The sequence below is a fragment of the Pantherophis guttatus genome, chromosome 6, assembly GCF_059756535.1.
Source record: "Pantherophis guttatus breed Tessera chromosome 6, ASM5975653v1, whole genome shotgun sequence".
Lineage (NCBI taxonomy): Eukaryota > Metazoa > Chordata > Lepidosauria > Squamata > Colubridae > Pantherophis > Pantherophis guttatus.
The window spans coordinates 1,445,865-1,516,968 of record NC_142068.1 but is presented as its reverse complement, the minus strand read 5'-3'; the positions used below and the strand labels follow the sequence as shown (position 1 = coordinate 1,516,968).

The 71,104-nt window shown below is 45.4% G+C and overlaps 2 protein-coding genes across 2 annotated transcripts in view; one reads left to right on the top strand and one right to left on the bottom strand.

The window, feature by feature from the left end:
* CLDN1 (claudin 1) overlaps positions 1-25,644 on the bottom strand; it is a 29,511-nt gene extending 3,867 nt beyond the window's left edge. The window contains exons 1-3 of the mRNA XM_034424538.3: positions 25,199-25,644; positions 5,174-5,338; positions 4,193-4,277 (exon numbers count right to left, since the gene is read on the bottom strand). Coding sequence (XP_034280429.1) covers positions 4,193-4,277; positions 5,174-5,338; positions 25,199-25,421 — 473 coding nt within the window. The 5' untranslated portion in view covers positions 25,422-25,644. The remainder of the gene's footprint in view (positions 1-4,192; positions 4,278-5,173; positions 5,339-25,198) is intronic.
* Positions 25,645-35,593: 9,949 nt separating this feature from the next.
* On the top strand, positions 35,594-70,459 carry CLDN16 (claudin 16). The gene is made up of 7 exons (XM_087872179.1): positions 35,594-36,024; positions 37,220-37,362; positions 57,834-57,871; positions 65,537-65,639; positions 67,655-67,819; positions 68,165-68,356; positions 69,514-70,459. The coding sequence occupies exons 1-7, from the start codon at positions 35,594-35,596 to the stop codon at positions 69,645-69,647; spliced, it is 1,206 nt and encodes a 401-aa protein (XP_087728305.1). The 3' UTR covers positions 69,648-70,459.
* Positions 70,460-71,104: the final 645 nt, after the last annotated feature.

The window sequence follows — 71,104 nt, the reverse complement described above, 5'->3', positions numbered from 1 at the left end:
AAAGCACCTGAGGGTAGAACAAGAAGCCGTCAGCCAAACAATGTCGACTGGCGGCCCCCAGGGGGAGAGCCTTCTCTGTGGGGGCACCCACTATCTGGAACGAGCTCCCCCCAGAGATACGGAAGATCCCGGATCTGCGCACTTTCCACCGTGTTCTTAAGACCCTCCTATTCCAGCAAGCCGGCCTGGCCTAATTTTCTCCCCTTTCTTTTAAATTCTTCTAAATCGAAGTTTTAATCTGTTTTAAATTATTGGGATTTTTAATTGTCTCGGGCTAAATTATTTAATCTGGTTTTAATTATGTTTCTAACTTTTGTATCTATGTATTTTATTTTGTGCCTGTTCACCGCCCTGAGTCCTTCGGGAGTAGGGCGGTATATAAATTTAATAAAAACAAAACGAAACAAAAACAAGAAGCAACGGGTGGAAACTTAACCAAGGAGAGAAGCAACCTGGAACTAAGGAGAAATTCCCTGACAATGAGAACAATTAATCGGTGGAACTCCTTGCCTCCAGAAGTTGTAGGTGCTTCATCATTGGAGGTTTTTAAGAAGAGATTCATTTGTCTGAAACAGTTTAGGGTTTCCTGCTTGAGCACAGGGTTTGACTAGATGACCTTCAAGGTCCCTTCCAACTCTGTTATTCTGTACTCTCTTATTCTGTTAATCCAACCCTTGCTCAAGCATGAAACCCTATAAAGTCCATCCATCTTAAAGTTGCCAGGATTGAGAAACAGTAGTAATGTAAATGAAGCGGGCTCTGATAGATGACCACTGGATAACTTTCTATTCACTCTATTCTAAAAAAGCAATGCATCCGGTTGGAAAAAGTACAAACTCAGCCAAAATCCTTTTGGTTCCTCTAGGAGGCCTCTAAGTTGTCAGAAGAAAGGAACCTTCTAATGACATACAGCTTAAAGGTTGGTTAGGTCAAGGGGAGCCACATGAGTTAAAAGTTGTCTATCGTCAGAAGATGATTTGAGTCTATGCTTCAGTAATCTACAAAAAGAATTATGACTGTTTTGCAAAGAAACTCAGTAATTAGGAAATGTCAATTAAAAATGACAAATGTATATGACCATATGAATTGCTGAGTTAACAGAATCCTTTGTCTAGAAGGGTATAAAACCATTCTACCTAATTCCTGTCTTTGTTCAACGCTTCATGTACAGAGCTTTGAACCTATTGCGCAATATACAAATTTGTCTCTGATTAATCTAAAAGTTGTGTTTGTCTTATTAAATCCACAACAGTAGCTTAGATCTTTCACCCAGTAATTGTCTCTGCAAGGGGGTCATTATAAACATCCCCGCTTGTGATTCTGTAGAATCTGCTGTTTCCTCATCCATGTCCTTTGGCTGGTTCCCAAATGCCACAGGACCCACAGGTTTCAGCCTGCGCATCTTGCCTGCCTTCCTTGAAGTTGCGAGGATTAAAGCGGGAGGCCTGGTGAGATTCTGAAGAGAGGGTGGAATTGCACAAACTCTCCTGTTGGCACCGGCCTTTCCCAGGGCGCGCATAAGGCCTGGTGAGCTGTAAAAGGGCGGCAGAGAGCACAGAGCCTCACAATAGAGCAGATTGCTCATAGGCCTCCTTGGAAATTAATTTTAGACTTTCTCTAGCCAACGGCAGCAGCACAGATGGGAGCAGGTGGCCCGGGCAGTGGGACAAGGAGAAATCACTGTCTTTTTTGGAAGCCAGAACGGGTTGCTTAAAAACAGATTTGTTTTGTTTTGTTTTGTTTTTATTAAATTTATATGCCGCCCTACTCCCGAAGGACTCAGGGCGGTGAACAGGCATAGAATAAAATACATAAATACAAAAGTTAGAAACATAATTAAAACCAGATTAAATAATTTAGCCCAAGACAATTAAAAATCCCAATAATTTAAAACAGATTAAAATTTCGATTTAAAAGAATTTTAAAAAGGGGGAGAAAATTAGGCCAGGCCGGCTTGCTGGAATAGGAGGGTCTTAAGAGCATGGTGGAAAGTGCGCAGATCCGGGATCCTCCCTATCTCTGGGGGGAGCTCGTTCCAGATAGTAGGTGCCCCCACAGAGAAGGCTCTCCCCCTGGGGGCTGCCAGTCGACATTGTTTGACCGATGGCACCCTGAGGAGACCCTCTCTATGGGAGCATACTGGTCGTTGAGAGGCTACTGGTGGCAGAAGGCGGTCTCGTAGGTACCCCGGTCCTAAGCCATGGAGCGCACTAAAGGTGGTAACCAGAACCTTGAAGCGCACCCGGAAGACCACCGGGAGCCAGTGCAGGTCGCACAGGAGGGGAGTCACATGGGAGCGCCACGTCGCTCCCGTAACCACCCACGCGGCCGCATTCTGGACCAGCTGGAGCCTCCGGGTGCTCCTCAAGGGGAGCCCCATGTAGAGAGCATTGCAGTAGTCCAGGCGGGAAGTGAGAAGGGCATGAGTGACAGTGCGTAACGAGTCCCGATCCAGAAAGGGACACAACTGGTGAATCAGGCGAACCTGATGAAAAATCCTCCCGGTCACGGCCGTCAAGTGCTCTTCTAAAGACAGCCGTGAATCCAGGAGGACGCCCAAGTTGCGCGCCCTCTCCGTGGGGGCCAGATCATGCCAAACCAATCTTATTTCATTCTTTGACAAAGTGACTAAATTAGTAGACCAGCGAAATGCTGTGAACTTAATATACTTAGAGTTCAGTAAGGCATTCAACAAAATAGACTACAAACTACCATATTTTTTGGAGTATAAAACGCACTTTAGTTTTTGGGGAGGAAAATAAGAAAAAAGCTGATTGGCAGGTGGATCAGCCTTCTGGAATACCCCCAATCAGCTGTTCCCAGAGGTGAATTTTAGCAACAGGTTCCTTGGTTGTGAGTTCTGTGCCTTGCTTTTTTTTCTGCCTCTGAAACTTCTGAAACTCAGTTTCAGAAAAAAACCGTTTTTTTCCTGCCTCTGAAAGCCTCCGAAACAGAGCTTCAGAAAAAAAAAGCCTCTGAAGCTCTATTTGTGAGCTTCTTTTCTGAAGCTTCGTTTCTGATGCTTTTTTCAGCCTCTGAAACCTCCGTTTGAGAAGCTGGGCAGGACTACATTCGGAGTATAAGACGCACCCAGATTTTAACCCTCTTTTTTGGGGGGGGGAAAGATGCGTCTTATACTCCAAATAATACAGTACTTCTCAGTAAGCTAGAAAAACGTGGGATAGACAGTATCACCACCAGATGGATTTGTAACTGGCTGACAAACCATACTCAACAAGTAGTCCTTAGTGGTATCACATCCAGATGGAGGGAAGAAAGCAGTGGGGCATCCCAAGACTCCATCTTAGGACCAGGACTCTTCAACATCTTCATAAATGACTTAGATGAGGGAATAGAAGGAGAACTCATCAAATTTGCAGATGACACCAAGCTGGCAGGAACACCAACAGCCCAAGCTCAGGATCCAAAAAGATCTCAACAGACTTGAACAATGAACCCTATCCAACAACACGAAATTTAATGTGGAGAAAAGCAAAGTTTTACACTTAGGTAGGAAAAACCAAAGCGACAAGTGAAACCTGTCTGACTGTGAAAGGGATCTTGGAATCGTAGTGGATGATCAATTAAATATGAGTCAGCCATGTACAGTGGCAGCCAAAAAAGCTAATGCAATCCTTGGTTGTATAAACAGAGGCATAAAATCAAAATCACGTGAAGTATTAGTACCTTAGGAAGACCACACCTGGAATACTGACTGCATCCAGTTTTAGTCATCGTGATATGAAAAAGACGTTGAGACTAGCAAAGGGATGATCTAATGAAGTCTAATGAAGAGAAGGACTAGGGATGATACAATAGCAATGTTCTATTATTTGAGGGGCTGCCCCAAAGAAGAGGGGGTCAATCTATTCTCCAAAGCACCAGAGGGCAGGACAAGAAGCAATGGGTGGAAACTAATCAAGGAGAGAAGCAACCTGGATTTAAGAAGAAATTTCCTGCCAATCAATCAGTGGAACAACTTGCCTCCAGAAGTTATGGATGCTCCATCACTGGAGGCCTTTAAGAAGGGATGGACAGAATGGTATAGGGTCACCTGCTTGAGCAGGGAGCTGGACTAGAAGACCTCCAAGGTCCCTTCCAACTCTGTTATTCCATCAGCAGAATCCAAATATCAGTGGAGATCTTTCTACCGCACCCCATCAGTTGAGAGTTTCATTGAGATCTGACTTACCTGGTGTTGACGGGTGTGTAGGGGTTGAAAAAGTCCTGTGCGATAAGGTGGCCATACCAGGAGGTAGCCACTAAGGCGGCAAAGCCTATAGGAAGGAAGGAGAGAAGGAAGAGGTATTGTGAAGTCAACAACTTCCAAGAAGGAAAGACTGCTTGTAGTCAGCCAGCGAGAGTACTGCTTGTGACACCAACTGACACTGCTTCCTCAAGTTGGTCCCTTCCAGATGTGTTGGATGTGATATAAGAACTGAAGTTCAATACATCTAGAATAACAGAATTATAGTTTGGGACACATAGAGGAGGGGTCTCCAACCTTCATGCCAAGGTTGGGGACCCCTGACATATAGTATGTCTCAGGATTGGCAACTTGAAGATGGGTGGACTTCAATTCCCACAATTCCCCACCTTCAAGTTGACAACCCTTGAGAAGCACTCATCTCATCCAACCTTCTGCAATGTGCAATGAAACCAACGAAGCCGTCATGAGAAGGGCTGTTCAGCCTCATCTTCAAAGCCTCCAGAGATGGAGATATCACAACTCTGTAGACCCTATTCCATTGTTTACAGAACTGGAGGATCCTTCTTTGAGGAAGGTTGGCCAACATCTTGCATTGCAAAATAGGACTTCCCCTATTTGTGTCTTGGTCAGACCATTCATTGATCAGATTTACACCCAGTTGTCTTCTCTCTTGGATTTCAGATCAGATGGTTGGGATTCCCAAGTCATCTCCAAGTCAGCCACTGACCACCCATCGGCCTTAACTTCAGCAAGGCTGACCTCAGACTAGGCCCCTCCTCTCCACCCAGATCCTACAGATGGTTGATTTTCCATTTGTATGACTCTTTCCCAGGAATCCAACCTACCGGCCCATCTCTGGTGGCTTCCATACTGAAGTCTTTTTGCAAGACCACAAAACAACACAAGGACCAAGGCGAACCCTGGTCTATAGCCATGGATTTAAAGAAGACAGATGTTCTTCACCTGAAATGAGGAAGATGACACCTCCGAGAATGGCCATCCTGGACTTCTTCACCTCATCGTCTTCCATACACTTCATGCATTTCATACCAATCATGGCGACGAAACATCCAATGAGACCCAAAAGGATGCTGGACACCATCAGGGCCCGGGTTGCTTGCAAACTGCCTGGAAAAGAGAGAAAGGACTTGGTTTTACATCCACATGGACTGAAGGACCCACAGCAGGATCTGGTGGGAAGCTATTCCTAATATCCCATAAACCCTTCCATTCCCCACTATCCGGTCAGAGCTGAAGAAGCTTCTTGGATGAGAAGCGAAACATCTTCAAAGAATAACAAGAAAGTCCAGTTGCCTCTTGAAAAAGCACCTTCGGGACAACCAGGACCTGGATGACGGAGAATCTCTACAGACTTTCAGGCTGAAAGAAACTTATTTTCTCATTTCTGCTAGGGCACCTTTAGATAGGCCCATACCTGCCTTTTTTGTTTTTTACTATTAAATTGAATCCCTTTCCTTAAAGGACTCTTGGGCTGATGCCTTATCTAGGATGGGATAATCTACAGATTTGTTTTAATGCATCGTGGTAACCGTATTAGGCCACCAAAGGGTTTATTTCTTCATGTCATTCCTCAGTGTTTATTATTGTTTATTGTTTCGATTTTATATGCCACCCTTCTCCGGAGACTCAGGGCGGCTTACAATGCGTTAAGCAATAGCCTTCATACTTTTGTATATACCTGCTTAGTAGGGCTTTTGAGCCCCCCCCTTAAGCGGTGTTCTTTTTTTAATACAAAGTCAGCTTATTGCCCCCACAATCCAGGTCCTCATTTTACCTACCTCGGAAGGAAGGAAGGCTGAGTCAACCTTGAGCCTGGTGAGATTTGAACTCGCAGTAATTGCAGGCAGCTGGTGCTACTTAACAGCACTTTAGTCTGCTGTGCCACCAAGGCTCTTTTCTCTGAGCTTGGTTGTTTTCTTGTAAACATTTCATTACCAAATTAGGTAATATCATCATGCTGATAGGGAGTGGGGTTATAATATATATAAACAGAGAGCAAACTCCACCTCCTTCTAGCACTGGTGATGTTACCTAAGTTGGTAATGAAACATCTGCAAGGAAACAGCCATGGTCAGAAAACACCAAGGACCCCACAGTCATTCTCCTCCTCTTCCACCACCACCTCCTCCTCCTCCTCCTCTCTGCAAACCCTTCTACCACTGATGATGCTACCTACTTGGGTCATGAAATGTCTGCAAGAAAACCACCAAGCTCAGAGAACACCAAGGACCCCACAGGCCTCCTCCTCCTCCTCCACCTCCTCCTCCTCCTCCTCCTCTTCTCTTCTTCCTCTTCCTCTTCTTCCTCCTCCTCCTCTTCTTCTTCTCCTCTTCTTCCTCTTCTTCTTCTTCTTCCTCCTCCTTCTCCTCCTCCTCCTCCTCCTCTTCTCTTCTTCCTCTTCCTCTTCTTCCTCCTCCTCCTCCTCTTCTTCTTCTTCTCTTCTTCTTCTTCTTCTTCTTCTTCTTCTTCTTCTTCTTCTTCTTCTTCTTCTTCTTCTTCCTCCTCCTCCTCCTCCTCCTCCTCCTCCTCCTCCTCCTCTCCCTATGAGTCCTGATGATGTTATCTAGCTGGGTGATGATTAAACACGTACAAGAAAGCAGCCAAGCTCAGGGAGCACCAAGGACCTCACATATTCTGCCTTCTTCAGGATTATCCCTTGTGAGATTAAATAACCTCACATGAGTTTGGAGGTTCTGTCTCCTCTTGTTCAACCGGAAGGGGCTACAAAAGTTGAGTCCCCAAGGTGACACTTCATGTGCTCAGGGAGACAGGCAACCGTTGGGCCCTCAGCTCTGGGCAGGAGACACCAGCCAATCAATCACTGGAAGGTATTTAGGAGTCCCTGATGGTTGCTGAGATGCCAAACTCAAGGGTTACTTTGGCAAAACCTGCTAAACTGAAAAAGCTTATTAGAGAGAATGTTTTCCATCATTATAACTCTGCTGCACGTGAAGGAAGCATGGAAACAGAATAACAGAGTTGGAAGAGAACTGGGAGGTCATCTAGTCCAACCTATCCTATACCATTTCAGACAGTCTCTTCTTCCAGTGATGGTGTGCCCACAACTTCTGGAGAGGAGCCATTCCACTGGTTGATTCTCATTGTTAGGGAATATCTCCTTAGTTCTAAATTGCTTCTCTCCTTGATGAGTTTCCATCTGTTGCTTCTTCTCCTGCCTTCTGGTGCTTTGAAGAATAGATGGACCCCCTCTTCTTTGGGGCAGCCCCTCAAATATTGGAAGACTTCTATCGTGTCTCCCCTGGTCCTTCTCTTCACTAGACTAGACATATTCAGTTCTTGCAACCGTTCTTCATATGTTTTAGCCTCCAGTCCCCTCATCCTCTTGGTTGCTCTTCTCTGCACTCTTTCTGGAGTCTCTGCATCTTTTTTTACATTGTGGTGACCAAAACTGGATGCCGGACTCCAGGTGTGGCCTTACTAAGGCCTTATAAAGTGGTATTAACCCGTCACATGATGTTAATTCTCTCCCTCTGTTGATGCAGCCTACGACTGCATTGGCTTTTTGGGCAGCTGCCCAAAAAGCCAAAGTTGCTTCTTGAATGCGAAAGAGCCACCAAACTGGCAATCTTGAAACTGGTTAGAGAAGACCCAGGAGGTTTTGTGCTTGGCATTTGTGGTGCAGGGATACCATCCTGATAATTTTGAAGGAAGTTTTATAAAGACTTAATGTTCATTGCCCCCTGTGATTGCTTCCACAGCCAGCAATGGGCCCAGATCTTCAGAATCGACCACAATGCGTTGCAAATTTCCATACAGGTAATCCTCAATTTGCAACAGTTCATTTAGTGACCATTCAAAGTTACATGCACTGGAAAAAGTGACTTATGACCGTTTTTCACACTTAACCATTGCAGCGTCCCCTTGGTGACAGGATCAAAATTCAGACGCTTGGCAACTGGCATGTACTTATGACAGTTGCAGCGTCCTGGGGTTACGTGATCCAACAAGCAAAGTCGAAGGGGAAGCCAGATTCACTTAACAACCATGTAACTAACTTTAACAATGGCAGTGAATTGCTTAACAACTATGGCAACGAAGATTGCAACATGGAGCAAAACTCACTTAAGAACGGTTTCACTTAGCAACAGGAATTTTGGACTCAGTTGTAAATCAAGGACTGCCTGTATCTAGGCAAGCCAATGGTTAACCCTCTCTTGTTTTCACCTGAACTAAACCAGGTTTGGGAGCTTCAGATCAGTGCAAATTCTCAACCAGCTCTTTCTGCACTTTCACTGATCTTCCCAGAAGGCATTCAAACAAGAAACACAATTAAAGATGTTGATGAGAGACACCTGAAGACCGTCAAAAGGAAAGCAAAGGGTCTCTGCGCCTACCCCTTCACTGCTTTCCACTTTTTCGTTGTTGATGTTGTGTTGTTTGGCTTTATTTTACATGCGCGCTTCATCCGCCGGTTTTCCTGGTGGAAAACAGCAAGAAATGACTTTTTCTGGCATGGTTTTGCAACTTCTCTGGTGGTCTCGCTTTCAAGTCTTAATCCAGCCCAACCCTGGAAGATCAGGGAGGTGCTGTTCACACCCCAAATTTCTTCTCTGGAGGAAAAAAAAGGAGAATTTCTAGTCTACACCTACTTTCAGCCTCTCACGTAGGTCTAATCCATGGGGAAATGGGGAACAATGGATCCTTCATGACTTGTGGACTTCAGCTCCCAGAATTCCCGAGCCAGAACTATGGGGAACTATGCATGGCTGGCTCAGGAATTCTGGGAGTTGAAGTCCACAAGTCATCAAAGAACCACAGTTCTATTAGAGTTTGCAGCAATCCAACCAGCACACAAGTAAATAATTCAGCAGGATTCATGTATAAAAAGAAACTTTTTTATATACAGTAATATAAAGCATGATGCATGTATACAATACCCATGCAGTAGAAGCCAGAACCAGAACTCAGAATCCAGAAGCACAGAATCTATATAAGCAAGAGGCTATATAATACAGAGGCTATATTGCAAGGACAAAGCAACTCTTACATACAAATTAGTCAAACTAAGCCACGCCGAGCCACCAAGCCGTCTGGGTCACCAAACAGTTCCCATTGGCTGACGTGTTACCATGTCTATTCCAATTCATGAACTCTCATACACTGACATGTTCCCCATGCCAACTCAGGAATTCTAGGATTTGAAGTCCACAAGTCATCAAAGGGCCATTGTTCCCAACTCCTAGAGACTCTGGAAAGACTGCAGAGAAGAGCAACAAAGAGGATTAACAGAATAACAAAGCTAGAAGGAACCTTGGAGGACTTCTGACGAACAGTTGCAGGAATTGGGTATGTCTAGTCTAATGAAGAGAAGGACTATGGGTGACATGATAGCAGTCTTCCAATATTTCAAGGGTTGTCACAAAGAAGAGGGAGTCCACCTGTTCTCCAGAGCACCCGAAGGCAGGAGAAGAAGCAACAGATGGAAGCTAATCAAGGAGAAAACCAATCTAGAACTAAGGAGAAAATTCCTGACAGTGAGGACAATTAACCAATGGAACTGCTTGCCTTCAGAAGCTGTGGGTTCTCCATCACTGGAGGCTTTTAAGAAAAGATTGGAATGAAATGGTATTTCATTCTCCTGCTTGAGCAGGAAGTTAGTTTAGAAGACCTCCAAAGTCCCTCCCAACTCTTGTTATTCTTCCTAAGTAATGGAAATCCGTGTTCCCACTGAACTGTCCTGATTTTGAATAAACCAGTGCAAGGTTCAGCAATGGGAAGGCCACCAGCCTAGAGGAAATGTGTTGAAAGAGGCGAGCAGCAGCTTAAAAGAAGGAAAGTAGAACAAGTTATGGATTCCTGGACACCCCACACCCTCCCTCCACAGGGAGCAAGGCTTCTTAGCTCATGTGGAGTTGAGTTTGCCAGGGGGCTTCAGAAGCTGCCTTAGATCGCAGCATCAGATTCCTCCTGTCAACAGCTTCCTTGTTGTTCAGGGTGTGGGCTTTCAATTAAATTCAGAGCCAGGATCAGAGAAGTGCAGAGAGCCCTTCATGTTCCCAGTGGGATGTGGTGTTTGTCCAAACTCCATCCGCATCTGAAGTTCTCAGAGGAAAAACAAACGTTATCACCCCCATCGTTGTCATCTTTGGAACGGGATTCTGACTCCCATTCTGAATCACCTCCTGTCCTTCATGGTGTTCCCCCATTGAACGGTTTCTCAAAAGCTGTTGCTCATTTCTTCTTGTGGAGAGGAAGAAGTTCCTGCCCTCATGAATAATTAGATGCTCAGCGCTCCATGGCAGAAGTAGCCATCTTTCTCCAGGGGATACTTTGAAAGACATTACGAGTCCTAAATGCCCAAGTCTTTTTAAGATTTGGCATTTAAAAGTTCTTGAAAGGAAGGAGAAGAAGGAGAAGGAGAACTGGTGGAGAAGGAGGAGGACAAGGAGAGCTGGTGGTGGAGGAGGTGGAGGAAAAGGAGAAAGAGAAGAAGAGAAGGAGAACTGGTGAAGGAGAAGGCAAAGGAGAACTGGTGGTGGAGAAGGAGAAGAGAAGGAGAAGGAGAACTGGTGGTGGTGGAGGAGGAGGTGGAGGAAAAGGAGAAAGAGAAGAAGAGAAGGAGAACTGGTGAAGGAGAAGACAAAGGAGAACTGGTGGTGGAGAAGGAGAAGAGAAGGAGAAGGAGAACTGGTGGAGGAGAAGGAGAAGGTGAAAGAGAAAGAAAAGGAGAAGCAATTATGGTGTGGTGATGGAGGAGGAACTTCTGGTTTCAGAAGGACAGAGGACATCCCAGGATCTGGTAACTGAGATGAACAGAAAATTTCCTTGGCTGGGGAACCACTCACCCCATGCCTCCTGAGCAAACACCACCAACCATGTTCTCCAAGTGGTCTATGGAGCAGCAGCTAAGCCAACATTATTGATCTCAGCTGCCGAAGATCGTCTTGAAGACTCCAGAGCAGTGTTTCTCAACCTTGGAAGCTTGAAGATGGGTGGACTTCAACTCCCAGAATTCCCCCAGCTGGACTTCCTCCTGATCCAGTGGAAGGGAAACCCACCGCCCAACTCCATCCCAGCATTTCAGATCTACCACCTTCCCTTGAAACAGAGGTGGGCAACGATGGCCCTTTGATGACTTCTGGACTTCAACTCCCAGAATTCCTGAGGCAGTCATACCGGGTCCATCATTCCCCACCCTTGCTTTAAAGGGGGAAAACATGGTTTTAAACACCTTCCCAATAAACCAATAAAAGTATTTGGCTGGATGATTTGGTCTAGTGTTTAAAGCACCAGACTGGAACCCAGCAGACGGTGAGTTCTAGTCCTACCTTAGGCCCCAAAGCCAGCTGGATGACTTTGGGGTCAGTCCCTCTCTCTCATCCCAACTTATCTGACAGGGAATAGGAGGAAAAAGGAGTACAGATCACAACTGAGCCCCAAATTCCTGTCGCTAAGCGAGACAACTGTTAAGTGAATTTTGCCCCGTTTTGTGACCTCTCTTATAACAGTTGTTAAGTGAATCAATCACCGCAGTTGTTAACTTGGTTAACGAACTAATTTCCCTAGTGACTTTGCAACCTGCCTTGGGTAGAGGGAAGGTTTTCTTAGGCACGAAGTTGGGTGTCTATTTAAACCCAAATTTCTCTCCCCACCCAAAGGAGTACAGCTAATTTTTCCAAATGCTAGCTACTTTAAAAAAAAAAATACACAGGAAATGAATTAGGGTGCAAAAAATGCCAGTAATTGTCTTTAAAAAAACCGTCAGGAAGACAAACCTAATACTTATCTGGAAGAGAGAGTCATTTGGCTGGCTGGGAAATTCTGGATTCCCTTGCCTGATTTCTTGCACCGCCCCTGAACCCAGAAGGAGCAGCGATGAGTCCCCCCAAGGGCCACAAGGGACCCTCCTTCTTCCCCCAAGGGCCACACCAGCTGCAGGTCCTTAGCCTGGCTGGGAAGAGGCTCCAGATGTGCAAGTCCCACCTAGGCAGATGAAAAGCGGTTGCAGGATTTGGGTATGTCGAATCTAATGAAGGGAAAAACTAAGGGGACATAATAGCGTCTTCCAATATTTGAGGGGCTGCCTGCCACAAAGAAGAGGGAGTCAAGCTATTCTCCAAAACACCAGAAGGCAGGACAAGAAGCAACGGGTGGAAACTAAGCAAGGAGAGAAGCAACCTCCCTAGAATAGGTCTCCTGCTTCAGCAGGGGGCTGGACTAGAAGACCTCCAAAGTCCCTTCCAGCTCTTTTCTGATTCTGATGGGCGACACGCAGACGAGCCAAGGAGGCAGCTGAGATCCCTGGCTGCCCCCTCAAGCAAGGATTTCATTTTCCTGTCCTGCGAGACCAAAGGCACTTTCAGCCACTTGCAATTCCTGCAGGTAGTCCTCGATCTACGGCCAGAATTGAGCCCAAAATATCCGTTGTTAAGCAAGACAGTTGTTGAGTTTCTGCCCCGTTTTACGACTTCTCTTGCCACAGTTGTTAAGCGAATCACGGCAGCTAGTGAGTGAATCTGGCTTCCCCCGTTGACCTGGCTCGTCAGAAGGTCGCAAAAGTGAATCACCTGACAACGCAACCGTCACAAGTACATGCCAGTTGCCGAGCCTTTGAATTTTGATCCCGTGACCATGGGGATGCTGCAACGGTCGTAAGTGTGAAAAACGGTGAAAAAGTCACTTGTTCCACTGCATGGAGCTTTGAATGGTCCTCACACTTATGACTGTCACAGGATCCCCACAGCTACGGGAGGAAAATTTGGTTAGAGCATTTTGGGATCTGCAATCTTCCCAATTGTCCTGAAGCCAGGAATGCTAATAGGGGAAGCCAGACTCACTTAACAACCTCATGATTCACTGAACGACTGTGGCCAGTCAAGAAGGTCATAAAACTGGGCACAGCTCACTTAGTAACCACTTTGCTTAGCAGCAACAGAAACTCTGACCCGATCAAACCTATTCAGTCAACTGCCAGCAAAATTTAGAAAAGCAAAAAGCAGAGTGAACCAAATAAATGCAATAATTTATCTACAGGTAGAACTACAACTAGATCTACAACAAGCTCCAACTAGCAGAGTAAATAGCAGAATAAATTAGCTCCTCTCGGTTAATACAATTGAGTTACAGGTAATCTTTACGACTGTTCATTTACTGAGCGTGGGGCCCTTGGTGCTCTCTGAAGTTTCTTGCAGATGTCTCATGACCCAACTAGGGAACATCATTAATGCTAGAAGGGAGAGGGAGTTGCAGAGAGGAGGAGGAGGAGGAGGAGGAGGAGAACTGTGGAGTCCTTGGTGCTCTCTGAGCTTGGTGTTTCCCTTGGAAACGTTTCATGACCCAACTAGGTAACATCATCAGTGCTGAAAGAGGTTTGCTTTTATCTTTTTATAGTAGTGGCTTGCCTTATCAGTGTTGTTTAAGCCTTTTTGGGCCCATGCACTTTCATCTAAACTACAGTCAGCACAAGAGATCCTTAAGAGCACCTTTGGGGGTCTCACGGAGCACAGACTGGGGGCGTCCGATGTTTACCACAAGCCTTGACTTCTTGATCTTTCCCCACGGATCCACCATGCACCTAAGCAGAACCAGATGTCCAGATGTTGGAAAGAAAAGAATCTTAAATCAGAATTGATCCCAGGAACACAAATATTTCTTTCGGGGCCTCCCAGCCTCCACCCCCAGAGTTGCACCGAGGGGGCTGCTTGGAATCCGGGAAATGGATGTTACTTTTGGAGCATCTGGTGGCCACCACTGGCCATGAGTTATTTGTCTAACCCCCTCGGACACCCCTGGAGCTATTTATGAAGTGGTAGCTGGTTGCGGGACAGTTTCCGGCTACACCTTCTTCTCCGCCCTTGCAAAACCGTGGAGGGCGCATTCCTGACCGACTGACAGCCGTCTCTTCTCCTGGCTGGATGTTTGTGGAGCCAGCTGAGAGGGTGCAGCTTTTGCAAAACGGAATGTGCGAAGAAGACCTCACCCTGTTCAAGTCCTCCAAAGGATTCCAGGAACAATACGCAGCCCAGTGGGTGCCAAGAAGTGGGGGAACAGATTTGGGAAGAGCATCCAGATGGAGAGAGCAATAGCAAAACTGGTCAGGGGGAGATAAGACCCCTGGCTGGACATCACCCAAGATCCAATTTCTAGTAAGGGTCAGCCAGGAGTCCTGAGCCTCGGGACATTGGCCCCAGCTTTTGAGATGTTCCATCTGAATTGGAGTGATGTGCTACTATGGAAATAAACTCTGCTTCCTTCACTATTCGTATGTGGTACTGATAGAAGGGAATTTTAGCTCAGGGTTGAACTGAGGGGCCCTTGGTGCTCTCTGAGCTTGGTGGTTTTCTTACAGAAGTTTCATGACCTTACTTGGTAACATCATCAGGGCTAGAAAGTGAGGAGGAGAAGGAGGAGGAGGAGTCCTTGGGGCTCTCTGAAATTGAAATGGGTGGTTTTCCTGCAGATGTTTCTGGAGGAAGAGGAGGAGGAGGAGGAGGAGGAGGAGGAGGAGGAGGAGGAGGAGGAGGATGGCTAGGGTGTCCTTGGTGCTCTCTGAGCTTGATAGTTTTCTTGCTGACATTTCATGACCCAACTAGGTAACATCATCAGTGCTAGAAGTGAGGAGGAGGAGGAATCCTTGGGGCTCTCTGAAATTGAAATGGGTGGTTTTCTTGCAGATGTTTCTGGAGGAGGAGGAGGAGGAGGAGGAGGAGGAGGAGGAGGAGGACTAGGGTGTCCTTGGTGCTCTCTGAGCTTGATAGTTTTCTTGCTGACATTTCATGACCCAACTAGGTAACATCATCAGTGCTAGAAGGGAGTGGAGTTTGTGGAGAGGAGGAAGAGGAGGAGGAAGCCTGTGGGGTCCTTGGTGCTCTCTGAGCTTGGTAGTTTTCTTGCAGATGTTTCATAACTTACCCCACCTACGTTTAGCACACGGTATGAAGATTTCTGCTAAGAATTTGCCTGATTAGGCTAAACGGGTTAGGTGGGCTGTGTGAGAATAACCTTGGGGGAGACAGGAGGAAGAATCGCAAACTAGGCAACAGCTTGATAAAAGAAAGCAGAGTTCCAAACAGGAAGGTAATTGGAGAAAGCGCCTCAGAGGGGACCCTCCCTAATTCTCCCGAAAGTATAGGCAGGGGAAGGAGAAACTCTGTCATGTCCAAGATTTTGTTACTATAATCAAGGTGATATTCGTATATCTGTGGTTTTGGTTGCCTTAACTGATCACGTCCTAACTCACCCCATATACCCTAACCCCCTTCGTTGAACCCTGGGTCTCACGAGCACCCAACCTGCACCCTTATTTACCCAGGTTGACCAAGGAACCAGGGTATCCCTGGAAGGGGAAGGTGTCAAAATAAACCTCAAGATGATGGTGAAGAAGACTTCCATGTATCTGCTGCTCAGCTCCCACCCACTCTGGGTGCAACCGTGCATTTGAAAACCCACCTTCCATGGAACTCATGGCTTAGGCCTGGGGTACTTGCAGGACCATCTCCAGCCGTTCTCCCATCGTCCTGTGCGCTCTCACAGAGTGGGCCTCCTCAGGGTGCCGTCGGCCAAACAATGTCGGCTGACGGCCCCCAAGAGGAGAGCGGGGGAGCCCCGACCCTCTGGAATGATTTGCCCACCGAGCTCAGGACAGCCCCCGACCTCCTTTCCTTCCGTCGCGAGCTGAAGACGTGGCTCTTTCGTCAACTCAACTGATCCATTTGGGGGTACACTGTCATAATTTTAAACTGTTTTTAATAGGGTTTAATTTTATTTCATTGTGATTTGTATTGGAATTTGTCATTTTGTAAGCCGCCTCGAGTCCCCAGGGAGAAAGGCGGCATATAAATCGCAATAATAAATAAAAATAAATAAATAAACCCTCACGGCCCTGGGCTTCTCTGACCTTCCCCAACGATGCTTTTCTGGCAGATGAGGGGTTTTGCAATCCAACACCGATACCCCAAAACGGGCGCCTGTGTTTGCGATGCTCCCTTCTTTCATAACACGAGAAACCTTTGATGTGCTTCCAACGAGCAAACGGGAGGAAGACGCCCAGAACCACAATGACGTGGTGGCCTCCATCTCCAACAGGGTTTTTGAAGGACCCCTCGAGGCAGGTGGGCTTCCAAGGTGACGCAGAGGGAATGGAGCAGAGGTTCTAGGAGGGGGGGGGTGGTTGGAACCAACCGGGGTCTGGTTGAGGAGCCTTTGCAAGAGCTAAAACTCCAGCGATTGGAACTGCAGAAGGAGGGAAGGAGGCCTTGCTTCCCAGAAGCAAGCCAAGGCTTGTCTAACTTTACACAGCATATGTGAAAGTGTGCGAATCTTGCAGAAAACAAAGGAAGAGAAACTTTGGCAGAGCAATGCAGAGCTGGTGTACTGAAGGACAGCTAGTCTGGGTTTTTTCCACACCTGGCGTAATTCCCCACCCAATGCTATTTCTCTGCTTGCTGTTGCAAACCTTTGATCCAAGCAGATCAGACCACGAGGTAGCCCAGAATATGTCTGGGCATCTCCAAAAGTCTTGGGAAGTCCCTACAGCAAGGGGTCTCCAAACTTGGCAACTTTAAGACTTTTGGAGTTCAACTCCCAGAATTTCCCCAGTCAGCCATACCTATTTCTTTTCTCCTAGAGCAGAGAGATGGCAGAGGAAGGGATTAAAGAGAGCAGGCAGGCCACAGTAGGGATGGACATCTAAAGGAATGCATTTGTGTCAGGGAATTCTGGGAGTTGAAGTCCACGGGTCTTCATGTTGCCATGTTTTGAGACCCCCTGCCCTAGAGGAAGATCTTTCATCAAGCAGAAATGCCACCCCAAATGTGGTCCTCAAGGGCTCTTCAGGTGATGGGCAGGTTCAGCCCATCACACTTCCTGCTGGGTTCTGACTAAACCCATTTCCAAATTCAGATTAATATAAAGCCCTATGAATAATGTCATGCCATCAGGACTGCTAGGCCTTTACTAACCCCACTGAAGAAATGGAGGCAGCCTTTACAACACAGAGCAAGGTTGTCCAATCTTGGCACCTTTAAGACTTGTGGACTTCAACTCCCAGAATTCCCCAGCCAGCCTGGGGAAAGGAGCTCCTTCTCTTAAAAAGGGGTGGAGACTAGGCGGGGCCACAGGTTGGATAAAGGAGCTCTTGGAAAAAGGGGTGTAGAGTGGGTGTGGCCAGGTGATGGATAAAGGAACTCTTGCTCCTGAAAAAGGGGCGGAGACTGGGTGGGGCCATGAGATGAGTAAAGAAGCTCCAGGGAAAAGGGGCGGAGACTGGGAGGGGCCATGAGATAGATATAGGAGGGGAGACTGGATGGGGTTAGGGTTAGGGTTGGATGGATAGTTCTTGGAAAAAGGGGTGGAGACTGGGTGGGGCCATGGGATGGATAAAGGAGGTCCTGCTAGTGAAAAAGGGGTGGAGACTGGGAGGGGCAATGGAGTGCATAGGAGTTCCTGGTTGGTCTCTGAGAGGGAGCCAGAGCTGCCAATTCTGCCCCAGGGAGTCCCGGTGTAGATGGAAGGCGATACAGTCTACCCACTCATCCGCCTTTTCTGACCCAGTTGCCAAAATGTTCTGCGTATTCCTTCCCTCCTACCTGGACAGATTGTGCCACATTTTGTGCCCTAACCAGAAGCTTGCCTGGATGGATTGATACAGATTGGCCAAGGAGAATTTCTCTCTTCCAGTTGGCTGAGTTGGTTGGGTGAACTTTCAATCTGATGATTGTTCAGGAGACTTAAGGAAACCTAGAAATCGGATTATTTGGGGAACCAGGTTCGGGGTATTGTCTAGCATCTGCTGAGACTGAAGTTCCTGGTGTTTTATGGTATAAAAATGTCTCCTTTGGGGCAAATCGGGGCGCTGAGAAAATTGGGGGCTTTTTTAATAGCCCCCAATATTAATTCTTTTTAATAAATAAGCCAAGCATTAAACTTAAATAACTTTCGCCTTGTAAAGACCGCAATGGATTCTTCGTCAATAAGAGTGAGTTGGTGGCATATAAGTTTCAAAAATAAAGTAAAGTAAAGAAAAGAAAAGTAAAGAAAAGTAATAAAATAAAATAAAATAAAATAAAATAAAATAAAATAAAATAAAATAAAATAAAATAAAATAAAATAAATATTGAGGGCAAGAGGCCCTGGCAGAAGATCCTAGCAGATCCTATTTCTTAGTGCTGTCTTTAAATAAGACTGGATTTAAAACCAACCTCATTAAACCTGCTCTTCTGTCAAGGACATTTGTAAGGTAATTCCAGTTTTCAAAGAAAAGGTTGGACGGCCACTTGTCCCAGATGGACTCCGGCCTTGAGCAGGAGGTTGGACGAGAAGACCTCCAAGCTCCTTTCCAGCCTTAGGATTCTGTCATTCTAATTAAAAAAAGCTGAAGTGACCAATTGGAAGACCAGAGGAGGTCTGAGTTGGATGGCTGGGGTCGCTCTCTGTTTTGGGGCATCTTAATCTGGGGGCTTCTTCCAGAGGCTGCAAAATGAGGCTGGGACCCAGAGAGCCCTCTTTGAAAGGGGTAGAAAAGCTACAGAAATGCCAGGTGCTATTTATGAGGTGATCATTTTATCTTCTCTCTTCTCTTCTCTTCTCTTCTCTTCTCTTCTCTTCTCTTCTCTTCTCTTCTCTTCTCTTCTCTTCTCTTCTCTCCTCTCCCCTCCCCTCCCCTCCCCTCCCATATTTTCTCTCCTCTCCTCTCCTCTCCTCTCCTCTTCTCTTCTTATCCCATCCCATCCCATCATCTTCTCTTCTCTTCTCTTCTCTTCTCTTCTCTTCTCTTCTCTTCTCTTCTCTTCTCTCCTCTCCTCTCCTCTCCTCTCCTCTCCTCTCCTCTCCTCTCCTCTCCTCTCCCCTCCCCTCCCCTCCCCTCCCCTCCCATATTTTCTCTCCTCTCCTCTCCTCTTCTCTTCTCTTCTTATCCCATCCCATCCCATCCCACCCCATCCCATCCCATCCCATCATCTTCTCTTCTCTTCTCTTCTCTTCTCTTCTCTTCTCTTCTCTTCTCTTCTCTTCTCTTCTCTTCTCTTCTCTTCTCTCCTCTCCTCTCCTCTCCTCTCCTCTCCTCTCCTCTCCCCTCCCCTCCCCTCCCCTCCCCTCCCATATTTTCTCTCCTCTCCTCTCCTCTTCTCTTCTCTTCTTATCCCATCCCATCCCATCCCACCCCATCCCATCCCATCCCATCATCTTCTCTTCTCTTCTCTTCTCTTCTCTTCTCTTCTCTTCTCTTCTCTTCTCTTCTCTTCTCTTCTCTTCTCTTCTCTTCCACTCTGCTCTGCTCTGCTCTGCTCTGCTCTGCTCTACATTCTATTCTGTTCTGTTTTGTTCTATTATTCTATTCTATTTTGTTATCTTCCATTCTGTTCTATTATTCTGTTTTACTCTACTCTGCTCTTCTCTACTCTATATTCTGTTCTGTTCTGTTCTACCCTCTACCCTCTATTAAGTGCACTCTAAAACATTAAAACAATAAATAAAGTTCTTCAATTTATTTATTCATTATTTATTTATTTATTTAGTTAATTATTGAATTTATTTGCTGCCCGTCTCATAGCAAACAATTCTGGGCAGCTTCCTCCATTCAAACACTAAAAACCTAACACATCGATATCTTTAAAAGAGGTTTTTTTTTTTTTAAAGAAATTTAAAATGGAATAAAATTCAGCCGGATGGAGAAAGAGGGAGCCGAGTGCGCAGGGAGAGGAGGTGGGCATTCTCCACTCCATCAGATACCTCCAGAGTGCCATTCTGGAGCTCCTGGGAAAAGGGTTCAAATCGAGGCTGATCCCAACAACAGGAGCTCTCTGGGTGTGTCTGTACCACGAGGGAGGGGCAGCCGCGCAGGACAGGTTCTTCCTGAGACTGAATTTGGGGTGACACCCAGCCCAAAGAGGCTCCCGCTGATATGAATCAGGCTGGCACACCACCCCTTGCTCAAGAGTCCCAGAAAAACTGTGCTGGACCTTCTGCAAAAGTGGCTGGTTCTCTGAGTCTCTCACAAGTGGTGCCTCTGGTCATGCGCAGAGTGCATTTGCTGCATCTTGAGGAGCAACCCCCCCCAATCGGTCAGGAGGTTCGGGCTGCAGAATCCAGAGGTCCACGTTTTCCCAACCAGGCACCAGAGAAGGAGGTCCAGCAATCTCGACTGTTTTAAAGCTCAGGGTTGGAGCAAGAAAGGGAGGGAAGAGGGAGCCTCTGAGCATGTGCAGTGTGCCTTTACAGGACTTAGCTGGCCTGGGCTTCCAGCTTCCAGGAAAGGTGCTAACAGGAGGGTCTAACCTACTGTTTCTCAATCTTGATGGCTTTCAGATGGCTGGACTCCAACTCCCAGAATTCTCCAGCTGGCTAGGGAATTCTGGGATTTGGAGTCCACCCATCTGAAAGCTGCCAGGATTGAGACACACAATTATTTTGGCCCTCTCCTTGTTTTAACAGTGAAGCATCAAGTCGGGTGTGACTAAATTGTGAGTAGGTGATGTTTTGACTTGAAGCTAATCCAAGTGCCACCGTGACCTCCTATTGTGGTTTGTGGCAGGCAGCGGGTTGGACTAGATGATCTGCCAGGCCCCTTCCTGGGCTTATTATAATCGTAGGAACCACCCCTTCTGTTCGCTGAAACCACTGCTTTTCTATCCATTGCAACTCAAGATGGATTTGTGCGCATACACACAAACACACACACAGCCTGTCACGCGAGGAAGCCACGGGATCGAATCCAGCTGCAAATGTGAATCAGATCTTTGCTGATTCAGTCACAGCTCCTTGCTAAATATCTGTGCTCCCTGGCAAAGCAATCCCTTTCCAAGTCAGTCGACTCTGCGCCTCTTGGATTATTTATGAATAAAATTTCCTCCGAGGACCTATTTATCCTGCGTCCTCCAGAAAGAAAAAAAAGGGGAATATTATACAAGGGGGGAAAAAAATAATACACTACAACAAGGAACGTAAACAGCATTTCTGGTGTCTGATTTGAGCACCTGTATTTCAGTTTGATCCGTAGGTAGGTTGGTTATTTGTTATCTTTTTAACCCACTCAGGAGGAAGGTGGGTGTTCTGGAAGATTTACAAAGCTATTCAAAGAAGGGGAAGAACTGAAAATTGCAGACGGCTTATTTCAAAACATCAGAAAGGGGGAAAAAAACAACGCAAACAGTATAAAACCCACGAACCTGCTTTAAAGCGAGGGAGTAAAAAACTCAGAACTGAACTGATTTCAGCATTAACTTTCAACATTTACAAGGCAAAATATGATGGATTCGTAAGCTTTCCCTCTCAATCAGGCCATGTCGGTTAACCCCGAGTTTCTCAAACTTGGCCACGTTAAGAGGTGAGGACTACAACTCCCAGAAATCCCCATCCAGATGAGAGACCATGAATTCAAATTCTGTCTTAGACATGAAAGCCACCTGGGTGATTTTGGGCCAATCACCAGGAGACAGGGAGTTCTAGTCCTGCCTTAGCCATGAAAGTCAGCTGGGTGACTTTGAACCAATTACCAGGTGACCGGGAGTTCTAGTTTTACTTTTGACATGAAAGCCAGCTGGATGATTTTGGGCCAATCATCAACAGACTGGGAATTCTAGTCCTGCTTTAGGCATGAAAGCCAACTGGGTGACTTTGAACCAATCACCAGGAGACAGGGAGTTCTAGACCCACCTTTGGCATGAAAGCCAGCTGGGTGACTTTGGGCCAATCACCAGGAGACAGGGAGTTCTAGTGCTGCCTTAGCCATGAAAGTCAGCTGGGTGACTTTGAACCAATCACCAGGTGACAAGGAGTTCTAGTTTTACTTTTGACATGAAAGCCAGCTGGATGACTTTGGGCCAATCACCAAGAGACTGGGAATTCTAGTCCTGCTTTAGGCATGAGAGCCAACTGGGTGACTTTGAACCAATCACCAGGTGACAGGGAGTTCTAGTTTTACTTTTGACATGAAAGCCAGCTGGATGACTTTGGGCTAGTTTCTTTTTCCCAGACGAGCCCTCCTCACAGGGTTGTTTGTGTGGGGAAAATAGGAGGAGGAAGGAATATTAGATGTGTTGCCTCCTTGAGTCATTTGTAAAAAAATAATAAAGGCGATACACAAATAAATTAATAGTTTAAAATGTGAGGGCCTTCGATTCCCAGAATTCCCCAGCCAGCACTGAAGTCGACCCGTCTCAGAGTTGCCCAGAGGGTGGCTCATGTGAACTCAGCGCAAAAAAAATATAATCTTCTCTGTCCTTTTTGGGGAGCCAGTTATCAGCTGCCCCCACCCTAAGCAAAGATAACCATTGCGCTTTCCTCCTCACCCTCTTCCAACCCCAATAAGCAGCCCCAAACTCTCGCCAAGTCCCAAACCTCAGCCTTGAGGGCAAAACAAGGAGAATTCCCTTGTCCAGTTCTGTGTCTTTGGCTCGTGTTTCCAAACTGAAGGTTCGAATTTCAAATTCCGATTCACGACCTCCCTTTCTCAGTTAAATTCATCCAAGCATGACTTTTCTCCCTGCTCACCCTGTCCCTCCCTCCCTCCCTCCCTCCCTTCTTCTTCTTCTTCTTTTTTTTTTTAAAAAAAAACCAGTTATTGATTTATATTGATTGATAGATTCAGTTTCTGTAGCTAACCCTGCCTGCTTCCACCTTCGCTGATTTGAAGTAAGGTTCTCTTAACGCGAAAAAGGCTGCCAGTTTTAACTTTTGGGAATAACTTCATAACCCAAAAGGTGCTTTTTTTTCTCCCCAAAAGGCAAGTGGACTTTCTTGGGCTATTTCTTGAAAATGTTTCGCTTCTCATCCCAGAAGCTTTTTCAGTTCAGTACCCAGATGTTCTGAAGAACTGAAGAAGCTTCTTAAATGAGGAGCGAAACGTTTTCAAGGGAAAAAAACCCAAGAAATTTTTTGACAAGAAACAACTCTAGGCCAACCATGATCTGGATGATTGAGAATTTCCACTGAGATTCATAGAGACTCATAAGCATGTAGAGCGTTTCTTTGTAAACATGTCTTGTTTCTCTGGCATGTGGAAAAAAGGAGAAGATACAACAAGGAAGAACTTCTCCTGGCATCTTTTGGGGTCCCTGCCCACTGAATGAAAAATAATCTTTTGCAGAACTAAACAAAGTGCTCCTTCTACATTCACACAATGTGCAAAGTAAGGCATCAGGCTTCACAAACCACAGCTCCAGGGTTTCTATCAGAGGTGGGTTGCAGCAGGTTCTGACTAGTTCTGGAGAACCGGTAGTGGAAATTTTGAGTAGTTCGGAGAACTGGTAGTAAAAATTCTGACTGGCCCCCCTCCCTCATCTATTCTCTGCCTCTCAAATCCCAGCTGATCGGGAGGAAATGGAGATTTTGCAGTAACCTTCCCCTGGAGTGGGGTGGGAATGGAGATTTTACAGTATCCTTCCCTTGCCATGCCCAAGCCACACCCACCAAGTCATGCCATGCCACGCCCACCAAGCCACACCCACAGAACCGGTAGTAAAAAATGTTGAAACCGACCACTGTTTCTATCACTTGCAAAAGCCCAACAGACAAAGAGAAAACTCTCTAGTCCAACCCTGTGCAGATCTTCTGGTTCTCACACAACTTTCTGCATCCCAAATTACACAACCCTGTTTTAACCAAGCTTAGCGGTTCTGTGTGCGACTCCAGGGAATGTATCTTCGGGTGAAAAAAAAACACACAACACAACACTGTGCGTTTGCAATTCACCATCATGTCAGGTTGGCCTTTGCTGTTGCCAGCGGTGCCCAGTTTTCAAAATTGGAATTTAATAAACGCAAAGTGTGAAATTAAAACCTGAGGTCTAACTGTCGCTCTGGCTGTCAAACGTTGCGTTTTCAAATCTATCAGTGGTTCTGCAAAGTCTGGGACAGCAGAAGTTCTCAATCGAACGGTTTCTACGTGCTCCAGACCTTTGATACTGAAAAATTATTGCATGACACGAACATGTCACTGGACACAGATTATGAAGAAGATAATTACAGAGATTTTTCTTCCAGTTGCGTAAAACCTTCGCCTGTGGAAGAGCTGGATTCACATAAAACAGAATATTCGCTTGTGGGCTTTATTTCTTCAAAACGCTCATGTTTTTAATAGTCGTCGCTTTAAGTGTTTATCTTGCTTGTGCAAAAAAGTGTGTCGGATCATAAAATAATTCATTCAGATACTGGACTAACTAACACAATCCAATCCAATGGATCTGGATGAGCTATTCACCCGAAAGAATTAGAATTAGTAGAGTTACAATACTTTATTTGACCAAGTGCGACACAAGGAATTTGTCTCCGCTGCAGAAGCTCTCAGTGTACACGCAAAGCAACAGAATCATCATCATACCATAAGATAAGAGGAGGTAATAAAGAAGAGAAGAAAGATCTGTGTAGTTACTAAACAGTTGATTGGCACACCAGGTGTAGGGGCTCAAACAGCGCACAAAATTTCATAAAATTTAACTATTGGCTGTTGCAAACCAGTAAAGACGCCGGCATCGGCACAGCCAATGGCTGAAAAACTTGCAAACTTAAACTTTACAAAACTTGGAAAGTTAAACTTAGCGACAAAATGATTCGGCAGCAAACATTCAAATACTTTCTTTAATCAGATTCAGCAGGGATCGAAGCCGAGCTGAATTCAAGGATACCGGGTTAGAAAGACCCAAGTAAGGCACCATCTGCCAGCCTCAATCTTCCCCAGACCCCCATCGGGGTCTTTGATTCACCCAAAGAGACCCCCTACCCACCCACTCAGGGACTTGGGTTCACCCAACACGTTCACACCTGAGAAATGATTACACTAAGTTTGAAGATGAATCTTCTGCATTCTGTAGAGATTGCAGAAGGTAGAAGGTGTACCTGTAGAACACCTTCTGTAGAAGGTGGCTTGTTTGGCTAGCTATGGGTGGATGCCACCGTTGGATCCCAGATAGTGGAGTAATTCGGCACCCCTAGGAAACGTGTTGTGTGAAGGCAGCCTAGGGAGACCCTTTTTCTTCTCCCCCACCTAAAGAAGGGCTTTCTAGCAGATGCTTACCTTGCAACTTGAGAAGGGAGTCGTAAACCTTGCATTGCATCTGTCCCGTGCTCTGCATGACACAGGACATCCAGAGGCCTTCATAGATGGCTTGGGCCGTCACAATGTTGTCCCCTGCGTAGGAGGAGATCTTCCACTGGGGCATGGCCGTGCTGACCACGATGCCAATCCAGCCGATGAAAGCCAGGACGAAGCCCAACATCTGGAGACCGCCATTAGCCATCCTGCTTCAACAACGCTGCAAGACGCAGGACCCAGCTAGACCGAAAGAGGGGCAGCGGCTGGATGGGGTTGGCGTTGGAGAAAGAGCCCGGAGCAAACCCGACCCGTTCTTCAAAGCGGAGAGACTGCACTGGCAAAGGAGGCTCTTCTTCTTCTGAGTCCTCTGGCTCTTTTGTAATCCAGAAGTTTCTCCAGAGCGCACGGCTGGATTCAGAACTGGGAGTGAAGCTCTCAACATCTGCGCTGTCTTTTAAACCAGGCGCCTTTCCAGCGCCCTCTGGTGGTTTCACTTGGCCATTTCACTGAAAGTCCTGTCATCTCTCCCCACCCCCAGTAGCACATCTGGGGCACATCCTCCTCCTCTTTCTTATTTTTAATAGCAATAAGAGCATTTTTTAAAAATATATTTTTCCAAGTATTTTGGGTTTTTTGCTTCCCAGTTTTGCACGAAGCCAACCGTAGCAGAAATCTGTGTTGACACTCATCGAATTTACAGGACGTTTAAGGTTGGCGCCTCCCTTTGGGAATGCAGCCTGTTCCCTACCTGGCCACAGGTGAGTCACCTGCACAGGTAGAGCAGAACCTTCGGGTGAGAGTGGACGTATTGCACATCGAAATGGGTTCAGGAGGTGCCTCTTGAACCATATTCCAGTTCAGGAAAATCCATTATTGATTATTTATCTCAGTCCCAAAATTTCTCTTGCTAAGAAAGACAGTTGTTAAGTGAAGCATTGCAGTTGTCAAGCTAGTAACCTGGTTGTTAAGCGAATCTGGCTTCCCCATGGACTTTGCTTGTCACAAGGTCGCCAAAGGGGATCATGTGACCCCGGGATGCTGCCACCGTCATAAATACCAGTCAGTTGCCAAGTCATTTTCATCACGTGATCAGGTGCTGTGATGAAAGTGTGAAAAAGTGTGAAAAAACATTTGTAAGTCACTTTTTTCAGTGCTGTAAACTTCGAAGGGCCACTCAATGAACTGAATCAGAATCAGAGAAGAGCTGGAAGGGACCTTGGAGGTCTTCTAGTCCAGCCCCCTGCTCGAGCAGGAGATCTAGACCATTTCAGACAAGGGACTGTCCAGCCTCTCCAGTAAACCAACTGTCGTAAGTCAAGGACCCCCTGCATTTATTAAAGTTTTATCCCACCCATCTCCCCTCAAAGTGAGTCTGGATGGCTTACAAGTTATCAAACTAGTAAAAACTAATTAAAAGATTAAAAGGGCACAGATTAAAACATTATTAAAAGTTGCTTATTCCCCAGATTTGGCCCTCGCACCGATCAAAGGCCTGCGGGGGAGAGAGAGAGGCTGTCTGGGGGTTCCCGTCAGCTGGGACGGGTGTGTGTTTGTGTGTCTGGGTAGACAATGGGCTGTGTTTATTTATTTTTGTTTACCCACTGAGTTGTCGAACCTGTCACACTCCTAAGGACCGACTGTGGTGTGCAACTCATTAAGAACATTTTTCCACAAATTAAAAACCAACATCATAAACCCATGAGCCAGCAGCCCCAGGAGAAGACGGAAGCATCATACGGGTGGTTCTCGACTTACAACCGTTCCCAGTGACAGCTGAAAACTTACGACGAGTCCTCACACTTACAGCCAACACAGCATTCCCGATGGTTACGTGATCAAAATGTGGACGCTTGGCAACTGGCATGTATTTATGACGGTTGCAATATCCCGGGGTTTTTTGATCACCACTTGTGGCCTTCCCAGCTGGGGGGGGGGGTAGCCAGATACACTTAACGACCAACTGACTCACTTAACAACCAGAGTGATTCGCTTAGGAACTGGGACAAAAAACGTTGTAAAATCAGCCGAGACTTATTAAAGCAACTCTTTTAAGCAACTTTCCCTGCTTAGCAACTAAAATTCTGGCTCTAATAGTAGTCGTAAGTCAAGGATTACCTACCTGAGTTAAACTCTACTCTCTTCCACCCCCTGCCACTATCTCACCATCTTCTCTTGGCCGTAGCAGACCTCTTTCTTTTTGTTAATTTCCCTTTTCCTGCCAACATAGCCAAAAATCTTTTGTCTATTCATGCTTGTTGCTTCTGTTGAATTTTTCTGCAGGAATTTGCTACTTGCTAGTGGCTAGTTGCTACTTGCTACTTGCTAGTGGCTAGGAGAAATGCAGTGGCTCAGTGGCTAAGACGCTGAGCTTGTCAATCGGCAGTTCAGCGGTTCGAATCCCTAGTGTCGCATAATGAGGTGAGCTCCCGTTACTCGTCCCAGCTTCTGCCAACCTAGCAGTTCGAAAGCAGGCAAAAAATGTAAGTAGAAAAATAGGTGGGAAGGGAACAGCGTTCCGTGCGCCTTTGGCGTTGAGTCATGCCGGCCACATGACCACGGAGACGTCTTCGGACGGCGCTGGCTCTTCGGCTTTGAAACGGAGATGAGCACCGCCCCCTAGAGTCAGGAATGACTAGCACATATGTGCAAGGGGAACCTTGACCTTTACCTTTAGTGGCTAGTAAGTTGTTTGTTTGTTTTAGAAGATTCTCCCTGGAAGTTTTCAAGAAAAGATTGCATAACCATTTCTCTGGGATTTTATAAGGACTCCTGTCTCGGACAGGGAGTTAGATTAGATGACCTCCAAGGTCCCTTCCGGTCCGATTCTGCAAGTCTATGATTCTTCCTTTTCCTGGGCACGTCCCTTTCAGCACCTAGTTCCCTCAAAAAAAGAAAAAACTAACCTTTGCATCTACAATGGCTTGGACAATCACTTAAGTATGAGCCAGCCTTGTGTTGCAGCTGCCAAAAAAGCCAACACAATCCTAGGCTGCATCAACAGAAGGAGAGAATCAAGATCACACGAAGTATTAATATCACTTTACATGGCCTTGGTAAGGCCACACTTGCAATCCTGCATCCAGTTTTGGTTGCCACAATGTAAAAAAGATGTTGAGACTCTAGAAAGAGTGCAGAGAAGAGGAACCAAGAGGATTTGGGGATTGGAGGCTAAAACATATGAAGAACGGTTGCAGGAACTGGGCATGTCTAGTTTAATGAAAAGAAGGACTAGGGGAGACAGGATAGCAGTCTTCCAATATCTCAGGGACTGCCACAAAGAAGAGGGAGTCAAGCTATTCTCCAAAGCACCTGAGGGTAGGACAAGAAGCAATGGAGGGATACTAATTAAGGAGAGAAGCAACCTAGAATTAAGGAGAAATTTCCTGACAGTTGAAACAATTAATCAGTGGAACGACTTGCCTGCAGAAGTTGTGGATGCTCCAACACTGGAAGTTTTTAAGAAGATGTTGGATAACCATTTGTCTGAAGTGGTGTAGGGTTTCCTGCCTAAGCAGGGGGTTGGACTAGAAGACCTCCAAGGTCCCTTCCAACTCTGTTATTCTATTCTATCCTATTCTGCTTTTTTTGCAGACTTTCCAATCATCCCGAGGATTGCTCCGCACGGGATCCTATTCGGTAGTCCTATCTTTCTCTCTCTCCCTCTGTTTGTTGTCATTGGCTTGCTTGACAATCCTGTGTTTGGCTTGGAGCAAGGATGTTTTCTCGAGCGAAACTTGGCTCAAATGTGCCATCGCTCCTTTTGCAATTCCAGATGCCGAAGAGGTGATATCCGAGGGGTTCAAAGATACATTTGACTCGAACCCAAGGTTTTTTTTTCGTGCTTTCTTTCCCCAGGTTCACAAGAAGCCCAAGACCAGAGGCCCAAGGAAGGGGGCTTTTAGGGTAAGTGGGGAGTAAACCTTCATCTCTCAAGATCGTATTTTTTCAGTCCAACAGTACTTTGCAAAAAAAACAACTGCTTTGTTGATCGATCTTGCTCTATTCTGGGAGGCCTCCGGGGCTGTTTGCCTCCCTCCGTATAATCTAAATAATCCTGAACCGGATAATTTTTCAGACAGGGCTGGTCCTCACCTTTGGCAAACAGACCACAGCCGCCGAAAAACAAAGGTGCTCGGAGCACCAGATGTTTTGAATCCAGCCCTTTCCTGGACGTTGCCTCATCTTGATGACTTGGGAGATTTTTTTTTTTTTTTTTATACCTGCTTAACTTGGAACAATTTGCTTTGCAAGTTGGCTACCGGGTGTTGATAACGGTTATTAACTCAACCTGGGGAGCTCAACCGCAACGGGGATTCAGAAGAGGGAAAACAAACAAGGAGAAATGGTAAACAGTCAACAGTCAATCCTTCACTCCGAAAATAGCCACCTTATTGCTTCTGCTGCCAGTTCTGCCGAGGTTGCAGATTTGTTCCCATGTCTCCCTAGGTTTTGCAATCCTGAAGTAGTGATGCCTCTCGCTTCTCAACCAGGGTTTCCCAACCTCGAGAAATTTAAGAAGGGTGGACTTCCACTCCCATAATCCCCCAGCGGGCATGCTTTAAGACGAGTGGACTTCAACTCCCATAATCCCCCAGCCAGCATGCTTTAAGATGAGTGGACTTCCACTCCCATAATCCCCCAGCCAGCATGCTTTAAGACGAGTGGACTCCCACTCCCATAATCCCCCAGCCGGCACGCTTTAAGATGAGTGGACTTCAACTCCCATAATCCCCCAGCCAGCATGCTTTAGGACGAGTGGACTTCAACTCCCATAATCCCCCAGCCAGCATGTTTTAAGATGAGTGGACTTCAACTCCCATAATCCCCCAGCCAGCATGCTTTAAGACAGGTGGACTTCAACTCCCATAATCCCCCAGCCAGCATGCTTTAAGACAGGTGGACTTCAATTCCCATAATCCCCCAGCCAGCATGCTTGTCAGCACTTCAAGCTGCATTTACTCTAGTGCTGACATAAGAAGGAGAAGCGGAGGCGTCTGGAAAGGGACGTTTGACTTTTCACCTACTTATTTTCCCTGGAGATAATATCCCCTAGGAGATGGGATGGGAGGGGGGAAATTCCTTTGAGCTGGAGCGGTAGATTAGGGATAGAATGACTTGGAAGATGGCCAATGAGTGCAGGGGAGTGGGGAACGGAAAGGGGGGGTTTTGGGTCTGGAAGTCAGTGTTGGCTGCGATGGAGTCGGAGTTAGAAGGTCGTGCTTAATAAAATGGGAGTTTTTCTTCAAAGACTTTGTTTGAAATGCAATTTATTTGAGACGACCTCGAAACCTGACAATGCTTTAAGACGAGTGGACTTCCACTCCCATAATCCCCCAGCCAGCACCAGTGGTGGGTTGCCTCCAGTTCGCACCGGTTCTATAGAACCGGTAGTAAAACTGGTAGGAGACTCCGCCCACCGACCCTGACATCATCAAAATGCTTCTGCGCATGTATACATAGATACATGTATATGTGTGTGTATAAACTTTTTCTGTTCATTTTTGTTAATTGTTATCCACCCATGTATTCCATCCATCTCTCTCGCTGTCTCAAAAAGAAAAATTAAAAGGAAAGAGAAAAGGAAAAGAGGTCTGTTAGCAGAATATTGTGTGGGTGATGATGCTGGACTTCACCTGGAGACGCCTGGGGTCCCCTCAAGGGGCAGTCAAGGAATCCAAAATAGTGATCAAAGCTCCGCCCCCTTCTTAGCTGCATGGCATGTGCACACAAAAAGGGGTGGAGCTTCAAGCAGGCTCGATTCCCTGATTCCTGCAGGAATCCACATCGTTAGGGAGGATGGCACTGTGGGATTGGCTTTCCCACAACTCACTCGTCCCCAAAGATTGCCACCATCATCCCAATTTAGAGGAGGGTGAAAAAAATCCCTTTTTCTATAAAAAAAAAAAATCCCCTTCATCACATCAACCATGCAACACGCGAAGGAAAAAGGCAGCCGTTGAATTCTTTTCAGCACTGGAGAAAAAGAGATGCAAATTATAGTCTGTAGAGATTCTCCATCATCCGAGTCACGGTTGTCCCAAATGTGTTTTTTTTCTTTTTCTTTTCAGGAGACAACTGGACTTTCTTGTTTTTTCTTTGCCTCCTGAAAAAGCACCTTTGGGACAACCAGGACCTGGGTGACTGAGAATCTCAACTGACTTTTAGCTATACAGTTTGGGATGAACATCCTTTGAATGGTGTGGGAGGAGGAATGGATTTCCAGAGGAAAAAATGCAGGCTACAGGAATCATTTGCACCACTCAGGTGACCCTGAGGACACAGAGAAAACCTCCAACGACCCTCTGAAAGGATACTTTACTTTACTTACTTTATTCAAATTTCTATACCGCCCTTCTCCTTTCGGACTCAGGGCGGTGAACAGCCAAGATAAAAACATCTATACAAAACATCACAGTTAAAAAATAAAGTTAAAATAATTTATAAATTTGGCCCATAATTTAAAACTTGTCAATTTAAAATCAATATTAAAATTTTAAAACTAACCCTAAAATCAAGACAGACCGGCTAACTGGAAAAAATAAGTTTTTAGGGCCCGACGAAAAATCCGAAGGTCGGAGATCACTCGTATCTCTGGGGGTAGATTGTTCCATAGGGTAGGTGCCACCACAGAGAAGGCTCTCCTCCTGGGGGTCGTCAGCCGGCATTGTCTGGCCGACGGCACCCTGAGGAGGCCCTCTCTGTGGGAGCGAACCGGCCGGTGGGAGGCTATTGGTGGCAGAAGGCGGTCCCGTAAGTACCCTGGCCCTAAGCCATGGAGCGCTTTAAAGGTGATCACCAACACCTTGAAGCGCACCCGGAAGTCCACCGGAAGCCAATGCAGCTCGCGCAGGAGAGGAGTCACATGGGAGCGCCCCGTCGCTCCCATAATCCCCCGCGCAGCCGCATTCTGCACCAGTTGGAGCCTCCGGGTGTACCCCAAGGGGAGCCCCATGTAGAGAGCGTTACAATAGTCCAGACGAGAAGTGACGAGTGCTTGAGTGACCGTGCGTAGGGAGTCCCGGTCCAGAAAGGGGCGCAACTGGCGTATCAGGCGAACCTGACAAAAAGCCCCCCTGGCCACGGCTGTCATATGCCCTTCTAAAGACAGCCGCGCATCCAGGAGGACACCCAAGTTGCGGGCCCTCTCCGTGGGGGCCAATGATTCGCCCCCAATAACCAGCGATGGCGTCAGCTGGCTATACCGGGACGCCGGCAGCCACAGCCACTTGGTCTTGGAAGGGTTGAGTCGAAGCCTGTTTCTCCCCATCCAGACCCGCACGGCCTCCAGGCACTGGGACATCACTTCCAAGGCATCATTGGGATGGTCTGGGGTGGAAATGTATAGCTGAGTATCATCAGCGTACTGATGGAACTCCACCCCAAAACCACGGATGATCTCACCCAGCGGCTTCACATAAATGTTGAACAGGAGGGGCGAGAGGACCGACCCTTGCGGCACCCCACAAACAAGGCGCCTTGGGGTCGACCGCTGCCCCCCTGTCAACACGGATTGCGACCGGTCGGAGAGATAGGAGGAGAACCACCGCAAAACGGTGCCCCCCACTCCCAGTCCCTCCAGCCGGCGCAACATGATACCATGGTCGATGGTATCAAAAGCCGCTGAGAGGTCTAATAGGACCAGGATAGAGGAAGAACCCCTATCCCGGGCTCTCCAGAGATCATCCACCAACGCGACCAATGCCGTTTCCGTGCTGTACCCAGGTCTGAAGCCGGACTGGAGCGGATCCAGATAGACAGCTTCATCCAGGTACTGGGGAAGCTGTCGCGCCACCACACTCTCAACAACCTTCGCAATAAAGCGAAGGTTGGAGACTGGACGATAGTTAGCCAAAACAGCCGGGTCCAGGGATGGCTTCTTGAGGAGAGGCCTCACCACCGCCTCTTTCAAGGCGGCCGGCAGGACACCCTCGCTCAAAGAAGCGTTAATAATCCCCTGGAGCCAGCCTCGTGTAACCTCCCGGGAAGCCAGCACCAACCAGGAGGGACACGGGTCCAATAAACATGTGGTTGCGTTCAGCCGCCCCAAGATCCTGTCCACGTCCTCGGGAGCCACAGGATCGAACTCCTCCCAGATAACACTCTCAAGGCCTGCCTCAGTCATCTCGTCTGAACTAACCCAGTCGGCGGCCAAGTCTTCCCGAATCTGAGTTATTTTATCATCCAGATACTGTACAAAATCCTCAGCTCAGCCCTGCAAGGGGTCCTCCCGCGCTCCCAGATGGAGGAGGGAGCGGGTCACCCTAAACAGGGCGGCTGGGCGGTTATCTGATGACGCAATAAGAGCGGCAAAATAGCTAGATTTCGCCGCTTTTATCGCCACTAGGTAGGTCTTAATATGAGACCTTACCAGTGTCAAGTCAGACTCGGAACGACTGGCCCTCCAACCGCTCTCTAGGCGTCTTTTCCGGCGCTTCATCACCCTCAGCTCCTCGGAAAACCAAGGAGCTAAGTGAGTTCGGAGCCGGGTCAGAGGCCGCAAAGGCACGACCCGGTCCAAAGCCCCGGCAGCCGCCCTATCCCAGGCGGCCACCAGGTCGTCAGCCGAGTCATGAGCTAGAGTCTCAGGAAATGGCCCAAGCTCCATCTGGAACCTATCAGGGTCCATCAGGCGCCTGGGGCGGAACCACCTGGTCGGTTCCGCCTCCCTGCGACGGGGTACGGCGGTCAGAAAGTCAAGTCGAAGGAGCGAGTGGTCAGACCATGACAAGGGTTCAATAGCTACATCCCCTATATCAAGGCCACTCAACCACTGACCAGAGATAAAAACTAAGTCCAGAGTGTGTCCCCCCATATGAGTAGGGCCGTGAATTACTTGGGTCAGGTCCATGGCCGTCATGGAAGCCATGAACTCCCGAGCTACCTCAGATGTCTCACCGATGGATGGCAGGTTGAAATCCCCCATGACCACAAGTCTGGGGGTATCAGCCGCCACCTCGGCTATAACATTGAGGAGTTCGGGCAGGGTCGTTGCCACGTGGCAGGGAGCCAGGTACGTGATCAACAGACCCATCTGCACCCCACGACCCCACTTCACAAAAAGGGACTCACATCCGGCTATCTGAGGTACAGTGGTCTCCCTCGGATCAAGACCTTCTTTTAAAATGACCGCCACCCCCCCGCCCCTGCCCTGAGCTCTCGGCTGATGAAATGCACGGAAGCCTGATGGGCACATCTCCACGAGGGGAACTCCCCCCTCATGGCCCAACCAGGTCTCCGTGATACCTGCCAGGTCCGCTCCCCCCTCTTGAATAAGATCACAAATGAGGGGGGCTTTATTTACTACGGACCTGGCATTACATAACATCAGTCGGAGACTCGGGCGCTGAGACTCTAAGCAGCCTGGGGAACGGGAAGAGCTAAGGGGACCGGGGCACGCAATCGCTCGGAGATAGCGAGCACGTGCCCCCACCACATGATATGGCCCCCTGCTCCCGCCATACCTGCCCCTCCCACTCAGCGTGCTAATAGAGAAGCCCTCACTAGAGGGCATTCTAACAGTCCCCTTTCCCCCAGAGTCCGAACCCCCTACGGCACCATTAATAGCAGCCGGACTGGTCTCCAACCCCCGTGGGTTTTCCCCCAAACCCACATAACCTCCCCCACCCTCAGAACCCCTTAAAAGTCTAATTAAAAAAGTCTTTAAAAAACCCCTCAATCCCCTTTTTGCGACATGCCACCTCTCGGGGTCCCAAGATCCGTCATTAAGGTGGGCCCTCGATAACATAGAGGGCCAGGCCTGCGAGAGGGGGGAATCTCGCAGCACAAGAAGCTTTGCCCTAGAATACATTTTAACACTAGAGTGATAATACAAGTTTGGCCTAGACATGGCCTAGGGGTCTATAATGATGGTTTCAAATGTCCAGGAAGCAAGACTAAGATAATCGGAAGAGTCACCATTACCCTCTCACGGTAATGGGTAGGAGTCCTCACGTTCAGTCCAGCTGAGGGGAACAATCCAACCACCCTCTCACGGTGGTTGGCCATCCTAATCAGGCAAGATGGAAAAAGTCAGAAAAAGTCCAAAACCACCCTCTCACGGTGGTTTGGCGTTCCTGGCCCTGAAAAGATGAGTCCCGTCCACGGCGAACGTAGTCTGGAGCTGGCTCCATCCATCCTCCCGTAACTGCCTTGTCCTCCATACAGCCAGGAGACAGGACGAAAGACAGAGCCAGGTCCCAAGCTCTGGGGAAGAAAGTCCACATTGGCCGATAGGCCGATAACAGGGCCTAAAAAGGGAGTGGGGGGGAGGCCATCCATAGCGACCCAATACTTGAGCCGTCCACCAGCCTCTCCAACCCCAGGTCTTTCCACACAAACCCTTAATGTCAGCCATGTATCCTTCAACCCCTGAGCACAATGGGGTTCAACTCCCCCATTTCAGTGTCGAGGCTTGATGTTCCTCTCCTCTCCTCCAACGCCAACAACTCTCCAGCTCTCCAGCACCACCTCCGCCCTCGACCTGGTTGCCACGCAGCAGCCGCCATTACCACAGCGTCGTCCTTGGCGTTGGCCACACCCGAGCTCCCAGCGTTCCCCAGCGCCCCCGGAACATCCAAAAGAAACCCCCAGGGGCATCCAGGGTCAGGGGGGAGCTCGCTGGGCATCACCACCGCCGCCGCCGCCGCCACCGCTCTAGCAGCCGCCGCCTCGGTCAAACAGGGAGAGAAACGGTGGAGCCAATGCAGCCGGGCTGTCAGCGTTCAGCCTCGGCGTTCTTACACCCGCGCCGTCTTCCGCTCACTTCTCCCCAGCCACGAGGTTCCGGAGGGCGAAAAAGCCCTCATCAGGCTGGGGAGAAAGTCCTCAAACTGGAAACGGGGTTGCCGATGTTCATGGCAGCCCCAGAAGACCCCTGCCAGTCCACGAGCCGCCCATCTCTAGACGCGATCTAGACGGGCGTCGCCATCTTGGGGCATGCGCAGAAGACGCAGAGGATGCAAAGGACCAGCTTTGTCTGCAAGGAAGAGAAATCCTTCCATTCTCCCACCATCCAGTCAGAGCTGAAGAAGCTTCTTGGAGGAGAAGTGAAACATCTTCAAAGAAGAAAAAGCAAGAAAGTCCAGTTGCCTCCAGAAAAAGCACCTTTGGGACACCCTTTCTCTTTTTTTTTTCTACCACGTCTTCTATTTCGCCACCTTTGCCTCCTCCTACCCACCACTCCTTCTCCTTCTCCTCTTTTTTCCTCCTACATTTTTCCTTCTCTTTCTTATTCTTTTCCTTTCCTCGTCCCCAACCTCCCCCTTTCCCTTTCCCTCTTTTTTCGCCTCCTCCTCCTCCATCATTTCTCCTTCTTCTCCTTCTCCTTCTCCACCTTCTTCTCTTTTCCTCCTCCTCCTCCTCCTCCTCCTCCTCCTCCTCCACGATTTGCTCTTCTTCTTCTTCTTCTTCTTCTTCTTCTTCTTCTTCTTCTTCTTCTTCTTCTTCTTCTTCTTCTTCTCCTCCTCCTCCTCCTCCTCCTCCTCCTCCTCCATCTTCTTCTTCTTCTTCTTCTCCTCCTCCTCCTCCTCCTCCTCCTCCTCCTCCTCCTCCTCCTCCATCTTCTTCTTCTTCTTCTTCTTCTTCTTCTTCTTCTTCTTCTTCTTCTTCTTCTTCTTCTTCTTCTTCTCCTCCTCCTCCTCCTCCTCCTCCTCCTCCTCCTCCATCTTCTTCCTCTTCCTCTTCCTCTTCCTCTTCTTCTTCTTCTTCTTCTTCTTCTTCTTCTTCTTCTCCTCCTCCTCCTCCTCCTCCTCCTCCTCCTCCTCCTCCATCTTCTTCCTCCTCCTCCTCTTCTTCTTCTTCTTCTTCTTCTTCTTCTTCTTCTTCTTCTTCTTCTTCTTCTTCTTCTCCTCCTCCTCCTCCTCCTCCTCCTCCTCCTCCTCCTCCTCCTCCTCCTCCTCCTCCCTTCTCCTCCCCCCCTTCTCCTAGGTGGCTTGCTCCTTCTGATTCCCTTTGCTTACAAGATGTGCAGTTTTTCATTCTCTCTGCACTTTCTGTCCATCATAGCCGGACCACAAATTACAGTCAGGTGGCCACCACGGAGACTCTCACCCTGAGATCCTGCAAAAACACTGATCTCACGCATGCAACACATGTTTGGGTGGCTGCAGAGAAACCCTGTGGATCTGCTGGAAACCGCAGCCTTCAAAGTCAGGAGCTTGTTTATGTCAAACAATGCAGTCTGGGAGAAAAGCAGCATTAAGCCAGCTTGAAGCCAAAATAATTGATGCTCTGCACCCTCCCTTAAGAAAAATTGAGAAAACGGTGTGTTTTGTGTGTGTGTGTGTGTGTGTGTGTTGTGTTGAGGAAAACGGAAAAACAAAAACAGAAAGTTGGAATAACAGGAGTATTTCATGCTCTATTTTTGCAGTTTTGCTTGTTCCTTTGCTCCTCTGGGGCCTTAGAGGAAACATTTGGGGTACCTTAATTATTTTTAGGAACTTTCTTCTCTTTTAGGAAAGACGCTGGCTGATCTATAGGTCAGTCCTTGACTTATGACCACAACTGAGTTCAAAATTTATCTTGCTAAGTGAGGCAGTTGTTGAGTGAGCTTCGCCCCATTTAACAACCTTCCTTGCCACAGTTGTTAAGCAAACCACTGCAGTTACTCAATTAGTAACACCGCTGTTAAGTGAATCTGGCTTCCCCATTGCTCGTCAGAAGGTCGTCGCAAAAGGAGATCATGTGACCCCGTCATAAATATGAATCAGTTGCCAAGTGTCCGAATTTTGCTTACTATGGGGATGCTGCAACGGTCATAAGTGTGAAAAATGGTCCTAAGTCATTTTGTCAGTGCCATTGTGACTTCGAATGGTCACTAAACAAATGGCCATAAATCAAGATATATCTGTATATCTCTCCTCTAAAAATATTGGGCCGGCCATTCCTTGAAGCAGCATCCATCCATTCTGGCTGACAAAAATGCTAAGCGGTGACAGGCCTGGCTATTATTTGGGTGGGTGACACCCTGGGACTATTAAGCGCACAGAAATGGAAACAATTATCCAGGGAATATTCAGGAAGGAGACAATAGAAAATCGCTTCTGTATCCTACATGCAAGAATCAACGAAGTGACTGCTTTATTTACTAAGTCCTTGCTGTTCTCTCAGCTGGCTGGTTTTCTTCAGACGTTTCTTTGCCAAAGTAGATAACAGCATCAGTGGTAGAAGAAGAAGGGTTTGTTTGTGGAGAGGAGGGGGAGGAGGAGAAGGAGGAAGAGGGGGAGGAGGAGGAGGAAGAAAAAGAAGAAGAAGAAATGGGGAGGAGAAAAAGAGAAGGAAAGGGAGAAGAAGGTGGAGAAGTAGGAGAAGAAGGAGGAGTGGAGGAGGAGGAGGAGGAGAAATGGAGAAGAAGAAGAGGAGGAGGAGGAGAAGGTGGAGAAGTAGTAGTAGAAGAAGAGGAAGAGGAGGAGGAATGGAGAAGAGGAGGAGGAGGAGGAGGAGGAGGAGGAATGGAGAAGAAGAGGAGGAGGAGGAGGAGGAGGAGGAGGAAGAAGAAGAAGAAGAAGAAGAAGAAGAAGAAGAAGAAGAAGAAGAAGAAGAAGAAGAAGAAGAAGAAGAAGAAGAAGAAGAAGAAGAAGAAGAAGAAGAAGAAGACAATGGCTGTGGTATCCTTGGTGGTCTCTGAGCTTGGTGATTTTCTTGCAGACATTTCATTCCCAAACTAGATAACACTATCAGTGGTAAAAGAAGAAAGGTGTGTGTGGAAAGGAGGAGGAGAAGGACTGTGGGGTTCTTGGTGCTCTCTGAGCTTGGTTGTTTTCTTGCAGACCTTTCATGACCCAACTAGGGAACATCGTCAGTGTTGGTGAATGTGGGTTTTGCTTCCTGTTTGTATAAAACAGCTTGCCCTGCCAGTTGGGAGAAAAGTGTCCTTTTCTCTTTTGTCGTTCCTTCATCATAGTATTATTTTCTGCTTGATGGTTTGTCTCAGTTGGTAGTTCCCTGGTCCAGGTATTGTTTTCCACTTGATTTTTGTCTGGTGTTAATCCCTGCTTATCTGGGTGTTGCCTGCCGTAGAGGATGTCTTCTCTTTTTGACATAAATGTGGTTTATGTCTATGTGTCTGTTGATGGCCGATTTGTCTGAAGGCTCAGGAATCCCGCAGCATTTTTGGACTTAGCTTGGTCTAGGATGCTGAGAGTTTCACAGTGGAAACAACGGTTGAGACCTCGCCATAGATGTTCCTCCAGATGGGAGGCTTGGCAAAAACCACCCTTCCTGATTGGGGCCCAGCCCAAGAGACTGCAAAGAACTGAACCTGGTGCCAGGGCGGGAGGCTTCTGGGGAGATGCCCTGGCTGTGCCCCAGACCCCGGGCCTGAACCCCCAGAGGTGGGCTCTTGGTCGGAGATGTTCCCTTCCCATCCCTTCCTCAGTAACTGCTGATTTCTGGCGGCTTAGAAAATTTTTATCAAGATGGTTTTCTTTACATTTTCGTTCTTTTACATTGTTTTATACTTTTACATTTACCAGGTGGGTGTTTTTAATGCTTTGTTGATTTTAATAATCCCCCCCATCTCTCTCTCTCTCTCTCATCTATCTATCTATCTATCTATCTATCTATCTATCTATCTATCTATCTATCTATCTATCCCCTCCTTCCCTCCCCCTCCCCCCTTCCTTCCTTCCTCCTTCCCTCCCTCCTCCCTCCCTCCTTCTTTCCCCCCTCCCTCCTTTCTCCCTCCCTCCCTCCTTCCCTCCTCATCCCTCCCTCCTTCTCCCTCCTTCCTTCCTTCCTTCCTTCCTTCCTTCCTTCCTCCCTCCTTCCTCCCTCCTTCCTTCCCCCCTCCCTCCTTTCTCCCTCCCTCCCTCCCTCCTCATCCCTCCCTCCTTCTCCCTCCCTCCCTCCCTCCTTCCTTCCTTCCTTCCTCCTTCCCTCCTTCCCTCCCTCCCTCCTTCCTTCCTCCCGCCTTCCTCCCTCCTTCCCTCCTTCCTTCCTTCCTCCCTCCTCCCTCCTCCTCCCTCCCTCCCTCCCTCCTTCCTTCCTCCCTCCTCCCTCCCTCCTTCCTTCCCCCCTTCCTCCTTCTTCCTCCCTCCTTCCTTCCTTCCTCCCTCCTCCCTCCTCCTCCCTCCCTCCCTCCCTCCTTCCTTCCTCCCTCCTCCCTCCCTCCTTCCTTCCCCCCTCCCTCCTTCTTCCTCCCTCCCTCCTTCCCTCCTCATCCCTCCCTCCTTCTCCCTCCCTCCCTCCTTCCTTCCTTCCTTCCTTCCTCCCTCCTTCCTTCCCCCCTCACTCCTTTCTCCCTCCCTCCCTCCTTCCCTCCTCATCCCTCCCTCCTTCTCCCGCCTTCCTTCCTTCCTTCCTTCCTTCCTTCCTTCCTTCCTTCCTTCCTTCCTTCCTTCCTTCCTTCTTTGTTTTTGAACGCTCCCTACCAACTCTGTCCTTCTGTTCTTCATGGAAAACCTTTCAGCCCTCCGTCAGGCCTAAAAAGATCAGGATTTTCCTCCAAGGGCTGGGATAAGATTGGCTAATTTTTGCACCTTAGAAGTTGACTTGGCGCCAGGAATTTGTCGTTTTTAATGCTTTAATGTTTTAATCTGTTTCATTTTATAGCTTTAATATGATTTTATAGGTTGTTTTAACTTTGGATTGGGAAACACCCAGAGTTACTTAGAAGATGGGCGGCTGCATAAACGCTTCAAATAAATAAATAAATACAGGTAATCCTTGAGTTACAATAATTCGGTCAGTGACCATTCAGAGTTACAATGGTAGTGTAAAAAGTGACTTCTGGCCGTTTTTTATTTACGACCGTTGCAGAATCCCTGCAGTCACGTGACCCAAATTCAGCTGTTTGGCAGCTGGCTCATAGTTATGACCATTGCTGTGTGTCCCAGGATCACATGATCCCCTTTTGTGACTGTTGCAATATTTTTAGGATCAGACTCAATAATAATATTTAGAGTTAGAGATTCAAATATATTTCTCTTTAATTATAGTAGGCATTCTATATTCACTGAATATTCACAGATAGAAGCCAGGAAAATGGCGAAGGTGGCTCCTTATATATACAAAGGGTGGAGCCAAGAGTAGGAGTGGTGAATTATGAATACATTAGGAAACAAAGAATAAGTTAACCCCTGATATCCCATATATACATTATTTACACATTAGGGAATAAGGCATTTACATCTGACAAATCCCCCTCTAAATGCCGGTTCGCTATACAACACCAATTACATTCAGATTCAGGACAATATAATACATACAATCTGGAAGTTAAGTATTTGTGCTGTTTAGAAGGTAAAGGCTTCGTCAATATGTCAGCCAATTGTTCAGAGGTATCGCAATGTACTGCTTTGATAAATCCATCTTGGGACAGTTGTCTCACATGCTTAAATTTTATATCTATATGCCTGGATCTTTGTCCAATGGCATCGGATCTAGATATTTCAATGGCCGCTTTATTATCTTCATGCATAACAAAAGGCAAAGCAGGTTTTTTCCAAACATCTGAAATTAAATCATTAAACCATACAAGGTTATTTGCAGCTTTAGATAAACAGACATACTCCGCTTCTGTGGTTGAAGTGGCTACCAATTCTTGTTTACCAGTGTACCAGTAAACTGGACAGTCATTTAACAGAAAAATATAACCAGAGGTACTTTTTCTGCATGATGTATCTCCAGCCCAATCCGCATCTGCGTAACATGTAAGTCTTGGTTCTTTGTTATCACTAGGTTCTAATACTAGACAAAAGTCCAATGTACTTTTCAGATATCTTAAAATTCTTTTGACAGCTTCCCAGTGATACATTGTTGGTTTACTAACGTGCCTTGATAATAAATTGAGTGGTAATGCAATATCTGGTCTGGTCCAATTAGATATATAAAGAAGTGAACCTATTACTGATCTATAGAATGTATTATCCTTGAATTCAGGGGAAGATTCAATAGTATTTCTAAGGAAATCAGTTTGCATAGGAGTGTCGCAGGGTTTGGCATTGTTTAAATTACTTTTGTTTAGAAGTTCAATAATCTTATCTTTCTGAGTAAGTTTGAAACCCTTTCTAGTTTTGTTAATTTGTACACCAAGGTATTTGTTTATTTTACCTAGAGATTTCAACGAGAAATGTTCATTTAACTTGTTTACAAAGATCTCTCTTCTCTCTCTGTGTTTTCCTATATATAAAATATCATCTACGTAAATCAATACAAACTCAACGTGATCATCACTCTTTTTGACAAAGAAACAGTTATCAGCAGTGGTAGTTTTGAAATCCATGGTTTTAAGTACTTTTACCAAGCAATCGTACCATCTTTTGCCAGATTGCTTTAATCCGTATAAGCTCTTGTTCAATAGCCAAATTTCATTTTTATTAGTGTATTGACTGTGAGGTGCTCTTACGTATATCTCCTTATCTAGTTTTGCGTGTAGGTACGCAGTCTGTATGTCATATTGGAATACATCAAGATTGAGTGTGGATGCTACTACTAGAGCTGTTTTAACACTCTCTGTTCTTACTGTGGGGGAGTATGTGTCAGTATAGTCCTCCGGATATTTTTGTGCATAACCTTGTGCAACCAATCTAGCTTTGTATAAGGTATTGCCTCCTTCTAGATTCTTAATTTTATAAATCCACCTGGTACCAATAATTGTTTTATCTTTGGGTGCAATCGCAGGTGTGAATACATTTAATCCTTGTAAGCTCTCCATCTCCTTTTTCATAGCTAGTTCCCATTTTTCTTTTTCCTCACGAGGTAGTTTTAATACTTCCTCATATGTATTAGGTGTTATTTGTTCACCATCCATATGCATTATGTAATCTTTGTATTTATTTGGTATTTGATTTCTGTTGTTCCTAATAGTTCTTTCTGGTTTGCTATGGTAGTCATGCAAATATCTTGCTTCCTTTTTTGTTAATGTGTCTGTCTTTATTTTGTGTTTACTATTTGTCCATGTTTTGGTTTTGGTTTTGCTCCTGTTAATATTTTGATTTTTTATCGTCCCTTCCTCACTAGATTTGACATCCTTGCATTTGTTCGGAAATATTTCATTAAGATGTAATTTAGACCAGTTGGCCTGTTCATGGAACACAGCTGTTCTAGAAACTATAAATTTATTATTATTATCAATGAATCTGTACCCTTTGGTGCCAGTTTCATATCCCATAAACCTTAATCTTCTGGATACGTTTTCTCCCTTTCTCCTCAATTGTTTGGGTATGTGTACGTCTGCAGTGACCCCAAATATGTGCATGTGTGCTAATTTTGGTTTCCTATTATACATCACCTCATATGGTGTCTTATTCACAATACTGGACCAGGTTCTATTTTGAGTGTAATTTGAATAATGTAGGGCTTCTGACCAAAATTGTTTGCCTAAACCAGCATCCTCTAATGTGCATCTAATCATGGTTTGTAGTGTGGAATTTTTTCTCTCTGCAATCCCGTTTTGGAACGCAGAAAATGGACTAGATGTGTAATGTAACATCCCTCTATCCTTTAGCCATTGGGAGAATTCCTTAGACATGAATTCACATCCCCTATCTGTCATGATTTGTTTTATTCTGATATTATGTTGTGTTTCTATGCGTTTATAAAATTCCTTAAATTTTTGAAAGGTTTCATCCTTGTGTTTTAATGTGTAAACAAAACCATAGCGACTATAATCGTCTACTATTGTTAGGAAGTAACGTTTTCTATAAGTGACTGATGGAGTTAATGGACCAACTAAGTCCATGTGTACTAAGTCAAAAATTTTGTTAGTAGATCTGGTGGATTTTTTTGGCCTGGGACTAGTTTTTAATTTAGTAGATTTACATACTGAGCATTCCAAATAATTTTCACAATTTTTTATTTTGACACCTTCTGCGTGTTCAATCATTTTTTGTACTACAGGAAAACTTGCATGTCCTAACTTCCTATGTAAGATATGAGCACACTCGTCATGTATTGGTTTACCTATTTTTGGTTTTTTCTCATTGTGTGTATCTGTGTGATCATGAGATATTTTGCATTCATCATTGTCACTGTTACTAATATTTTCATCATCTGCCTCAATGCAATCTTCCATATTTGAATCAATATTATGTAACCATCTTTCTTTTGTTATCAGATAGGGTAGGCCTCCTTTAATCATCACAGTGCCTACATTAGTTTTATTCTTCTCTAAAGTTGCTTTTCCCTTTGAGCAAACTATATTGATGTCAGAATCTCTGCTTAATTTTATGACACTTAGTATGTTATGAGGTATTTCTGGTATTAACAATACCCCCTCTATTTTTCCTAGACCAGGCAAGGTCACATTCCCTCTGCCTAGTACTTGAACTTTTTCTTGGTTAGCTACTTTTATTACAAACTTATCTTCTGTAAATGAAGACAATATATTTTTGTTATTAGTGGTGTGATTAGTTGCTCCAGAATCAATAAGCCAATTATTGTTCTCATTTGGTTGCGTTTTGGTGCTATCTTGTTTATTTAGTCCATTCAGTGAACCAGATTTTCTCTCTTTTGAATTTTCTCTGCCCCCTCTATTTTCTCTGTAATTTGGTGGGCTTCTATATTTATGTCTGTCTGTGGAAGACTGTCTATAATTGTATTTATTCCTATATTCTGACCTATGTCTTTCTTTTGAGATTTTGGGGCAATCTCTTCTATTGTGTTCTCTGGATCCACAATTGTGGCATTTAAAGTTTTCATTATATTTTTCTTGAAAAGCTACCTTCCTAAAAGGTTTGTGTTCTGTGTGATTGCTATAACGATTTTTCCTTGAATTGTCTTCTGCTATCAATTTGTTAGATAGACTTTCTATTGACAAATATCCTAGATTGATGGTGTCTAAGTGTGACATAAAACTATCCCATGATGAATCAAGTGAGTTGATAATAACACTTTTCATTGTTTGATCTGAAATCACTTCCCCCCTCAAATGCAGCTCAGCTCTTATTTTGTTTAAAGATATTAAATGCTCACTTATGGAAACCCCTGGTTTTACTCTGGAAGAAAAGAAGTCCTTAGACATTCTTGTGGTGGTTGCTACACTATCGCTGTGAAACAAATTAAACATGCATTGAATTATTTCTGAGACAGTTAGGTTTGGTTTGATGCTATGATACATTGCAGGAGACACGCTAGATATTATTAAGAAAAATGCCTTATGGTGTAAACAATCTATTTTTAAAGTCCAAGGTCTTCTTGGGGGACTAGTGATAAAGAATAGTAAATTTTCTTTCATAAAGACAACCTGAAGCTGTTGATACCATTCTTGTAAATTAATGCCATCAACTCTAAGTTTTGGGAAGTCATTGGGTAAGTTACCCACATTATTTTGTCCATTACTTACAACCTGAGGCAGTCCGTGGTCTCGTAAGTGTAGAAAATTGCAAAACGGCATGGGAATGCTCGCAACGAGTCTGCGCGGTTCTCTGGCCAGTTCAAGTCTTTCCGGACCGTCTACGTAGTTTCGCACATGCGCGTTGTTCATTTCTTCTTTGACGTCGTCGTGGAAGGTTCTCTCCATTGCAGCTCGCTCGCTTCGTTCCTCTTCAGACGAGTCGGTCTCTGGCTCGGTCTTAGGAGTTCTGATGGCGGCGGCTGTTCTTTTCTTTCTTTTGGGTGCGTTGGCACTTGCTTCGGTCTGCGGTGTAGGGCGGAATCGACATGGCTCTCTGGGCTCGGGCGTCGTCGTTCTTGAAGTCAGGATGGGAGCGTGCAGGTCTTGAAGCATCGGCTTGTTCGCTTGCTTCTTTGTTGGCGCTTTGGAAATTTTTAATTTTGGCCCGAATGCGGCAAAAAGCGTCTTCATTGCTGACTTTACTTGGGATTTCGTTAAGTCGTTCTCATTTTCTGATTCTGGCTCTTCCGAGGAATTTGAATCCTCCTTTTCACTTTCGTTGTCTGATAACGTTTTTGGCGCCAGAAATTTTGAACTGAGCATTTTGATTGGCTCTGCTTCGCTCACTTTGGAGGCTTGTTGAAACCAAGATGGCTGCCATTCAAAATTTCGCGCGGGATCACATCTTTTCTTTTTCATAACGACTCTCTCTGTAGTCACATCACTCACAGTTTTTTGGTCTTTGGGTTTCTCTTTAGCGATGTTTTTCTCTCTCGCTGCTCCGCTGTTCTTCAGCATTTCTTGGAGGTTCGCGATGAGGCTTTCATCATTCTTCTGGCTTTTTAAAATCTTTAGTATCTCTGACCTGAGTTCGTTGTTTTCTATTTCGATTTCTTCCTGGCCATCATTTTCATTTATTAGTTCTTCTTCAGTGGTATATTCTTCGGATTCTCTCGAAATCGCGTTTGTGGATTCGTTGATTATTTCTTGTTCAGTTTCTATTTCTTTGCTGTAGGCCCTGGTGTTGGGCCTATCTTTCTTAGACATTTTTAGGTATTTATTGAGTCAATTAACCATCCTCTGCTACCAGTTTGTTGCAATATTTTTAGGATCAGACTCAATAATAATATTTAGAGTTAGAGATTCAAATATATTTCTCTTTAATTATAATAGGCATTCTATATTCACTGAATATTCACAGATAGAAGCGAGGAAAATGGCGAAGGTGGCTCCTTATATATACAAAGGGTGGAGCCAAGAGTAGGAGTGGTGAATTATGAATACATTAGGAAACAAAGAATAAGTTAACCCCTGATATCCCATATATACATTATTTACACATTAGGGAATAAGGCATTTACATCTGACAGTGACCTTCCCCAAGTCAGTGGGGAAGCCAGATTCACTTAACAACTGTGGCAAGAAGAGCGGTTAAACGGTGTGAAACTGACTTAACCACGGTCTCACTTAGCAACAAAAATGTTGGTCTCAATTGCTGTCGTAAGTCGAGGACTACCTGTAAATAAAATTAGGGGGTTAAAATAACGAGTGCTGACCAATGTATCAAAAAAGGAAGAAAGGAAAAGTCTAATCCCATCAATTGTTTAACCTTGGCTATGAATAAGCCAGGATAAGTAAGACATGCTGGGTTAGAAGAGAGTCTGTTGGGAACCAAAAAAAAAAGGAAGAGAGGCAGGTTGCAAAATTTAAATTTGCTTTGAGGCATTTTGGGAGTTGCATGGGGGAAAAATATATATATTTCTGAAACCTTTTCTTTGGCTAAGTCGTCTTGCAGAAAACAACTGCAAAATACAGCTGTTATTTGTCCTCTCTAACTAGGTTTCTGTTTTCTCTTGGATTACTACTAAGTGCAGGCTTTTCTCGCACCCAAGAGCCAGCGCCCTCGTTACTATCTTTAGATAAATGATTCAGCACCATCAAAACAACCTTGTCTGGAAGAGACACCGAAGGAGAGAACCCAACAGTCGTTCTCCAGAAACTTTGTCTGAACTTGTTCAAAGAGGGAAAGAGACAAACATCATTGGTTGCAGGTGTATATGTGTATGCTCCAAATCCCAACACTTTCCAGCATGTGGGTGGCCGAAGCTGAGTGTTTTGATGGGCAGAAGAGAGAGAGAGAGAGAGAGAGAGAGAGAGAGAGAGAGAGAGAGAGAGAGAGAGAACAACACAACAGTAATTGTGAGTCAAAACTGCAATTCAGCCACCGCGGGTTTTTTTTTTGTGAACGATCCGCGGGGGATTTAAGGCTGAGAAACAAAAGGCAAGTTCAGACAATCCTTTCCCAAACATCTTCAAAAACACACAAACACACACAGAGAGAAACACCCAACCGACAATGTTGTTCGGTGCATATGAACGCCTTTATTTATTTATTTAAAAGATTTCTGCTGCCCCTCTTAAAAACACCATTCTGGGCAGCTCGCGAGAAGCAGAAGAAGAAAAAAAAAACTTTTAAAGTTTCTAGAACGCCATAAATCTGTAAAAAAACAACCCCGAATTTGCTTTTTCCATCATTCCCTTAGGATGCCTCAACAACCACACCAAGATATGTTGTGTACTCCAGCGTGTGTGTGTGTGTGTGTGTGTTTGTGTTGGATATCTGCTGGGAGGGAGGAACATAAGGGAGAGGCTATAGCAGTGTTTCTCAACCTTGGTAGCTTGAAGATGGGTGGACTTCAACTCCCAGAATCCCCCAACCAGCAGCGCTGGCTGGGGGATTCTGGGAGTTGAAGTCCACCCATCTTCAAGCTTCCAAGGTTGAGAAACACTGGTCTATTGAGATCCTCAGTCATCCAGGTCATGGTTGTCCCAAAGGTGCTTTTTCCAAAAGGTAACTGAATTTTCTTGTGGTTTTTTTTGTTTGTTTGTTTGAAAAGGTTTCGCTACTCATCCGAGAAGCTTCTTCCATTCTAGCTGAAGTTAGAACAGTTAGAACTGAAGAAAGCTTCTCCGATGAGAAGCAAAATGTTTTCAAAGCAAAAAGAAAGCAAGGAAGTCCAGCTGCCTTTTGGAAAAAGCTCCTTTGGCCATAAGGGAGGGGCAGAGACAAAAAGGCACACTTCTGAGGTCCCACTGGGTGGCAAGATTTTAGGGAAGGCACCTGGAGCGTGGAAGGACGGGCAGATGCCTTCAAGGAGGGAAGCTCCTGCAGATAACCTTGGTTGTCCTGTGCTGGTGGGTAGGGCTTTGAATGGCACCTGGAAGGATCCTGGGAGCCCAAGAGAGGTGTGATATGAGTCAACTAGAAGAGCCCAAAAATTCTGGACCAATGGCAGCTTCTGAGAGATCTTCTAGAATCTTCAAGGGCAGACCCATGGAGAGGGCATTGCAGTCATCCAAATGGGAAGAGCCCAAGGAGTAAGTATAATGTAAGTCACCATGTGTAATCTCTCTCACTCTATCTCTCTCTCTATCCTCCCTCTCTCCCTCCCTTCCTTTTTCTCTCTCCCTCTCTTTCTCTCTCTCTTCCTTTTTCTTTCTTTCTTTTTCTTTCTTTCTTTCTTTCTTTCTTTTTTCTTTCTCTCTCTCTTTCTTTTTCTTCCTTCCTCTTTTTGTCTTCTTTTTTCTTTTCTCTTCCTTTCTGTTTCTCTTTCTCTTCTTTCTTCTTTAATGTGACTTTTACTTTATGTAAAATTCTTAATAAATATAAATAATAATAAATAGTTCAGAGAGGAAAGACAAGTAAAAATAGAATAGAATAGGAGCTGGAAGGGGCCTTGGAGGTCTTCTAGCTCAAGCAGGAGAACCTTTACCATTACAGATAAGTGACTGTCTATTCTCTTCTTAAAAACCTCCAGTGATGGAGCACCCACAACTTCTTGTGGCAAGTTGCTCCACTGGTTAATTGTCCTGTTAGGAAGTTTCTCCTTAGTTCTAAATTGCTTCTCTCCTGGATTAGTTTCCATCCGTTGCTTCTTGTCCTGCCTTCTTTGGTGCTTTGGAGAATAGCTTGACCCCCCTCCTCTTTGTGGCAGCCCCTGAAATATTGGAAGACTGCTATCAAGTCCCCCCTAATTCTTTTTTTCCAGACTAACCAAACCCAAAACCTGCAGCTGTTGTTCATATATTTCAGTCTCCAGGCCTTTGATCATTTTAGTTGCTCTTCACTGAAATTTTTCCAAAGTCTCAACATCTTTTTTGTAGTTTGGTGACCAAAATTGGTTGCAGTATTCCAGGTGTGTGGCCTTTCTAGGGTTTTATAAAGCGGTACTAACACTTCATGTGATTTTGATTCTATCTCTCTGTTGATGCAATCCAAGATCGTATCAACTTTTTTGGCTGCTGCTGCACACGGCTGGCTCACGTTTAAGGGATCGTCCACGAGGACTCCAAGGTCCCTCTCCCAGTTCCTGTTTTGGAGCCAGGTTTCACCTAATCTGTACTCGTCCCTTTCGGTTTTTCCTGTCTAAATGCAAAGCTTTGCTTTTCTCCACATTCAATTTCGTGTTGTTGGATGGGGCCCATTGTTCAAGTCTGTCGAGATCTTTTTGGATCCTGAGCTTGTCTTCTGGGCTGTTGGCTGTTCCTGCCAGTTTAGTGTTGTAAGGTCCCAAAATACACTTGAGTCACCAGAATGCCAAAGAGAGAGACTCAAGACGAGGCTTGCAAAAAAAACAGATTTTATTTATGGCCAAAAACAAAATACTGGGTGGGACTATATCCAGAACATACAGATACAATGCATGTGAGGAGATAGCCACATCTTGGGGAAGGTATGGCGTCCTTTTATACCCTCAGAGACGTCAGCTTAGTACCCAGCTCTGGCCTCCCAATCCAGGCCCGTGCATTCCTTGTTGCCCTGCAAGGGGGAATAGTGTCAGATGTAAATGCCTTATTCTCCAATGTGTAAATAGTGTACAGACAGGGTATCAGGGGTTAACTTATTCTTCACTTCTTAATGTATCCATAATTCACCACTCCCACATATAGCTCCACCCATTGTATATATAAGGAGCTACCTACACCATTTCCCTTGCTTCTATCTGTGAATATTCAGTGAATATAGAATGCCTAATGTAAATAAAAGAATATATAGTTAAATCTTTAACTCTTGTTGATTTTATTGAGTCTGATCCTGAAAATATTGCAACAAACTGGTAGCAGAGGATGGTTAATTGACTCAATAAAAAGCTTTAAAATGTCTAAGAAAGATAGGCCCAACACCAGGGCCTACAGCAAAGAAATGGAAACGGAACAAGAAATAATCAACGAATCCACGAATGCAATTTCGAGAGAATCCGAAGAATACACCACTGAAGACGAAGAAATAATTGATGACCAGGAGGAAATCGAAATAGAAAATAACGAACTCAGGTCAGAGATATTAAAACTATTAAAAAGCCAGAAGAATGATGAAAGCCTCATCGCGAACCTCCAAGATATGCTAAAGAACAGCGGAGCAGCGAGAGAGAAAAACATCACCAATGAAAAACCCAAAGATCCAAAAATAGTGAGTAATATGACTGCGGAGAAAATCATTACAAAGAAGAAAAACGATGATCCCGCGCAAAAATTTGAATGGCGGCCATCTTGGTTTCAACCGGCCTCCAAGATGAACGAAGAAGAGCCAATCAGCAATCTCAATTCAAAACTTCTGGCGCGAAAAATATTATCGGACAACGAAAACGAAAAGGAAGATTCAAACACCTCAGAAGAATCAGAACCAGAAAGCGAGGAAGATCCAACAAAACACCAAATAAAATCAGCGATGAAAACGCTCTTTGCTGCATTTGGGCCAAAACTGAAAATTACTAAAAAGACACTAAAAAAGCGAAAGAGCAAGCCAATGCCTCAAGAACTGCCCGCTCCCATCCTGACTACTAGAACGCTGACGCCGGAACCCAGAGAGCCCTGCCGATACCGCCCTACGCCACAGACCGAAGCAAGCACCAACGCTTTCAATAGAAGAGGAAGAACAGCCACCGTCGCCAGAACCCCCAAAGTCGAACCAGAGACCGACTCATCTGAAGAAGAGCAGAGCGAGCGGGCCGCAATGAGGAGAACCTTCCACGACGACGCCGAAGAAGAAATGGACAACGCGCATGCGCGAAACTACGCTGACGATCCGGGAAGACATGAACAGGAGAGAAGATCATGCAGACTCGTAGCGAGCATCCCCACACCGTTTTGCAATTTTCTGCATTTACGAGACCACGGACTACCTCAGGTTGTAAGTAATGGACCCAATAATGTCGGAAATTTACCCAGTGACTTCCCAAAACTAAGGGTTGATGGCATTAATTTACAAGAATGGTATCAACAGCTCCAGGTTGTCTTTATGAAGGAAAACTTACTGTTTTTTATCACTAGTCCCCCAAAAAGACCTTGGACACTAAAAATAGATTGCTTACACCATAGAGCTTTTTTCTTAATAATATCTAGTGTGTCTCCTGCAATGTATCACAGCATTAAGCCAAATTTGACTGTTTCAGAAATTATTCAATGCATGTTTAATTTGTTTCACAGTGACAATGTAGCCACCACCACAAGGATATCTAAAGACTTCTTTTCATCTAGGATAAAACCAGGGGTTTCCATAAGTGAACATTTAATATCTTTGAACAAAATAAGAGCTGAACTGCATTTGAGGGGGGAAGTGATTTCAGACCAAACGATGAAAAGTGTCATTATCAACTCACTTGACCCATCATGGGACAATTTTATGTCACATTTAGACACAATCAATCTAGGGTATTTATCCATAGAAAGTCTATCTAACAAATTGATAACAGAAGATAATTCTAGAAGGAATCGTTCTAACAATCACACAGAACATAAACCATATAGGAAAGTAGCTTTCCAAGAAAAATATAGTGGAACATTTAAATGTCATAATTGTGGATCCAGGGAACACAATAGAAGAGATTGCCCAAAATTCTTAAAAGAAAGATATAGATCAGAATACAGAAACAAATACGATTATAGACAACCTTCCATAGAAAGGCATAGATATAGGAGCCCACCAAATCACAGAGAGAATAGAGGGGGCAGAGACAATTCAAAGGATAGAAAGTCTGGTTCACTGAATGGATTAAATAAACAAGACAACACTAACACACAACAAAGTGAGAACAATAATTGGCTTATTGATTCTGGAGCAACTAATCACACCACTAATAACAAAAGTATATTGTCTTCATTTGCAGAAGATAAATTTGTAATTAAGGTTGCTAACCAAGAAAAGGTTCAAGTATTAGGTAGAGGAAATGTAAACTTGCCTGGTTTAGGAAAAATAGAGGGGGTATTACTAATACCTGAAATACCTCATAACATATTAAGTGCCATAAAACTAAGCAGAGATTCTGACATTAACATTGTCTTTTCAAAAGGAAAGGCAACTTTGGAAAAGAATAAAATAAATGTAGGCACTGTGGTGACTAAAGGAGGACTACCTTACCTAATAACAAAAGAAAAATGGTTACATAACATTGATTCAAATATGGAAGATTGTATTGAAATAGATGATGAGAATGTTAGCAACAGTGACAATGATGAATGTAAAATATCTCATGATCACACAGATGCACACAACGATAAGAAGCCAAAGATAGGTAAACCAATTCATGATGAGTGTGCTCACATATTGCATAGGAAGTTAGGACATGCCAGTTTTCCTGTAGTGCAAAAAATGACTGAACACGCAGAAGGTGTTAAAATAAAGAATTGTGAAAATTATCTGGAATGCTCAGTATGTAAATCTACAAAACTAAAAACTAGCCCCAGGCCAAGAAAATCTACCAGATCAACTAACAAAATTTTTGATTTAGTACACATGGACTTAGTTGGTCCATTAACTCCATCAATCACTTATAGGAAACGTTACTTCCTAACAATAGTGGACGATTATAGCCGCTATGGATTTGTTTACACACTTAAACACAAAGATGAAACATTTCAAAAATTTAAAGAATTTTACAAACGCATAGAAACACAACACAACATCAAAATAAAACAAATTATGACAGACAGAGGGTGCGAATTCATGTCTAAAGAATTCTCACAATGGTTAAAAGACAAAGGAATGTTACATTACACATCTAGTCCATTTTCTCCGTTCCAAAACGGGATTGCAGAGAGAAAAAATTCCACATTACAAACCATGATTAGATGCACATTGGAAGATGCTGGCTTAAGCAAACAATTCTGGTCAGAAGCCTTACATTATTCAAATTACACACAAAATAGAACATGGTCCAGCATTATAAATAAGACACCATATGAAGTGATGTATAATAGAAAACCAAAATTAGCACACATGCATATATTTGGAGTCACAGCAGACGTACACATATCTAAACAATTAAGAAGAAAGGGAGAAAATGTGTCCAGGAGACTCAGATTTATGGGATATGAGACCGGCACTAAAGGATACAGATTCATTGATAGTAACAACAAATTTATAGTCTCCAGAACAGCTGTGTTCCATGAACAAGCTAACTGGTCTAAATTACATCTTAATGAGATATTCCCAAATAAACATGAAGATACAAAATCTCATGAGAAAGGGACTATAGAAAAACAAAATATCAACAAATATAAAAACAAAACCAAAACTTGGACAAATAGTCAACTCAAAATAAAGACAGATACACTAACAAAAAAGGAAGCAAGATATTTGCATGATAACGATAGTAAACCCAAGAAAATCATTAGAAACACCAGAAATCAAATGCCAAATAAATACAAGGATTATGTAATGCACATGAATGGTGAACTAACAACACCCAATACATACGAGGAAGTGTTAAAACTTCCTCACGAAGAAAAAGAAAAATGGGAATTAGCAATGAAGAAAGAGATGGAAAGTTTACAAGGACTAAATGTATTTACACCTACATCTGCACCTAAAGATAAGACAATTATTGGTACCAGATGGATATATAAAATTAAGAATTTAGAAGGAGGAAATACTCTATACAAAGCTAGATTAGTTGCACAGGGTTATGCACAGAAATATCCAGAGGACTATACTGACACGTATTCCCCCACTGTAAGAACAGAGAGTGTCAAAACAGCTCTAGTGGTAGCTTCAGCACTCAATCTAGATGTATTCCAATATGACATACAGACTGCGTACCTACACGCAAAATTAGATAAAGAAATATACGTGAGAGCACCTCATAGTCCATACACAAACAGAAATGAGACTTGGTTGTTAAACAAGAGTTTATACGGGCTAAAACAATCTGGTAAACGGTGGTATGATTGTTTAGTAAAAGTACTTAAGACCATGGACTTCAACGCTACCACTGCTGATAATTGTTTCTTTATCAAGAGGGGTGATGATTATATTGAATTTGTATTGATTTATGTGGATGACATTTTATACATAGGAAAACATAAAGAAAGAAGAGAAACTTTTGTAACTAAACTAAATGAACACTTCTCATTGAAATCTTTAGGCAAGGTAAACAAATACCTTGGTGTCCAAATTAATAAAACAAAAAGGGGATTCAAACTTACCCAGAGAGATAAGATCATAGATCTTTTAAATAAATGCAACTTAAACAATGCCAAACCTTGTGATACCCCTATGCAAACTGACTTTCTAAGGAATTCTGATGAATCTTCTCCCGAGTTCAAGGACAATACATTCTATAGATCAATCATAGGTTCACTCCTTTACATATCTAATTGGACTAGACCGGACATCGCTTTACCACTCAATTTATTATCCAGGCATGTCAGCAAACCAACGATGTACCACTGGGAAGCTGTTAAAAGAATTTTAAGATATTTAAAAGGCACACTAGACTTTTGTTTAATGTTAGAACCTAATGATATTAAAGAACCAAAGCTTACGTGTTATGCAGATGCAGATTGGGCTGGAGACACCTCATGCAGAAAAAGCACATCTGGTTATGTATTTCTCTTAAATGACTGTCCAGTTTACTGGTACACTGGTAAACAAAAACTAGTGGCTACTTCAACAACAGAAGCGGAATATGTTTGTTTATCCAAGGCCGCAAATAATCTTGTATGGTTTAATGATTTAATTTCAGATGTCTGGAAAAAACCTGCTCTGCCTTTTGTTATGCATGAAGACAATAAAGCAGCCATTGAAATATCTAGATCTGATGCCATTGGACAAAGGTCCAGACATATAGATATAAAATTTAAACATGTAAGACAATTATCTCAGGATGGATTTATTAAAGCAGTGCATTGCGACACTTCAGAACAATTAGCTGATATATTAACGAAGCCTTTACCTTCTAAACAGCATAAATACTTAACCTCTAAGTTGTATGTTTTGTATTGTCCTGAATCTGAATGTAACTGGTGTTGTATAACGAATCGGCATTTAGAGGGGGATTTGTCAGATGTAAATGCCTTATTCTCCAATGTGTAAATAGTGTACAGACAGGGTATCAGGGGTTAACTTATTCTTCACTTCTTAATGTATCCATAATTCACCACTCCCACATATAGCTCCACCCATTGTATATATAAGGAGCTACCTACACCATTTCCCTTGCTTCTATCTGTGAATATTCAGTGAATATAGAATGCCTAATGTAAATAAAAGAATATATAGTTAAATCTTTAACTCTTGTTGATTTTATTGAGTCTGATCCTGAAAATATTGCAACAAATAGAAACTTCCCAATTAGTCATCTTGAGCATTTCTTTGTTTACTCAATTGGCCTCTTAGGCCCCCTGGCCCTGGAAAGTAGGAGTCTATCCAGATCAACATAAATTAGGACTGAGGTGTAAATTATCCCTTGGAGATACGTACCATGCTCTTAGATGGCACAAGAAAGAAACAGGGAGAAGATTGATATGGGTTCAGGTCAAATGGCAGGGACATATGTTTGACAAATACCAGATACATTACAGGCCTAATAACAGAATATGTTTGTTACAGGAGATACAAATATAAAGGCATAATATATGTGATACAAATACAAAGGCATATGTGTATTACAAGAACCTAATGGTTACAGAATCTAGTATACCAGTATATCATATCTTAGCATTATTTATTATATCCTTATTATTGTTTCCGTTCAGTGTCATCTGCAAGACAAATTCCTTGTGTGTCCAATCACACTTGGTCAATAAAAAATTCTATTCTATTCTATTCTATTCTATTCTATTCTATTCTATTCTATTCTATTCTATTCTATTCTATTCTATCCTATCCTATCCTATCCTATCCTATTCTATTCTATTCTATTCTAAAAAAGGTTTACAATGTCCCTGAATCACAATCAGCTCCAAGAGATATTATAGATGCCTCTCTGTAGAGTATTTGCTGTATTAAAAGTGGAATACCTTTGCTTTCTTTTAAGGATTCCCCCGTCCCTTCCCTGTCTAGCCTGTAACCCTGAGGTCTCCCTCTGGTCTCCCATCGAACCACAGATAATCATCTATTTTTTAAATCTCAGTCAAGGGGAGAAATGTGGGTCCCTAATAAAGAAACGAAGGAGATCATTCCTTAGAGGGAATTGCAAAAAGTTTGCTAACTGGCAGGAAGGCCAGGTGGAGTTCAGCTCCTTCTCCAAACTTTCACATCCAGCTGTTATTCCCCAGTTCAACATCCTCCTGGGCAGGAGGAATGAGCCAGGCGCCACCTGTTGGAGAAAACCCAGAATGCAGGCCCTCCTGGAGAAGCGGTGTTGCCCCCAGGCCCCTAGCTTTGGGGTTCGGCTTCCCTTCTGCCCCACTTTGCCGAAATGGGTTTCAAATCAACTAAAACAGACAGGGGGAAAAAAGTACTTTACGATTTTTATTGTTTGTTTCTCTGTGTTTCATATAATATATGTGATACATAATTTTGTATTTATTTATCATTTTAGATGGTGTATATTGGAGGCGGTGAGCCTTTGAAAGTTGAATGCAATGACATTTCATTTTAATGTATGCCGATTAATGTACATTCAAAGTGACAATAAAGTTATTCTTTTCTGTTCTGTTCTGTTATTCTTATTCTGTTATTCTGTTAAATGTTATTCTGTTTTATTTGGTTATTCTTTTTTATTGTTATTCTGTTATTCTGTTTTGTTCTGTTCTGTTTTATTCTGTTATTCTGCTTTATTCTGTTGTTATTCTGTTATTATTCTGTTATTCTGGGTTTTTTTTTTCCTGTTAATTGTTACTCTGTTTTATTTGGTTATTCTATTTTATTGTTATTCTGTTATTCCGTTTTATTCCAGTATTCTGTTTTGTTTTGTTCTGTTCCGTTTTATTCTGTTCTTCTGCTTTATTCAGCTCTTCTGTAATTCTGTTCAGGTTGGCACTGCCTGAGCTTTGCCAATGGCATGGAGGCATCGTCTGCGGTTGACCTGCCTTTGCACATGTGACCAAAACTTTCTCTGGAAGTGGCCAGCTCTTCTCCAGAAAACTCCTGGATCCGGCAGGTGAGTCCACCTGAGGCTGAGCAAAACCTGGCCAATTAAGGAGGACTTTAATGCAGGCACATGCCCGGGTGCATGCCCCCACCCCCTCCTGGCTGCTCCGCACCCTGCCAGGGCCCTCCTCCTCTTCCTCCCAGGCACGGGACCGTGGGGGCATTGGTCAGTGTCCATCAGCAGGAAGAGGGAGGGAGGTTTCGCCCTAGAGACAGGCCAGGGTCTCCCTGGCAGAGAACATGAGGGTTCTGCTCCAGTATCTGGGCTGCTTCTCAGCCTTCCTCTCAGTGGGGCTCCTCATCGCGGCCACCTGGACGGATTGTTGGATGGTCAACACCGACGACTCCCTGGAGGTAAGGACCCACTGGCATCCGGTGTGTATTTCTCTCTCTCTCTCTCTCTCCCTCTCTCTCTCTCTCTCTCTCTCTCTCTCTCTCTCTCTCTCTGTGTGTGTGTGTGTGTGTGTGTGTAAGCCCACACAACGGTTGGATTCTTGGATGTTCTTGCTGGCAAAAGACCAGTTAGTCCTTGGAAGTCTCTCCCAGGTGCGAAAGGAAAAGCAGCAGCAAAAGGAAACATTACCGGTTGGATTTCAGCCTGCCATGCAGGTGTCGGAGGAATAGGGACCAGCCCAGAAAATATAGAGCTGAGGCCATTGGTCGAGAGGCAGCTTGTTTTATTCCGTGAAGTCCTAGCGATTTTTTAAATTGGGATGCAGTTTTGGGATTTTGTACTATTTTATTTATGTTTTTAGTTTATATATTATATAATGGTAAGCCACCCAGAGTTACCTTGAAGTAACTCTTGAAGAAAGAGGAAGGAAGGAACAAAAGAAAGAAAGAAAGAAAGAAAGAAAGAAAGAAAGAAAGAAAGAAGGAAGGAAGGAAGGAAGGAAGGAAGGAAGGAAGGAAGGAAAAGAAACAAGGGAGGAAGGAAAAAAGGAGGGAGGAAGGAAGGAAGGAAAAGAAAGAAAGGAAGGAAGGAAGGAAGGAAGAAAAGAAGGAAGGAAGGAAGGAAGGGGATGTTCTTATTGATCTAATGTCTCTCAGGTTTAGCAACTTCAAGATGGGTGAACTTCAACTCCCAGAATCCCCCAGCCAGCCAAGTCCCTCCCCTACTTCTTGAAGTTGCTAATCTCCAGAAATTCTCTGTCTCTGCTTTGGGACTGGAATTATTGTGTTTCCTTCATGGAAGGTGAAATTTGGCAACAAACAGAAAAGTTACCCGTTGAATTTCAGCCTACCATGCAGGTGTCAAAGCCACAGGGACCATCCCAGAAAATATAGAATTTTCTATAAAAAAAATAGAAAAATCTATTTGTTTAGATCCGGCTTTGCATTATCCCACCAAGCCCCTCACTTGTGGGGTGCCCCAGGGGTCGGTCCTCTCGCCTCTTCTGTTCAACATTTATATGAAGCCGCTGGAAGAGATCATCCGTGGTTTCGGGGTGAGGTATCATCAGTACGCTGATGATACCCAGCTTTTTATATCCACCCCGAACCAGCCCAGTGATGCCCTCGACGTGATGTCCCGGTGCCTGGAGGTGGTACGGATCTGGATGGGGAGGAACAGGCTTCGGCTCAACCCTGCCAAGACCGAGTGGCTGTGGGTACCGGCATCCCGGTCCGATCTAGAGGTTCCATCTTTATCTATAGGGGATGAGGTGTTACCCCCGGTAGACAGGGCACGCAATTTGGGTATCCTCCTGGATTCACAGTTGAGTTTAGAAGATCATATAACGGCCGTGACCACGGGGGCGTTTGCCCAGGTCTGCCTGGTGTGCCAGTTGCGCCCTTATTTGGACCGGGATGCCCTACGCACAGTTACTCATGCGCTAGTCACCTCCCGTATTGACTACTGCAACGCTCTCTGCCTAGGGCTGCCCTTGAGGACCATCTGGAGGCTTCAGCTGGTACAGAATGCAGCCATGCGGGTCGTGATGGGAGGGTCCCGATACGCCCATGTTACACGTCTCCTGCGCAACTTGCATTGGTTGCCAGTTACCCTCCGGGTGAGATTCAAGGTGCTGGTGATGACTTATAAAGCCCTACATGGCTTAGGCCCAGGATATCTGTCGGACCATCTGCAACCAGCAACAGCTCCTCATCGCCCAGTGCGTTGTCACTCAGGGTGCCGTCGGCTAGATAATGTCGGCTGGCGGCCCCCAGAAGTAGAGCTTTCTCTGTGGGTGCTCCCACCCTTTGGAATCAACTCTCCCAGGGGCTCCGGTTGGCCCCTGACCTCTGCACCTTCCGCCACGACTTAAAGACATGGTTGTTCAGCCTGGACTGGGGGGGTTAACATGTATTTTAACATGCTTTTATTCAGATATTTTATTGTTGTGAGCCACCCTGAGTCCTACGGAGATAAGGTGGCATATAAATAAAATAAAATAAATAAATAAAATAAAGTCCCATGGATATCAACAGGATGTTATTGTTATTATTATTGTCATGGTTTCCACTGCCATCCCATCAAACTCAATGTTTACATCGCTAGGATTGTCTCTCCAATTATTATTATTCATCCTCAATGGAACCTCATCTCCATGGAGGGAAGTTATGCAGTGGGGAACCCCAGGACTCTGTTTTAGGCCCAGGGCTCTTCAACATCTTCATCTGTGACTTGGACGAGGGAATAGATGGGGAACTCATCAAATTTGCAGATGACACCAAGCTGGCAGGAATAGCCAACACTCCAGAAGATAAAGGCTCAAGATACAGAAGGATCTGGACAGACTTGAACATTGGCGCTATCTAACAAAATGAAATTCAAGGGTGAAAAAAGGAAGGTTCTACATTTAGGCAAGAAAAACAAAATGCACAGGTACCATATATGTGGTACCTGGCTCACTTGTGGTAACTGTGAGAGGCACCTTGGAGTCCTGGTGGACGACCACTTAAATCTGAGCCAGCTGTGTGCAGCAGCCGCCAAAAAAGCCAACACAGTTCTGGGCTGCATCAACAGAGGGAGAGAATCAAGACCACGTTAAAAGGGTTAATACCACTTTATAAGGCCTTGGGAAGGCCACAGTTGGGATACTCCATCCAGTTTTGGTTGCCACGATGTAAAAAAGATGTGGAGACTCTAGAAAGAGTGCAGAGAAGAGCAACCAAGATGATTGAGAAGGCTGGAGGCTCAAACATATGAAGAACAGTTGCAGGAACTGGGTAGGTCTCATTTAATGAAGAGAAGGACCAGGGGAGACATGACTGCATCTTCCAATATTTGAGGGGCTGCCCCAAAGAAGACGGAGTCAAACTATTCTCTAAAGCACCTGAGGGCAGGACAAGAAGCAATGGGTGGAAACTAATCAAGGGGAGAAGCAACTTAGAACTAAGGAGAAATTTCCTGACAGTGAGAACAATTAATCAGTGGAACAACTTGCCACCAGAAGTTGTGAATGCTCCAACACTGGAAGTTTTTAAGAACAGACTGGACAGCCACTTGTCTGAAATGGTCTCCGGTCTCCTGCTTGATCAGGGGGTTGGACTAGAGGACCTCCAAGGTCCCTTCCCACTCTGTTATTCTATATTCTGTAAGGAAGCACAAAGAAATTGCAGAACCCGCTTGGGAAGCTGTGAGCTGACGATCGTTGGAGTCCTCGGAGGTCTTTTTTAACCTTGGCCTCCCCGTTGAACGGCCCATGTGATGCCCGCCACCCTCTGCCAGCCTCATTAACCTGCCCTTGAGGCTGGTTGCCAGCCTCCACATTTCACACTTCCCTGCTCAAGTGTGAAAGCTAAACGGCCACTGCAAGTAGGGCCGGCGGTGTTAATTCCTGACAGATTGAGTTACTTTTCGCACTTCCCTGGTCCATTGGCTCTCTAAAGATTGCGGGTGGGGTTGACCTCGGCTCCCTTCCAAGAGGGGCTTTTCAAGGGCCATGTCGGCAGAAGGGGCAGCCCAGGAGAGGCTGGCTGGGGGGGGGAAGAAAAGGGGGATTTCCTCTCTCACACTTCTTCTTATCGAGCTTAATTTAAGCCCCGCTTCTACTTGCTTAACAAAAATTGAAAAAAGACACCTGAATCAATCAATTAGAATAGAGCTGGAAGGGACCTTGGAGGTCTTCTAGTCCAACCCCCTTCTCAAGAAGGAGACCCTCTACCATTTCAGACAAGTGGCTTCTCCAGTCTCTTCTTAAAAACCTCCAGTGTTGGAGCACACACAACTTCAGGTGGCAAGCTGTTCCACTGGTTAATTGTTCTCACTGAATCCCATTGATACTATTCAGGTAGTCCTCGACTTGCGACCACAACTGAGCCCAAAATGTCTGTTGCTAAGAGAGACAGTTGTCCAGTGGAAGGGAAGTTGCCTTCGGAAGTTATGGGTGCTCCATCCCTGGAGGTTTCCAGAAGAGATTGGACAGCCATTTGTTCAGAATGGTATAGGGCCTCTTGCTTGACCAGTGGGTTGGACTAGATGACCTCTAAGGACCCTTCCAGCCCTAGGATTCTATGATACTGGGAGCAGCTAGAGAGATGTGGGGCAGGGTTAGGGTTAGGGGTTTTCACCAGCCAAAATAAACTGGTTTCCCCACTATCAAAACCTCCTGGTCTTTTGCAAGCAGAATTTTATTTCTTGCCTTTAAAGAGCTGGTCGCTTCCAATTCTAATTTGGCCTTTGCTAAGATGTGAGCTCCATGTTTTCCCTCTTCAGGTGCCATTCACACCTTCCTTGCCGTTGTGATTCTCTCCTCTCCTTCGTGGCCGCTGGTTCACACAGCGTAATTTTCTACCTCCAATAAAGCCCAGCAGAGGCGGTCACACACAACCTCTTAACTTTGATTCAAATTTGGGGAGGTGAGGTTGGCTTAGCGCGCGTTGCGTCTAAAACGCAGCCATGATGGCTCAGCTCCTGCTTTGGGGGTATTGTGTGAATGCACTGAAAGGACCAAGGGACACGAATCAACCGAACCTTTGCTCTTTGCTTCTGTTAAGAGTTGCTTGTGCTATTTTGCTACGGTTAGGAATTAATTCTATAAACCACACTTGTTAAGAATTGTATCCTTTGCTTTCTGGTTTCTCGCTTCTCTTTGTTCGCTTCAAAGCTAGGCACATCCTTGGAGAGTAAATAAGAAAGGCAGAGCAGGGAGTGTTGTGCTCTGCTAGCAGCCTTTGGACCTGGCAGTGGACAGTCCTGGGAACTGGCATGGGCCAGTCCTGGAGGCTGGGAAAGGCTCGGACGAGGGCTCTGCATCGGAGGCAGAGATGGGGCCAGGGCCATTTGGGAGTGATGCACGGACTCTAGAGACCCCAGAGTCGGACAGCAGAGAGGCAGAGGAACAGGAGGAGCCTGTTCCTAGTGCACATATGAGAAGAGCTGCCAGAAGGCAGGAGCAGCTAAAGCAAAAGGGACAACTCAGGAGTAAGGCCTGGAGATGATTGGCCCCTCCCATAAGGCTTAAAAGACCAGCAACGGCTCTTGGGATCTGTGTAGGAAAGCAACGTTGATTCCCGTGCTTCTTGTCAACGTCTCTTGAACTTTTTGGGGGGTTTTGCCAAGAAAAGCCTTTGGCAGGTTGCCAAAGACATCAAAGGTTGGTGATAAGGCCGAAGGGCTGGTTATGAAGAATTTTGTTTTGGACTAAGCGGAGAATGAATTAATTCTCAGCTGTTTTAATAAAATAAGTTTGTTGAGGACTGAACTGTGTTTGGTAATCACTATTTGGGCCTTGGTCACAACAGTTACCCAGGAACATCCTGCCCCATAGATAAAAGGGAGCAGACCAGGGGGCTGCCTGGGAGCACGGACACCCAGCAAGATAACAAAAAGCGTGGGCAAAGAATGCTCCATGGATAAAGGGGAGGGGGGAGACATGGGCAAGACATTATCATGTTGGGTAACAAACTTTTCTCTCTCACTGGCTAAATTTGGGTACTGGTATAAGACATTGGGGCTACACCCATTTAGGCGTGGCTTTTTCCTTACATGCTTTCTAGATTTACAGATTTACAGAGTTGGAAGGGACCTTGGAGGTCATCTAGTCCAACCTTCCACCCAAGCAGGAGACCCTACCCCATTTCTGACAGATGGCAGTCCAGTCTCTTCTTGGAAGCCTCCAGGGATGAAGCTCCCACAACTTCCAAAGGCAACTTCTGTTCCATGGGTTGACTGTTCTCACTGTCAGAAAATTCCTACTTATTTCCAGGTTGAATCTCTCCTTGGTCAGTTTCCATCCATTATTCCTTCTCTGGCCTTCGGGTCCCTTGGAAAATAGCTTGACCCCCTTCCTCCTCTCTGGGGCAGCCCCTCAAATACTGGAAGATGCTCTCCTGTCTCCCCTGGTCCTTCTCTTCACCAGACCAGCCATGTCTTCTGTCCATCTATGGTTCACTCAGATATCTTCCTTCCTTCCTTCCTTCCTTCCTTCCTCTTTCTTTCTTTCTCTCTCTCTCTCTCTTTCTTTTCTTTCTTTTTCTTTCTTTCTTGTGCTTTGGAGAATAGCTTGACCCCCTTCCTCCTCTCTGGGGCAGCCCCTCAAATATCGGAAGATGCTCTCCTGTCTCCCCTGGTCCTTCTCTCCACTAGGGCAGCCATGCCCAGTTCCTGCAACCGTTCATCGTATGTTTTAGAGCAGGCGTGGGTTCTAAATTTTTTTACTACCGCTTCTGTGGGCGTGGCTTATTTTGTGGGCGTGGTTCGATGGTCATGTGACAAACAATTCTTTAGGATTGAGCAGAGGTTCTGGTCTACCAGGCTTTTAACTGCTTGCAGAGCCGTACCGGTCTACCCATCTGTTTTTGGAGCGCTCCGGTCTACCACCACACGGCCATTTACCGCTGATCAGCTGTAGGGCGGCCCTTTGAAGTGACGCGGCAAGCGTTTAAACAGTTTTTTGCTGCTCTGCCACCACCGAGAGCATCGGAAACCGCTTGCAGGCAGCTTGGCCTCAATTGCCAATCTAGCACCACCGAGCGGTTTCCAAGGAGCAGATCAGTTCTAGCCGATCGGTTGAGAGGCTTCTTGGCTTCTCAATTTAAAGCTACGGTGTCTTGTTTTTTTTCCCCCTCTTCTTTGTCAAGTGAGCCCTGATTTTTTCCTTCTAGTCGATCAGCTGGGACTCGGGAGGCAGCGAATAGATTGGGGGCAGGGCCAGGCAGAGGTGGTATTTACTGGTTCTCCGAACTACTCAAAAATTTCCACTACCGGTTTGCAAGAACCGGGGAGAACCAGTAGCAACGCACCACTGTTTTAGAGCCTCCAGTCCCTTCATGATCCTGGTTGCTTTTCTTTGCACTTTTTCTGGAGTCTCAACCTCTTTTTTTATAGTGTGGTAACCAAAACTGGATGCAGCATTCTAGGTGTGGCCTTACTAAGGCTTTATAGAGTGGTATTAGTACCTCCCTTGATCTCGATTGTATTCCTCTGTTAATGCAGTTTAGGATTGCATTGGCTTTTCTGGCTGCCGCTGCACATTGTTGGTTCTGTATGTTTCCTGCCTGTATGTTGTGGAGATAGTTTCCCCCAGCTCTTCTGTGTACTTTTTCAAACCTCTTCCTGAGTCCCATTTTGGCATTCTGGTGACTCAAGTGCATTTTTGGACCTTACAGCAGAGAAAAGGTTGGTTAGATCAACAGCCGGGTTAATCCAGTGGTGTGAAGGCAACGCTGGTTTCCCAAAACAGAGGAATTGTAACAGCCAGAGAAATAACCACGGCTTCCTCTCCTCTAGGTAAGTGCCACGTGCCGTGGCCTCTGGTGGGAGTGCGTCACCAATGCCTTCGATGGGATAACCACCTGTGACGAATACGACTCCATCTTCGCTGAGCACCCAGGTAGGTGGGCTTGCCCTGAAGGTGAGGGTTCACAGGGACTCAGGAGGTCATCTACACAGGAAGTCCTCTACTTATGACCACAAAATTTCCATTGCTGGGTGAGACCGTTGTTAAGTGAGTTTTGCCCCCATTTTACAACCTTTCTTGTCACCGTTGTTAAGTGAATCACAGCAGTGGTTAAGTTAGTCTAAGTGAATCTGGCTTCTCTGTTGATTTTGCTGGTCAGATGGTCGCAAAAGGGGATCACGTGACCGCAGCCATTGTAAATGTGAGTCAGTTACTAACCGTCTGAATTGTGATCATGTGACCATGGGGGATGCTGCCGTCGTAAGTGTGAAAAATGGCCCTAAGTCACTTTTTTCAGTGCCGTCGTAACTTCGGATGGTCCCTAAACAAATGATTGTGAGCCATGGAGTATCTGTAGTATGCTATGTGATTTCCCCTTTCCTTCCTCTTTAGTCTTGTTAAAATATCCCAGTTGGTGATGGATGATCTCTGGGGGCCCCATCTGCCTAGAGCCCCATGTTGTCCTGAGGTCCTCCTTGAACATCCCTGATCTAGAAGAACCAAGTCCATCCTTGGTGGCCCTGGCCTTTTTTGAAGAAGTTTTAGGAAGTAATCAAGAAGTTTTGAAAGGGAGATAAGGGCCCGGGCAGAAATTTTGGAGACTAGGCAGTGGAAAAGGGTAGAAGTGGGAGAAATACCTAGACTGAATAGCCAAGAAGCAGACAGAGATAAAGATCCCAGAGAGGAATGTGGGAGGCAAATTAAGAAAAGCATAGCAACTAAAGTATTGAAGCGGGCAAGAGACGATGGATCAATGATTTCTCTTCTTTGTTGTTGTTCTGACTTGCTTTTCTTTTTCTCTCTCGCTCTCTTTTGCTTTTTTTAAGTAGGTGACATGACTAGAAGTTAGGTAGGATAGAAAGAAAATGTTTTTCAGTAAAAGGTGACATGATTAAAAGCTAGAATAAGAGATAGAAATAAGAGAAGGGGGAATGTTAGTGTAGACACTTTTATACAATAAAATAAAAGTAACAATAAGAGAAAACATGGAATAATTGAATAATGACAGATTGCAACTTCTTATAATCGTGTAATCATTATTAGAAATATATAAGTTGACTGAATGTAATAACTATGACTGATTTTACTAATTTTATTTGTATTAGAATGTATGACACTCTAATGTATGCCACACTCTTCACGCAGTGATTCGATATGTTTGTAAAAAAAAAAAATACAAAAATAAAAAAGCTTTAAAAAAAAACAAAAGAAGTTGTTTTAGGGAAGTAATCAAGAAGTTTTAGGAAGCAATGTTGCCTCCGGAAGTTGTGGGAGCTCCAACACTGGAAGTTTTTAAGAAGAGATTGGACAACCATTTGTCTGAAATGGGAGAGGGCAGTGATGGCTAATCTTTTTGCCATCGCATGCCAAAAGTGGGGGGAGCACAGGTGGCTCGCACGCACGTGTGCCCACACCCAAAATTCTATGCACCACGCCCCCCCTGTGCATGCGTGCGCAGCCGCTTGTGCTCCCCCCACTTTTGGCACACGATGACCCGGTGGGCCCGTTTTTCACCCTCCACAGGCTCCAGAGTCTTCCTAGGAGCCTGGGGAGGGCTAAAACAGCCTTCCCCACCTCCCCGGAGGTCCTCCGGAGGCTGGAAATGGCCCATTTGCCGACTTCCGGTGGGCCCAGGAGGCCCGAATATCAGCTGGCCGGTGCACGCATGCGTGCCAGAGCTGAGCTCGTGTGCCCACCGATATGGCTCCGCGTGCCACCTGTGGCACATGTGCCATAGGTTCACCATCATGGGGATAGGGCTTTCCAGTCTGAGCAGGGGGTTGGACTAGAAGACCTCCAAGGTCCCTTCCAACTCTGTTATTCTATTCTAATCCTTCATCCAAAGATCTCCTTCCAAGATGGAGAACATCATGTTCAGGGCTGCACCCAGAGCAGGGGAGGGGTGCCACCCACCTTCTTTCCCCCAACCCACCCTGCTTCTTTTGCAGTGAAGCTGGTCCTGACCCGAGTTCTGCTGATCACTGCTGACCTTCTGTCCGGGCTCGGATTCGTGTTTCTCCTCCTGGGCCTGGACTGTGTGAAGTTCCTCCTGGATGAACCAGGGATCAAAAACCGTATCTGCTTCATCTCTGGCTTGGCGCTCTTAACAGGAGGTAGTTCGGCCCACAGGGTCTGGTCCAGAGAGGGGGGGGGTCGTAGTAGAGTAGATATGGGGGGCTTACACAGGGCCACACTCCCAGAAATCCTTCTCCCATTCATGGCATCGTTCAACGGACCTTGAAGAAGAAGCCGTGTTGCTTCTGAGATGAATGGATGGATCCAGTAAGGACCTGGAATGGCCTCCTGGAGTCCTGGGGGCTCCATTTATGGTGTGAGATGATCTGAGGAGGCCTTCTTTCAGCAAGGGCTGGATGAGAAGACCTTCAAGTCCCTTCCAACCCTGGCTGTTTAATTCTGGATAGTGGACACTACAGCTTCCCTCCCTCCCTCTTTCACAGGTATTCCTGGATTCATCGGCTCCACGTGGTACGCCATTGAGGTCTACGTGGAGCGCTCCACGCTGGTCTTGCATAATGTCTTCGTGGGCATCCAATATAAGTTTGGCTGGTCTTGCTGGCTCGGGCTGAGTGGTTCCTTGGGATGCTTCCTAGCCGGTGCCTTCTTAACCTGCTGCGGGCGCCTTCTCCAAGGTGAGCTAAGATACTAAGTGTCAGACTTCGATGCTATCTCATAATAAATGAATTTCCAAACTGCCAATCTTTAAGGAAATCTTCTCTTTAATTGAGCACAGCAACCGGATCATGACTCGATGCGGACAAGACTGACCTTTTGCCCCCCAATCCCACCCTTTCCGATCCCCAATTATCTGCTTCTCATTGGCTATCTTCCAAGTCACTCCACTGACTTCTTGTCTCGTCATTTCACAGGAATGTCTCCCCCCTCCTCATTTCCACGACGACCGGGCTTCAAAGGGATTTAGCAGGCAAAAGTTCAGGGCTTATCTCTCTCCTCTCTATGCCAGTGGTGAGACGCTGACACTAAGAGAGGAGAATATTCGTAGCTCAGGGTTGACACCAAGGGTCCTTAGTGCTCTCTGAGCTTGGTTGGTGGTTTCCTTGCAGGCGTTTCATGACCCAACTAGGTAACATCATCAGTGCTCGTAGAATATAAAATGAGTGCAAACCCCCTTCCTCCTAGCACTGATGATGTTACCTAGTCTGGGTAATGAAACGTCGGCAGGAAAACAAACAAGCTCAGGAAGCATCAAAGACCCTCACTCCTCCTCCTCCTCCTCCTCCTCCTCCTCCTCCTCCTCCTCCTCCTCCTCCTCCTTAAATCGCCCAGGTGGGAAAATGCTGCTTTATCATAACTGCACGTCTTCCAAATCCACGTGACAATGATAGAGGCAGCTGCTTTAAAGAGCTATGGAAAATCTATGTTTGGCTACCTGCCTATGCTGGCTGAGGAATTCTGGGAGCTGAAGTCCACATATCTTAAAGACACCAAGATAGAAAAACATGGCTTTATCATAACTGCACGTCTTCCAAATCCACGTGACAATGATAGAGGCAGCTACTTTAAAGAGCTGCCCACCCTCTACATTTGGCTACCTACATGTGCTGTAGCATATTTTCTCTTGGCTGTCCTGCCTACCCCTGGATAGCCTCTTACTCCAAGAGCAGGGGTCTCCAAAGTTGGCAACTTTAAGACTTCTGGGTCTTAAGTCCACAAGTTTTAAAGTTGCCAACTTTGGAGACCACTGTCCAAGAGCCACAGATACTACAAGGCCCAATTATTGCTGGTTTGCTAAAAGCCATGTCTCTGTCTTTTGTCTCCTGGTTCTTAGATGCCAACTCGGAGAAGGACTTCCATCCTGGTGCTTTACAGAAGGTTTACCTGCCTCCTGCCATGACTCTCTCCTGCCATCCGTCTGTGCCGACCGCCACGGCCAAGATGTACGCAAGGGACACCCGGGTGTAAGGATGAGGAGGGGGGGCACAAGACAGGCTCCGAAAGTCTTCAGAATGAAGGGGCTCCTTAAAGACCTGCTGGCAAATTCTCCATCCTGAGTAAAGACTCAGTTATTTTGCTTAACGAGCCCTGTAATGCAAGAAACACCCTTGCCGTATTTCATCGCCCAAAGATGGAGGTTTTTCATCCAGGAAGCAAGAGAATTTTCCTACCTCTGGGTTGATAGAGATTTAAGTAGGCTGCGTCCTCTCACTTGCCTGCTTCCTGCACCCAGAGTTAGTTCGCATGGCTGCGTTTCTGCATTTTTCATCTGGGGTGAGGCTCCTTTTCTCCCTCTCCAGATTGCTCTTCCTCCAAATTTTGCAATGCCATTTGCCAAGACTCCAATCGGATTAGGTAGATTCGGATGTCTTGACCCCAGAAACTTCCCTTTTGTGCCTTCCGAAAAACGGTTAGCCCAGAACAATTTGCATGATGAAGTATCTCAGAAAATATGTCTATTTGGAGCGGCGTGTCTCAAAATAATACGAACCTTCAATGTTGGTTTTTTTTAAAAAAAAAACAAACAGATTTCAAATGATGCAATGGATTAAATTTACGGGGAAAAAAATCAGCCTAAATAAGAGATATGCAAGTTTATTTCAGTGATGTTGCACCTTTGAATGGTCACTAAACGAATGGTTGAAAGTTAAGGACTACCCCTACATTGGGAAATGGGAGTTGGTAAGATCCACCCAACGCACAAACTTGAATGAAAATGAAGCCGGCTTGTTTGTGGTTTATTTTGTTGTGAGAATCAGTTATCCCATTAAGACAGTGTTTCTCAGGCTTGGCCCCTTTAAGAGGGGTGGACTTCAACTCCCAGAATTCCTCAGCCAGCTTTGGCTAGGGAATTCTGGGAGTTGAAGTCCACCCCTCTTAAAGGGGCCAAGCTTGAGAACCATTGCATTCAACCATAATCAACGTCTTCATCGATGACTTGGATGAGGGGATAGATGGGGAACTCATCAAATTTGCAGATGACACCAAGCTGGCAGGAATAGCCAACACTCCAGAAGATAAAGGCTCAAGATACAGAAGGATCTGGACAGACTTGAACATTGGGCGCTATCTAACAAAATGAAATTCAAGGGTGAAAAAAGGAAGGTTCTACATTTAGGGAAGAAAAACCAAATGCACAGGTACCGTATATGTGGTACCTGGCTCAATAGTAGTAACTATGAGAGGGATCTTGGAGTCCTAGTGGACAATCATTTAGATATGAGCCAGCTGTGTGCAGCAGCTGCCAAAAAAGCCAACACAGTTCTGGGCTGCATAAACAGAGGGAGAGAATCAAGATCACGTTAAAAGTGTTAATGCCACTTTATAATGCCCTGGTAAGGCCACACTTCGAATACTGCATTCAGTTTTGGTTGCCACCAGTGGTGGGTTTCAAAATTTTTTACTACCGGTCTTGTGGGTGTGGC

What these genes read in the sequence shown, in the direction of transcription:
- CLDN16 (XM_087872179.1), top strand. Translation starts at nt 35,594, where the DNA reads ATGGGGTTCAACTCCCCCATTTCAGTGTCGAGGCTTGATGTTCCTCTC. An exon ending in GGCGAAAAAGCCCTCATCAG is followed by an intron (nt 36,025 to 37,219) that starts GCTGGGGAGAAA and finishes TGTCCATCATAG; the next exon opens with CCGGACCACAAATTACAGTC. An exon ending in CTTGGCGCTCTTAACAGGAG is followed by an intron (nt 67,820 to 68,164) that starts GTAGTTCGGCCC and finishes CCTCTTTCACAG; the next exon opens with GTATTCCTGGATTCATCGGC.